This window comes from Aplidium turbinatum, chromosome 16, assembly GCF_918807975.1.
Source record: "Aplidium turbinatum chromosome 16, kaAplTurb1.1, whole genome shotgun sequence".
NCBI lineage: Eukaryota > Metazoa > Chordata > Ascidiacea > Aplousobranchia > Polyclinidae > Aplidium > Aplidium turbinatum.
In genome coordinates, this window is record NC_137487.1 from 20,521,321 (window position 1) to 20,593,409 (window position 72,089).

Here is a 72,089-nt window from a genome sequence, read left to right on the forward strand (position 1 = left end):
GCAAAGTTTTCTTTTCTACACGATTTCAACGTTTAGCGACGTTAAAACGATAGGCTACACACTTGGTTAGCCTTTTTATTCTGTTACTACAATGTAAAAATGAACTGTTAGGTTAACTGGGTTCTTGGAACAAATTTTTGCTGGTCGGGATAACTAGGCTACGGTACCCGATAATTTCCTTTCAATCTAAGCTGTAGGTCAAACATTTGTTGATCCAAACTAATCATTTTAACTATTCAAAAGTACTAACTTATAGACATAAACATGATTTTTTTTGTAACATTGTCTTTGTTTTATTTTCCCTTCATATCTTAAATTTTTCTGAAGGTGTTGCGACCGTGCCAAATTTCTTTCAACTCAATAACTTACTTCGGTCACAAGCACGTTTTAACTTCGCGTTTTGTCGCTTCTACATTTTTCTCGACCTTTGCTATGTTGACGTGTATTGTTTTTGATATGATGGTCAGAAATAAAACTAACTGAACTGATATGACGAATTTTAATTTAATAGTTCAAACATTGTATTTTTATTCCTTTCTGCACGATTTCAACGTTTAGCGACGTTAAAACGATGTAAAAGCGGCAATTGTAATTAGGCTACGGTACCCGATAATTTCCTTTTAAAAATTTCAAAAACTCGCCGAATAGGGCACTCGCCGAAAAAGGCTCTCGCCGAATAGGGAACTCGCCGAATCGGACTAGTCGAATCGGACTCGCCGAATCGGACTCGCCGAAACGGGCCATTCCGCACGATGGCTGCCTGAAAAAAAGAGTTTTAAGGCCTGTTAACTGCAGGATGGTTAAACATTTATAATAAGCTATTAAATACCATTAGAAACCAAGACATAGTCAAATATATACTCCTTTTATATGACTTGTGTTTTACTGGAAATGAACAATTGAACATAATGTATTCTTTGACCAGGGCTGGTCTAAACTTAGATTAGGCTACCATTGTTTGAGATTTTTAGGTTCCAATTATATGCTATGCTACGGTAATCAACTGACAGCAAATTTCCCAGGTACGGTATCTTAAGTGCTGCTCAAGCAAAAGATTTTGTAGGCTTGAAAGTTGAAACTTGCTGATGGATGGACATGAGGGATCAACTGCATTAATGCAAGCGGGAATATCTTATTCGAAAGAAGAAATCTCGGAATCAAAAAAGAAATTTACTGTAAGTTTTGCTTCTTTTTTCTGTGATGTTGAGCTGTTATGTGTCAAGTGCTCATTTCATTAGGCTACCGTATAATTCACCATATATATATACATCTTTAAACAATATATATATATATATATATATATATATATAATGTCTTAAAGCTCCTGCGTTAGTTTGAATTATTCTGATTAGCCAAAATTTACATTGTGTTTTTCTTTCCCTGTGCTATAATATATATATTAGGGTGGTCCTTATTTGTCAACTTTTGAATTTTTAAGCGGGCGCCCTCTCAAGCTGTTCCAATTTGGTTAAAATGGAAAACCTCAAATTTAAAAAAAAAATTATTGACGTCTAAGGTGTGCTCAAAGAGCTTAAACTTTCTACGCATAACGGCTAATAGCATTGAGGCATGGGTGCACATGTGTTACTGCACTTTCATTCTACTGGGGGCTCGCATATATCAAATGAGAAGTTAATTACGATAGTTATTGTAGGGGGATCCTTATCTCAAATCTTTCAAACTATAAAAAATTTTGGCATTTCTTTTCCACGCCGTGATCACGAGATAGACACGCCGAACACATGTGCAGCCAAATCGTACTGAGTGATGTCGCAATACTATATCTGCACTCTGCGCCGTGTTATGCCTGCTGAGTAGGCTACTGAATATTGTAGCAGCCTGATTAATAATAATATAATAGTCTTGTTTTTTCAGGTAATGTAAGGGTTAATGGCAGAATCTACAAGAAAACAGTCTGAGATATACTTAGTTGGGCCAGTGAAGGATGAGTTTACTGGCTCAAAATTGCCATCTGTGCATGATGCTCTCGCCGCGTACTTTTACCGGCTAGAAGATCATGAAGGAAACAAAAAGGGAGGCAGCCAAGCATACTATCCAGAAACTTTTCGCATACTGGAGCCGAGCAAAGATTCCAGTACGGGATGAAAGAAGAGCAATTTAGAAGTTGGATGGTCTTATCACAGCATGGGAGAACCTAAAAAAGAATAAGAATAGAAAGACAGACACGCAGAAAATGAATGAAGAAATCTTCATTGCAGAATATCCAAATTTGTTTGATGTTTCTCATGGCAATGCTCTCGAAATAATTGACATTCAAGAGGACATAGAATTTTTGGTTGCTCAACGGGAACCTGGCAGGAGAGGGTATATGGCAGGATTGAACAAGAAGCTGAAGAAAAGAGAGAATGAAAAGGCAACAAGAGTGAAACAAATGAAGAAACGGAAAATTGCTAGTGACGAAGCCAGGAAGGAACTGTTTGATAAAGTTGTTCTAGAGAGCAGCTCTTCTTCAAGTGAAGAGGATTCACAAGGAGACGAAGATTTCATACGACATCCATCATCTGACTTCAGACCTTCACCTCTTCAAAAACGTGGCAAAAAGAAAATTTTTAAACCAGATGTCCTTGCTTCTCTTGACAGAGGTAGGATTAGCGATAGGCATGCAGTTCACACTGTAGCATCTGTGCTATCTGCAAAAGGTTTGAATCTTTCAGAATTTGCTATTAACCGCTCTTATCTTCGACGATATCGCAGAAAGTATCGTGAAGATAGGTCAAGGGACCTGAAAGCAGCGTTTCAGAGTTATGGAAAACCACTAACGATTCACTAAGATGGAAAGCTGATGCTTGATTTGACAGGAGATGAGGAAGTTGATAGACTGCCCATTAGGGTGGTCCAAAAAAAACTTTTTTTGTAAATGTTAATGTCTCACCCTAAAATATTGTTACCATTGATGAGAAAATGATATATGTGAATTTTCATAAAGATTGGTTGATATTTAGGGGTTGCTACCGGGGTTCAAAGTTTTGTCGTTTGCCCCCATTTTAACGTTTCGAGAGGATATGATATGATACGGTACAGTAAAAAATACGGTACAGTGCCATTGTATATTGCAATAAAAATACAGTTTAATAATTACTCTATGGTCTGTTTATAAACTCATGTGTCTGTATTACGAATTATACTAACTGGTGTACATGTACGAAATGTGCGACTTTGTATAAGGTAAAGGTGAGTCCCATACTTGAATACAAGCATCGAGGGATGAGGTTCTCATTATACTAAGCCTTCGGCACTAACGAGAGTAGGGTGGCCAGTTCCTTTCTCTCGGCCGCCTTTACTTCAGCAACTACGCCCACCCAATATATTATACCCTGGGTAGAGGTGGGCGTGGGCGGTGTTTGTCAACAACCAGTATAAGCCGGGAGTCAAACCAGGATTGCATAATTGGAAAGCGAGCGCGTCACCGCTGCGACTTTGTATACTTGTGTTTAAAATTCAGAGACTAAATTGGACATTCATTAACAGCTTTAGAATACAACAAATAAACTACATACAGGAATTATTGCGCGAGGGTCTTTCTACTGCAGTCTGGATATCGCTGACGGTGATCGGCGACGACACGCAAAAGATACTGTTTTTGTTCTTCGTCACATGTGTGTAATGTGTTGTATTCCGTGATCAACGCCACTCCACGCTCGGCAATGTCCCAACCGGGGTGCCAATTGCAATGCTCAAGGGTGCCGCGAGATATTTTAACTTTAACCCGTTAAGTGTGGAATTTATTTATTTATTTTAACTCTAATCCACAATAAGCCTTTGTTTTCTCGCCCAGGAATAACAGCGTGAAAGAGATTTTGAATCGTTGCTGTTTTTTCCATAAAAACGTTTGAAACGCATCATTATTGCCAGGTTTCATGATTTTATTTTGCGTTTCACGGCGCACAAAGTCAAATTGCAGTGATGGATTATCGGATTGTGTGACCCAGCACGATTATAAAATTGCACGATTGTTTGCGAACCACTATAAAATAGAAACTTTTGCATGGGGGATACCATACCTGCGCATACAAACACGATAGCCTACATAGCTAATCGAGAAAAGGCTAAGTTATAATTGATTTATTCTTTATACCAGTGCTCCGCAACCTTTATTTACTCACGGCACACTTAAAAACTCTTTAAAATTTTGCGGCACAATTCGGCCAACACATTTTCAAAATGTAAAAAATAACTATCATCTTTTTAATGAGATATTTGCGCTTGTTTCTTGCTTTAATAAAGTTAACAATTTGGATACAGTCATTCATTGTTTCTGTCAGCTCCCTTGTAAAATGTTTGATCCTCAAGGCTTCCCTGTGTAAGCAGCAATACATAAGTTGAATGGCTGGATTTTGACGTTTTACCCATGCAGCTAAACTTCTTCCTTCGCCCACCATTGCTGAAGCACCATCTGTGCAAACGTTGATGCAGTTATTCCAATGGATACCATGGGTTATGAAAAACTCGTTGGTCACTCTAAAAATTTCCTGGCCAGTCGTTCGTTCCTGGCTGGAAGTTCTTTGCAAAATAATTAGGCTACTCGTTTGTTATGGACTCGCCATTGACAAAACGTTGGCTACTACACTTAATAGCTGTGCTTTCAATATTACGAAATTTTTCATTAAACACTGCTAACTGACAATTCAAAATGACCTAGCCTGACTTCTAAAAACGCACTACCACGTTAACCAGCCTTTTTTAAAACTAGGGCAGCCTTCCCATTGCGAAAACTTCAATGTGAGGCAAAAAAATCATAAATGCACTGTGGGAAGTCTAGCTAGAGTTTGAGTTGTCTTGCAGTGGTAAAGCGAGAATTTTTAAAACATAAAAACTCCTTTCTTTTCAAAAAGTATGTTCTGATGATAGTTATCCCGCGGCACACCGGTTGCGGAGCACTGCTTTATACTTATATGAATATATTTTGTGAATTGCTTTGCGATTACAATTGGGTCTCCAAATTAGTGGATTTTCCGTACAAACGAACATTAAAACTAAAAAAACGAGAACGACTGCTTATAGTCGAGGAAGAAATGTGGGTGGCTTTGTCGAATGTGCCTCGAGATATTAAGGGACTTGTGCAAGAAGTCAAGCCCAAATTTCACACTAAATTTTGAATAAATACATTTATTTATGCGCGCTATACTGTACAACTCATTCTGTGCTATTTCATACAGTTACTTGAAATACAGAAATCTCATAAAATTGACCCAGTTTTGCCAGGATGCCGCAAACTATTTATCTCTTCGATACGGTGCCGCAAGGTCAAAAAGGTTGGGAACCACTGCTCTAAACCCTTGACAGCCTGTTTTAACCTAAAAGGAGGACTTTTTGATGATTACCCTTTTAGGGTGAAACAGGCTGTCAAGGGTTTAGACAGTGGTTCTCAACCTTTTCTGAGTCATGGCCCCCCAGACTGTGGCTCTAAAAGACCATGGCCCCCTTGAGCAAAATAAAAATGTATTTGTTTAAAGAACAATGAAACGAAATCAATAAAAACAGTTAACGAATGATTAAATGATTTAATGCTTTCTTTTTCGTAATAGACTACGCTAGTAAATCAAGCGTATCCTTAATTGTTACGTTACAATCACAAAAGATGATGCAACATGCAGTGAGATAGAACATATGATGAAAAAACATGCTTTTGGCTAGCTTTACGATACTAACACCTACATGAGTGTTTTTTGTGTCACAATTCTGTTATAATTCATCAATATCATACATGTTATAATTTATTAATGAAGCTTTTTATCGTGGCTCCCCTGAGAACGCTCTGTGGTCCCCTTGGGGGGCCGAAGGCCACGGTTGAGAACCCCTGGTTTAGAGGGTAATAACTATGTATGTACTATGTATATTAGTTTACATCATGTACATTTGTACATGTAGTTTATTTACTGTCTTCTAAAGCTGTTATTGATTGTCAAATTTAGTCTCTGAACTTTAAACACAAGTATACAAAGTCGCACATTTTGTATATATATGTAGACCAGTTAGTATAATTTGTAATACAGACGTACATGAGTTTATAAACAGACTATATAGAGTAATTATTAAACTGTATTTTTCTTGCAATATGCCATGGCACTGTACCATATTTTTTACTGTACCGTATCATATCATATCTGTATCACATCCTCTTAAAACGTTAAAATGGGGGCAAACGACAAAACTTTGAACCCCGGTAGCAACCCCTAAATATCAACCAATCTTTATGAAAATTCACATATATCATTTTCTCATCAATGGTAACAATATTTTAGGGTGAGACATTAACATTTACAAAAAAAGTTTTTTTTGGACCACCCTACTGCCCATTATAGTTTCTTCTGATGGCGTTGATCAGCTTCTAGCAGTACCTAAACTTCCATTTGGAACGGGACAGGCCGTATGTGATGCCATTATCCAGACTGTTGATGAGTGGAATATCAAGGAAGACATTAAGGCCTTCAGCTTTGACACAACAGCAGCCAACACTGGGCGACTTAAAGGAGCTTGTGCATTTTTGAAGCAAAGCTTGAACATGATGCTCTGTATCTGGCATGCCGCCACCATATTCATGAGATTATACTTGAGGAGGTGTTTTCGTCTTGCTTTAGCCCTTCATCTGCCCCAGAAATACAGCTATTCAAGAGGTTTAAGCAGTTCTGGCATAAGGTTAAGCGTCATGACTACACTCCTGGAATTCAGGATGAAGTTGTACTGGCTGAATTGGATACTGAAACTCAACAGAGGGTGCTGTCCTATGCCAAGGAGCAGCTAGACAGCAAACATCCCAGAGATGATTACAGAGAACTTCTCGAAATCACGATTATCTTCTTAGGGGGATTTCCACCTGAAGGGATAAGATTCATGAAGCCTGGAGCCATGCACCGAGCAAGATTTATGTCTCGTCTCATTTACACCATGAAGATATTCATCTTCCAAACAGTGGATTTAGCCTGATTAAGCGTGAGCTAAAGGGTCTCAAAGACTTATGTATCTTTGCAGTGAAGTTCTGTATTAAAAGCTGGTTTTCTTCTCTTGAAATTTCAGCTCCAAAGAATGACCTCCAACTAGCTAAAGAATTGTTGGCATCTGGTGACCAAGTATCACTCGCTGCCCTAAAGAAACTGAAACGACACTTTTGGTACCTCTCTGAAGAAACTATTGGATTTTCATTTTTTGATGCCTCCATTTCCTTAGAAGACAAGAGAAAGATGGTTCAGGCATTGGTTGAACAAGGAGCAGAACATTCAGCCAAGCAAGTCAGTTTGTCAGACCAAGACATACGAACGAAGGAGATCGCTGACTTCGTCACAAAAAACACGAAGAATTTCTTTGAGATTTTGAGTATTTCAACTTCATTTCTAGAAGATGATCCTAATTTATGTTCCAGCTTGCCAGCATTCATTGAGGCCCAGAAAACTGTTGGAACACTTCGTGTTACGAACGACACAGCAGAGAGGGGTGTAGCCCTCATTCAGGAATATAACGGGTTGCGGACAAAATCAGAGGAACAAACACAATTTATCTTCCAAGTAATGGTTGAGCATCGAAAGAAACTGCCCTACATAACTAAAGCTGCTCTTGTTGGGAATCAGAAAGACATACTATTGTAGAAGAGTAACGAGACATTCGTCATATTGCTTTTTTGTAGAACATTTGATAACCGCTAACATTTTGTGTAATCATATTATTTGGATTCAGCCACGTGAAATTTCGTTTGCATTGAGCATACCTTAATTTTCGTTTAGAACAGAAAATATTTTACAGTAAGTGTTTTTACATCAAGTGGAATCAATGTAAGGGGCGCCCATACAATTTCCTCCAACTTAAATTTTTGACTACATATAAGGACCACCCTAATATATATACATACTTTACCACATTTTGGTTTATTTTATTCTGAGGACAGCTTTGAGCTATGACCAACCTTTTAGTGGCTATTTTCAAGTTCTATACCACCAACCAGCTCTTCAATAATTTACAAAAAAAAGTATCTTGGATTAAAAGGCTTTGTTTAAATTTACATTTAATTTTGAAAGTTTATCTTCGTTAGTTTTATGAAAAAAATTGAATCATAAGCTGTTTTTGTAGCTTGATTTGTTAAAAATCATCCATGCCTTCCTGTAACTGGATTATAAAATAAATTAGCCTGGGAAATCCAAAAACTGTTTTACTGGTAACTTGGAATGCACGTTGTGTGTGTCTGACATAAATGCAATGAAAAGTATTCGACTTTGAAAGTTATATATATATATGATAAAACAGGTTAATTGAATACTGCTTCAGCTAATCGAGGGTTGGGGAACACAGCAGTAGAACACTCTCCCAAATTTAACTTAAATTGTAAACAGCTGTAGAATTGTATCACACACTTGTACTGCTCACTGCAACCGAGTTAGCACATACATGTTTCCAACAATAAGCTGCCGATTTTTTCTTAAATGGAGAAGCATCTCTACTGACACAGAGATTCCATGCCTGATTGCCTAACCTACAGAGATTCCATGCCTGATTGCCTAACCTACTATATATATATAATATATGTTCAATTCCCCAGTAGTTGGCAAAACAAGGTTGTTACCATACCTTGGATATTGCATTATTGCAACAAATGGATTAATATGCCAGAATTGCAACAAAAATTAATAGGCCTATCGCTATCTGTTGTACCTAGAATATTAAAAAAAAAAGAAAAACTTTACAAAAAGTTAATTTTGACTTAGTAGCTTTGAAAATTCTTGTCATATCAATAGGAAACTTAGTTGATGGATCTTTTATACACTTTGAACAAGGCAGAAAAATCAACTTTTTTTTAAAAGAACTTTTTTGACTTTTGGATGCTTGTAGTAATTACACTAGCCTATCAGTTTCCTATAAAGTCAGCCAATCAGAAAATTTTCCATGATATGAATAATATTGCCAGATGAAGATCACGTATTGAGTATTGATTGTTACATGATTAAACTTTTACAGGTATATAAAGTTCAGGTCCACATAGGAAAAGACACTTGGTTTATATTTCGTCGCTACAATGAATTTGACAAACTCCACAATTCAGTGAGTCGACGTTACTAAGTAAATTGTCGTGAGGTTGGCGTAGTTACTCTTAAGATGTAGGCTATCGTATGTATATCATAAATATATATCGTTTTGAAATAAGCCCACTATCTCTGTATGTTGATCTTTGAATGAATCTTCAGAAGAAAAAAATTAAATTCATGAAAAAAAAATTAAATTCATATTGTTTTTCTCGTAATGCAGAATATAGTTTAACACAATGAAACAGTGCAATACATTGAACAGTTTTATCTTTCACCAGGAAATGTACTACTAAATATACTGTAGATTAGTATGTATACTGTACAATATGCAGGTAGAAATTTTGTTGTAATGACAATCTTAACATATTAGCAATATTTCTTTGCTTTTGGAATTTATTTGGTAAGTTTGTAATGTTGAACCTGGTAGTTAGCTTTCGTTAGTTAGCGTTAGTTAGTTTCATTTGCTGTAAAGAGGTTTTTAACATTAAATCATTGGCATTGTAGGAAAATGTAGAGTAGACTATTTTAAATTATCAAGTAGTTGTCGTTTTTTCTTAGCTCAAGAAGCAATTTTCGTTTATACCTTGGAAGCTTCCTTCAAAACGAATATTCGGAAACAACTTTGACCCGGAGTTTATTCGGCAGCGTCGCGATGGACTCAACGACTTTATTAATCTGATTGTGTCACATCTTGAAGTCTTGCAATAGTGAGTCTAAGAAAATATATATGATATCTACAGTATGATATGTTGTTTCCTTTCATACAACATAAGATATCATAATAAAAGTGTTTCCTTGTGATTTCAAACTTTCATGATGACGCTTCTTTTCACACTTGCACAATGAATTGCCCATTCTGTAGTCAATGAGGCTCAAACAAGTATGTGACAGCATTTCTGTGTTTGCTTTGTGAGTTAAGATTTCCATTGCATAAGATTTAAAGTCACCAGTAAAGTTAGAGTTGCTACCTAATACCTGCTCCTAATTTTATTGCCTTCCATCTAATTGCTTTTTTGTGGATTTTATGTCGTAGCCTATATATAATACCGGGCGGTACGGTAGTTTGAATGGCGCGATCGAGAATGCCGCACGGACACATTACTGCAAGATTTGGTGTTTCTTGAATTTGCATTATTCAAATCGACGTGTGCTCTTGCACTATTGGGAGGCGAGATAATATATAAATCTTATTAATACAAAGTTGAAGATACCCCATGAATGTTGTAATTTCTTACTTTCATGGGCTCGTGTCTTAAGCAAAATTTGAATAATAATTGAAGCTGAAATAGCAAACAGTAATGTGCCTCATTTCGACGTTTAATTTTGCTATACCAGCACTATAAGTGATATCTTTGAACAGTGCAACAACCAACAACTAAGTCTCACGGCATTTGACCCGATGAATAATATTGTGGCCGGTTGTTGCAGATCAGGTTCACATGCCTGATGGTCATTATGTCCCTCTTCATAGGCGTCGAAATAGGGTGGGCAGGGTGGGCGACGCCCACCCTGCCGTGAAACGAGGGTGGGCAAAATATGTTTCGCCCACCCTGTTTTCATGCCACTTATGAAGTGTTCGTTACAATTATTTCCGTTTTTCTTAAACGCTGGACTATCCAACCAACTGCAGCGCAACTTCTTGTTTTACGCTATGTCTCTCGCTAGGTATCCGACAGAACAAAGCAATTCCGTAACAACGCTGCGTGGAAAAACGGCGGTACGCACTGCATTGTTGTTGCTACGGCAACTGCCACAGCTGGCAATTCCTGGTGAGAGAAAGCCACGTTTGATCTTTTCTCCAAATTTGCGTCGGCAATTTGATCTTTTCTCCGAATGGTCTCACTTTCGTTACGTCACAATCAAACTTCAGTTCCCGGTCAGCGTAAAGGAATGTGAATATGACACCATAATGAACATGACAATAAAATAACCGTAACAAACTAAAGACGTACTAAAAACAATCGCTTTTACAAATGCGGCAAATCCGAAGGCGCCACTTTAAAGATAACAGGTCACGAGTCACGCGCTTTTTAGGTGCAAAGGAAAACATATAAGAAGTTTGTTTAGTTTAGCAGCGCTCATAAGATCGCAAGATGCAAGAAAGAAAACATCCAACCTATTAAAGCTTAATTGCTGCAGCGACGCTAAACGCAGTCTTTGTGAGAAAGACTAACCACACTTTTCGAAATTAGCGTCGGCAATTGCCGAGGTGATTGTAAAGACAACAAGATTACAAGAAAAAACTAATTTCCTTAGACTACACCAGACTAGAATGTTGATTCAATCTTAGTATTGCTGGATGGTTTATTTGGGTTACTTCCTACTTCGAACGCGCTTAGACACGTGCCCAGCTGGGAGAATCTTTTATAAAAATATCACCCTATAATTCAGGCCTCGAAACTGAAGGCGGCCATCGCCGCGATTAACCTACAAAAACCGACATTTTGTCCGCCGGGTCTCGCCCTTCCGTCGGCCGCATTTGTCCGCCATGAAGTTCCGAGAAAATTTTACACAAGCGGCCTTACACAAAATTTTACACAAGGACTAGAAAAGAGTTAAAGCACTCGATAAATCACAATACACCCTGTCTATGCTTGAATTGTTAACATTATTGATTGACCAAGCAGCTGATGTCTGACATAAGCAGGATGTAAGTGACACCACAATACACTTTATTGATGCGATAAATTCAGTCTTCAAAATTAGCGTCGGCAATGAAAATGCCGAGGCCACACGAGCGCTTGTAATGTTAGGGTTAAACATTCCTCCCAGTCGTTATGGCACAGCATAGATTTATTCCCTAATCAACACCCTGATGGATCTTTATGAAAAAAAAAGAGGCCTGTGGAGTGGTATCAAAGCCCGAAAGCCGCAAAACGTGGACGCTTCATTGCGAATGGCAAAGACGGTATAGATTTACAGCCAAGCTATGAGCCTCTTGATGTGTCTGATTCCAGTGATGACGCGACAACCTCGTGCTCCGATACAGCATCTGATGATTCCGATTCTGACAGCTAGTTCTTTATTAAACAGACTTTGTGTTGTTCGCAGTATCCCAATTGTGCCGAAATTATGTTAGTGTATACGTAAATCGAGGCAATCTTCTCGCAGGGAGCTATTAATTTGTTACCTGTTTCTGGTTGAGCAATTGACGTTATTTTATGATAATTCAACGTTGCTAGATGTCGAATTAATGTAAAACAAACGTAACTTTCTTATTGGGCATTGTTGTTACGCAATATAACCGAGCGGAAAAATTAAATCGATTTGTGCTGACTCGAACGTTGAATCAACCCAAAATCAACTCACTTTTCCCGTGAGTTATTTAACGTGAATTCCTGCAACAGCGTGCCACGTGCGTATCTTGTAGCTCGCTTTATCGCTACTTTTGGCATTATTACATCACAACAAATCAAACAGTGCGGTCGTGATAGACTACTCTAGTATATTTTTCGCTTCTGCCGAAGTAAAAATGTGTGTCGAAGTTCCGATGGCCGCCATGTGCTTGTGATTGGCCGCCGAACAGCTTGCTTCAGTTGGACACGTTTGGCCGCCGGAAAAAAAAAGTTGTTTCAAGGCCTGCTATTTGCATTGATTTAACTCCAGTAGACGTCAAATTATTGTAAGCATCTACTCCTTGTTGCGCCTCGCTTTCCGTTATCTCGTCCAGCTGATACAGCATCTGATGATACCGATTCTGACTAGTTCATCAAACAGACTTTGTGTTGCTCGCAGTGTCCCAATTGTGCCGAAATTATGTTGGCTTATAAGCTTACGTAAATCGAGGCGATCTTCTCGCAGGGAGCTATTAATATGTTACCTGTACCTGGTTGAGTAATTCACGTTATTTTATGATAATTCAACATCGCTAGATGTCGAAATTAATGTAAAACAAACGTAAATTTCTTATTGGGCATTGTTGTTACGCAATATAACCCGCCGGAAAAATTAAATCGATTTGTGCTGACTCGAACGTTGAATCAACCCAAAATTAACTTACTTTCCCCTCCCGGTGAGTTTTTTTAACGTGAATTACCGTAACAGCGTGCGTATCGCGTTGCTCGCTTTATCACTACTTTTGGTATTATTACACCACAATAAATCAAACAATGCGTTCGTAATAGACTACTCTAGTATATTTTTCGCTTCTCGTTTTACATGTTTTAGTACAATCTTTTCCTAATAAATATTTACAGTAATTGCCGAGGCAGTTTCAAATTTTGTCGTTTGGCCTCGGCAACGTTTTTGCCGAAGTAAAAATATGCTAATTTCGAAGACTGAACCATTGCGAATTTGCAAACACACATTCAATGAAATCTGTTTGAAAACTCTCGCCCATCCAGAATTCCTCTGTTCTAAGAAAAAATCGACGCCTATGTCCCTCTTCACAGAGGAAGTTGGCCTTTCTGTGATAAAACGAAAGCTGCTGTTTAGTGCATGTGCTACACAACCTCTTTTATGCAGTGGGAAATTTGGAGGTGGTTCCTACTGTTATCTAACGATATTATTTGTTGCAGTCCAGATGTTCGAGCCTTCCTGGCTCTGGATAATCCCAGAAATCGTTTAAGCAGAGATAGCGATGAAGGGGAATCCCCATCCAATGAGGTGCTTCAACATTTTCTTTTGTCATGAACTTTAAAGATTGTGGTGACAGCTATGACATCTTTAAGATACGAATCTGACAAAACAATCACATACGTTTGAGCTCACAAGGTTGAATTACGTGTTAGTGTGACGACGACGACGAATGTTGTAGATGCCAACAACACTGCAACCGATTGTTATTATATGTGTTCTAGGGATCTAATGAGACACGAACCATAGAGCAAGATGTGAACCTCGGCCCATCTGCTGATCCTTAGTACGTATGCTTTCGTTTGAATAATTTATCATCACTTTCTGTTACGGTACCACATTTAATAATTGTACCGGTACCGTACAGAAAGTGTTTTGCAAGCATTTAAAGAAAATTATCATTTTTAAATGAAAAGTACAAGTTGTCCTCTTTTTGTGCATGAGGAAAAATACACATTTGTCTTTAGTCGTCCTTTCAACATAATAGTTATATACAGGAGCGCTGCACCAGCACGAGCTGTTGGTAAGACAGTCTGGTCTGAAGAAAGACCATACTCTCGATGGCATTGCCGAGTTTGTTTCCTTGTGCTCCAGGATCGAGAACATAGCCTATCCTCTTACTCCTAGAGTACGACTCCATGAGTCACAAAAGTGGGCGCTGGGTGCCTTGAATTTCACGCATCAAGATAGTTTAGTTTGAAAGTTATCCTACACCAACTTCGTCAAACGAATAGAAATGTGTGGACCATGGCGACCTTTACTCGCAGGCCATGACAACGTGCAGCTTAACATTTAACTGAAGGCCGATTTGTTAGTAGCCAAAATTGCTGACATAAGTTGATAGTTCGAGTATGAGTTGATGAACAATTGAACATAGTCTTGCCTGTCTTTGGTACAAGAAAGCAAACTTTCTCCCGAAACTATAAATATAGTCTTTGTTTATATTTTGTGTGATTTTGAGTTACTTTAGTGCTTTTGTTACCATTCAAATAATGGACTAGATTTTGGCACTTGCGCTTAAAATTCAAAAATCGTCTGGCAACACTGGTAATTGGATAATATTTGTCATTTTTAACATAATTTTAGGAGTTTTGCAGTGATTCGAGATTCAGTGAACGAAAATTACAATTATTATTCTACAATGGTATACGGAAGAGCTTGTGGTAGTCGTTTTACTTTTTACTTCCATACCAACATGAATTTTTGATATAAGGTGCACTTGAATGAGCTAAATCTGATAAAAGAAATTTCAGTGAAATCCATCAAGAAATGGCGGAGCTACACTGATTTGATTGTACAACTAGAGGCGCTGTGCGCGATAAGGTAAAAATACGAATATTGATAAAATTTGCAGTTCTAATACTAGGAATGTGGCGAAAACTGGTAATGTACCATTTTTGGGAGTGTAGAATTCAAAAATGAGGTCAAATTAAGCAAAAAATACTTGCAAATGGGTCAAAACTGGGATTTTATTTTCAAAAGTGACCCATTTCAAGCGCGTGCTCTCCGAAAAGGGAATGATGTTTCGAAAAAATAAAAATAGGAAAATGACCTTCGGGAATCAAGGAATCATGTCCAATATTCAAAATAGCTGTCCCAATGCGTTGTAAAAAACTTGTAAAAACTGTATCAAAAATTGTAAAAACTTTTCATGTTTGAATTTGATCACTAAATTACAGTATTTTGTGCTATTTTAGAGTTTTTTTCATTGCAATTTTAAAATTTGAAATTTGTCTATAAAACGCATTGTGGCACCTATTTTGAATATTGGACATGATACCTTGATTCCCGAAGGTCATTTTCCTATTTTTATTTTTTCGAAACATCGTCCCCTTTTCGGAGGGCACGCGCTTGAAATGGGTCACTTTTGAAAATAAAAACCTAGTTTTGACCCATTTGCAAGTCTTTTTTGCTTAATTTGACCTCATTTTTGAATTCTACACCCCCAAAAATGGTATCATACATTACCAGTTTTTGCCACATTCCTAGCATTACATCTGCAAATCTTATCAATATTTGTATTTTTTACCTTATCTCACACAGCGCCTCTAGTGGTACAATCAAATCAGTGTAGCTCCGCCATTTCTCGATGGATTTCACTGAAATTTCTTTTATCGGATTTAGCTCATTCAAGTGCACCTTATATCGAAAATTCATGAGTTTTTGAGACATTGGGTTACAAATTGCAATCTTGTTGAAATATAATGATTTGACCCATATGTTACCTGGTTAGGTCAGTGTTGCTTAGTAGCGCTAAACTGGTACCGATTTTTGCAAATTATGCTGAAAGCAATTGTATATATATTATATAATTAGTAATTATTATACACAAGCAACGCATTCCTATGGTGTAACATTTGTTTTGTGATGTCAATCCCAATTATTACTGAAAATTGCATTTCTAGTTAAATGTCCTTTCAATGTTATGCCGAGATTAAATACAGTAGTTAGCTCTGGCATCTGGGTGAACTTTGAAACAAGGACAAATCTTTGCAGAAGTTTTGAAAGCAACAGAACTTGGTTTAATGAATTTCAGAAGTTTTCCGAACATTTCATATAGATTTGTACACTATGTATGAGAGTGGTGTCGGCTTTACTTAACGAACTGGGTCTTGTGTTTTTCATTGACAATCGTTTGGATTTTTCATTGACAATCACTTCATGCCAAGCAACAAACATGTAGTTGGTTGAATGGCACATGCAGCATACCCTGCTGGACAACCTGACTTGTTGTTACATGAGCATCATCTTATTGTCTTCCATCTAGTTCCTTCCAATGCAATTATTTACGCAGTTTTTGATGTTATTTGACGTTAGATCGACGTGTAGTGGCTGAAGGTTTCATTTATAATCTTTCGGTTACTTTCGTTGTGCAGATTTTTCGTGCGAAGTTATATTCGATGACTCACGCACGTGCCATTCATGCATTCAATAGAAGGAAGTAGCCGCCGAATATAACTATCATTCTTTGCAACTGTTGTTGCTGGTTTGTAGCTCCAGCTTAGCTGTTGTCTTTTGTGCAACCATCAGCAGTAAGATGGGTTTTCATTTGGCCGTAGGACTTGTTTCAGTAAATGCCACAATTTGCATTGGCTAGCTTGCCACTGAAGTGTTCGGATTTTGTTTATTACAACCTTTCTTCGTCACTATCTATTCTCATTGAAAACCTTGTACATTATTCCTGCATCTTATCCCCTTGTTTTGTTGCATCTAACTTGACCCCAACAATAGGCAAAGAAGCACTTTTATTTGCTTGTTTCATGTTTGAATTCTGGAAAGTTTGGTTTTTCACGCGAGCGTCACTTTCAGCGCGCTGACTTGATTGCTTTTAATCGTCAGGTGAAAGTGATTTTTGTTTTGTTATTTACATACCGGCTCGATGGCTCAGTGGTTAGTGTATCCGCCTCCGAATCGGTAAACATAGGTTCAATTCCTTGTCTGGTGAAACCAATGACTTTTTAAAAGTTGTGCTTAATCTTGTTTCTTCTTGGCACTCACCCAATAAATGTAGTCAGGATAATAATGTACTTGGCTGCGCCTCTGTACGGCTGCACTGACACTGTGTGCTTTCTAAACCGCTGAGTAGCGACGCACATCTGCATTGGACACACCGCTATATGAAAATATTATTATTTTAAGCAAAAAGTCAAATATTTTTACTTCAAACTTTCTTGATAATAAGCACAACAATAATTAAATTCAAGTACGCAAGATACATCACTTTCTGTTGTTGCTCACAGCATAACAATGTTATTCCTTTCAGCGCCAAACCGAACGACTTTGACTACCTGAAGGTGATAGGGAAGGGAAGCTTTGGGAAGGTTCTTCTAGCAAAGCACCGGAAGGAAGGAACATTTTATGCGATCAAGGTCTTGCAGAAGAAATCCATCATGAAGCGAAACGAGGTAATCGAGTGATGGCTTTTGGTTTGTCCTTCCCCTGACGGCAAATTAGTTATCTTTTACTTTGATACAACGTCTGCAGATGTGAATGAATGCAAAATGACTGATTTTGTTCCATGAGTTGTTTCAAGCAAATCAGTTATTATATTACATTGATTCAACGTTGTAGAATAAGCTGATTTGCTTGTTGGGATTAAGCAAGTAAGCGTTGCGATTCTGCATAGCTTCAACATCACAGGATGTTGCACCTCCTACAACCGGAACAACTTATGGTGACGTCACAGTGCTGATGACGCCGACAATGCTGAAAGTTGTTGGTAAGGTTTGGTGACGTCACTTGTTGATAAACACCGGGTACGCTTCTATCAACTGCTTATGCAACACAATCACTTCTCGTGCATTGTACATCGGTCCTCAAACGATCCAATCAAGTGAATCGACTGTTGGCTCACAAACTAACTTCCATTGTGGTAACGATTAACCGCAAGCAATGTCAGCCACTGTCTGATCTTGTTTTTATTCCTTGGGCTTTTTTGATTGGTTTGGCTCATGATTTGTACAAGGCCGTGCACTATATAATACTAGGTTGAGTAGGTTGTGCTCCACCATGCCGCCTTAATACGCTGCATAGGTGATATAATGGAGGCATAGTCTTGCTTTGCCTATTCTAAGCACTCTACTTCTACAGCCTAGACCAGTGGTTCTTAACCGGGAGGCGGCAACCACTTTTCATGGGGGGCACAGAACATGTGATCACTGTTAAAGGGAGGCGTGTCTAATAAAAGGTTAAGAACCACTGGTGTAGACAGTAGTTTCCATCCCTAATTTCGAACTACGTGGCAATGGAAGTAAATAAATACTATAGAGCCCGATATGCATACATCCAATGATTTGCATATAAGATTTTATAAATTCTAAACTTATCACAACATCTTTTACTTTGTTTCGTTAGTCAGACCTGGTTAAGGTCTTCCAAGTAAATTGCATCCTCTTTACCAAACATCGAAAGTTTCGTAATGTGTTGTGATGGTTCATGATATCAGCTTGCACTGTTTGCACCAGGATTCATCGTAAACATCCTAGATATCTGGTGAACATTCAAATGTTAGGTTTTGCATAACGTGTTTTTACTGTGCTTTGCCATCATGCTTGCATAAAGCACTGCACTGGCCGATCAAACAGACTTCAGCGGACACCAGTTACCATGCTGGTTGGTGAATAACTGTTAGAAATAAGCTTTGTAGGCTACTTCTGAACACTTCTCGTTGCGTTTAGGTTAGGTTAAACTCGGAAACACCAAGCTATTTGTTATAATATAATTTCATTTTAACTATTTTTTATCTTACGACATTTCTGTTGGTACCTTTCAACATCGTTTAAACCTTGATTGTTTGGTTTATTGCTCCATCACTAAACGCCTCGTTAGATGAAACTGTTGAACTCACGCTAGTGCAGGCAACAAGTCACAGCGAGCAAGAAGTAACATTCACAGTAACAGCCTGTAAAACTCTTCACAACTTGCGGTGTATGATGTGTGCAAATTGCTTGCTGTTTTTTAGTAATGATAACAATTCGTGTTGCATAAACTGTTCACAAAAACTAAAATGGTTAAGTGATGCCAGGTGGAATCGTCAGGCGCAACACTTAAATTTAAATAGAAGTGTTGCGCCTGACGATTGCACCTGCTGCAGCATGAAACCTTAGGTAGCTCATAACTTAGCCATTTTAGTTTATGTAATCATTAGCTTTGCTGTCCTGCATTGGGCACTTTGTTTTGCATTTACTACAATTTATTCTTGGAAGAATAAACTGTTAACATGTGATTGAGAAGTTGGGACTTTATTGTAAGATTTATTGCAGCAAAAGCATATTATGGCGGAGAGGAACGTTTTGCTCCAGAATCTGAAGCACCCCTTCCTAGTGGGTCTCCACTACAGCTTCCAGACATCTGATAAGCTCTACTTTGTCCTTGATTACGTCAACGGTGGGGAGCTCTTCTTCCATCTGCAGCGAGAGCGGACCTTCTCTGAACTGAGGTAGACTGGCGTAGTACATCGCCTCAATACTTAGGTGCACTACTGCAGCACATGCAATCAGATGTGATGTATCGCAAAATTTAGAAAAAGAGCTTTGTCTGGATGGGATGATTACAACTCAATCGATTCACGATATGCTTGAGAGCCAAACATTGGCTATAGTCATAGTCTATGCTGTAGCCATTGCAGAATGTATACAAAACTTGACGGAACGGAAAACATTTTTTCGAAGTTTGTTCACTGGCGAAGGAGGTGTTTTATTCATCGACCAATTTTGTAAATTGTCTTACGATTTTGTAGCTTGGTAGATATCTTGTCTGGTTATAAAACGCAGGTAGAACCAAGCGTTTTCTAGTTAGCCCGAAGCGCTGTAAACGGCGCAGATTATCAAAATAGTCTGGTAACTTGCCGGCAGCATACTTCGAATAAAATTTCATTATTTCTGCAGTGCGGGTGTCAGCCCAAAGAAATTAACGTAGATATAACATTTATAAACATTACTTCAATTTGACGTTCAAATATTTGCCACCGCAGAGCCCGATACTACGCTGCTGAGATAGCAAGCGCCGTGGGATACATGCATTCACTCAACATTATATACCGGGACTTGAAACCAGAGAATATTTTGCTCGATTCTGAGGTGAGTGGCCCCTTCCAGTCTTACACCGCCGCACTTTCACGTGCAGCTATCTTGCAAATCAATTGTTTTATTTAAACTTCTATGCACACTGTCAGTTTTTGTTTTATGTATGTTTCGGCGTTTCGCATCCAAACAAAAATAAAATGACCATCCATCTATCTAACCAATGTCATTCCCAGAACCGAGATTTGTCATTTAGGTCAATATAATTATAGTCTTAACTTCACGTTGACAACTTTTCTTTCGAGAGAATATTGTTATCACGCCTTTTTGGCTACCTACAACTGCACCGATTTTTTTATCATGTGCCGCTGATCCCCCGGTTCTGGTCAACAAAAACAGTTTATTTTCGGTGCGTACTGAGTGATTTATTTATATTATCGCCATCTGGTTGGAAAATCCCGTTTGTTCTTAGTAGTTGGTTTTGTCCGGTGGTATCATGTGATGCTGGGTTAGCTAAATGCAGTATCATTGTTCCATGAAACAAAACGACTTTATGAGATCAACCCAACCATTGAATCCGCCGTTTTTGCATTGATTCAACGTGTAGAGAATCGTTGTAGAAAGAAACTGACTCAGATAGTAAAATCCGTCATTTTTACATTGATTTAACGTCTGCCGACGTTATGAGAATGATTGTTGTCTGAGAAGCTGCTGGTTTATCAGTATTTATCCGCCATCCCTTCCAACCATTCATGATTTGCATTCTTTTTATGTATCATTGTTCATATCATTTAAATGTTTAAACTTGCTGAAACTCTATCGAAATACCCAGCAACGACATCAGTGATGACGTTTTACAGGGCCACATCAAGCTGACAGACTTCGGCCTGTGTAAGGAGGGCATCGAAAGCCATCAGACCACGACCACGTTCTGCGGGACCCCAGAGGTAAGATCTCATCGCTAAGCAGCAAAATTTGACGCGTTTACGTTGCTTCAGCGGATACAAACGTTGCATCAATGTAACGAATAATGGACTTTGCAAGATGGAACGTTTTTGCATTACCAGCAAAATTTGTGCTTTTCGACGTCTGCCGATGTTAAATCAATATAAAAACACGACTTTTCCTAACTGTGTGTTCGTGTTTCGTTGCGTGAGCACTGGCGACCAGTTCTTCCCAGCGAGCAAGATTCGCCTTGTTGCATTGCTTCATCTTCTGACGTAACAACCGAGCAGTGGACGAAGATATTGGAGCCTCCTTATTTTATACTGTATTATTCTGGCTCATGGTTTTATTGACCAGTTTATAACAAAGGATGAAAGTGACCCACCACGCAGTGAGTTACCGAAACACGATATTGCCAAATCAGCATCGTGTAGAACTTCCACGTTAGGGAACGTTCAAATATTACGTAACGCTTTTTTTCCGAATTTTTGACCCCTCCCTCTCGCTTTCGAGTACGGAATGGTAGTTTTTTGTGCTAAATTTGTAGTGAAAAAGCGTTACATGGGGGAGGGGGGGATTGAAAAAAGCGTTACGTTGGCGTTACATGGGGGAGGGGGGGTCAAAAATTCGGAAAAAAAGCGTTACGTAATATTTGAACGTTCCCTTACGTAACTGGCCGTTTAATAAGTTTACCCAGGCAGCAATGCAGTCGTTTTTTACATTGATTCAACGTTTGCAGACGTTCAATCAATGTACAAAAAGATTGATTTGCTGTCTGGGTAGTTTGGTCACATATTATTCCACCATGCTGACTCAGCAGATCGTCTCCTTCCTTGTGAGAAACCGTTGACGCATCAGTGGTAGCGACTAGCGATGGTCACGTGTTGTTGGTGTAGACTTTCTTTGCTGTGTATGTCGGCTTGACATTTCATGCTCCATATTTATAGCGTGGGCAGGATTAACCAGCAATATGGAATCTAGCTAGGTGCGGGTCTTACGACGCACACAAAAAAGTGTAAATCATATTTAAGTAGTAACGGTTAGAAAAGACTACATGTCCCAAGACTCTAATATTGAATACTGAAAAGTTTGGGTGTTCATCAGGACAATTATCGTTTCTAGCACTAGTTGCTACGTTCATCTGATGAAATTGAAAGTAAAATTAACAACAAACAAGATGGTTTATTGCTTCACTGACGTTTCGCGCACCATGGCAATGCGCATCCTCAGAGCGAATAACATACAAAATAAAATTTCACCAGGTTATATACTGCAGTGCGATTGAAGGCAAGAAAAAATAAAACACGCAATATTTTAAAAATTGGCCAATGATGTGTGAGCGGTTACTTTCCACGTTAAATTACGTAAAAACTTCCAACAATAGACATAAAAATTCGAAGCGGTGACGACCAACAGAAAAAGTGCGATTGAAGGCAAGAGAAATAGAACGCAATGTTTTTAAAGATTGGCTAATGATGTGCAGTTACTTTCGACGTTAAATTACGTAAACCATTGTCATGGTGCGCGAAACGTCAGTGAAGCAATAAACCATCTTGTTTGTTGTTAATTTTACTTTCAATTTCATCAGATGAACGTAGCAACTAGTGCTAGAAACGACTCTAATATTTACGTTTTTTTTGATTCGGCGAGTACAAATTTATTTCTTTGAGATGTTGATTGCTTGAAAGAGAAGTGTTGTCGGTTTAAGTGAAAATCTCTTGAAATTACTTTTGGAAGTTTTGTGTTATGAAGAGGTTGTGTGTCTTCGGTTGCTAGCTGACAGTTTGGAGTTTGTGACCAAGTTGTGCGAACAACCATCCATAAGATGCCTCGAGGCGATGTTGTCTTTGAAGTGCGTTGCTCACCTGCTCTGGTCTGTACTTCAACTATCGACTCTCAATCATGAAATTGCTTTATTGGAGTGTGTATTAACCTAGTGTCGGGCAGGACGGTTGGTTGAAGGTGACAGTTGCTGTTAAATCTTGATCCACCTGCAGTTTATGCACATGCCTCGTATTTACCCAACACGTATGTCATTACAGTATCTTGCTCCTGAGGTCTTGAAAAAGCATCCTTACTCCAAAGCGGTGGACTGGTGGTGCTTGGGAGCCGTCCTCTACGAGATGTTGTACGGACTGGTGAGTAATTTCATAGCATTTCTTATTTAGTGCTGTGAGGTGGGCATCTACCTGCAGATGCGATTTAATCCAAGCACAATAATCAGCAGTCTGACCTTACATCGGTGATTGACTTTGTGGCAAACACTGTGTGGCATAATGACGGATTGATTTATTCTTGTCGGATATTGTGCAAAAGATATATGTCTAAAAGAAAACAAAAGGCTCCGTTTTAGTTATCACTCAGTTTTGTGTATTTTAAAAGCTTGATGTATCCCTTAACTTCTTATGTTCTCTTTTTCAACCACGAGACAAATACCTTAGTTTGATAAAGATGCTGAAGAAGAATTTCAAACGTTTTTGCTTTCCAGCCACCTTTCTACAGCAGAGACACCCATGAAATGTACGAGAATATTCTTTACAAGCCTCTCAAGCTTCGTCCCACCATATCCTCTGCTGCTAAAGCAATCTTGGAATTGGTAAGTTGGAATTATCTTTATGTGTTCAAGTGTGTTTGGTGAATGTTGAGAAAAGTATGTTTTTCCGGTTTTTGTAACTTGGCTACAAAAATCGTCTTGCTTGATATCGGGATGTACTTTTTACAACACTACATGGGTGGGGCACTCTCAGCAGCTCTGGGTGCCCACGAGCGCGCTGTAAATTCAATATATTATGTATACTACAAGATGTCTGTCGATTACCTTGTCAAGGATTGGCTAGCCACCAAAATCAACGGCAGATATGGAGCATTTCACTATGTGGCGGGATTTTCAAACACTGGTTGAAGCGCCAAAGGCACTGCACATGAGATGTGCACATAGCACATTGCGCACCACACGACTCTGCTACTACTTTTTAAAATGTTGAATTATTTCACCAACTTGCGAATTGACGTGGAACTACCTCAATCGACTTCGGTTATTTGAGCCTCTTGAGCGGAAGGTTTGCAACTCCCAGTTTATCACGGATTGCGACTAAGACTGTTATTTATCACAGTTCCTTCAGAAGAAGCCAGAGTACAGGATCGGATCTAGCGCCAAGGATTTGGTGAGTTGCTTCACTTTATTGCAACTGTGGGTTTGAATGGCTCAGTGCCCAAGCTTGCAACATCTGTTCTTTTTGGTTCAACCTCTGTAGACGTTGAATCAATGTAAAAAGAAGCAACTTTGCTATTTGGTACGATGGTGAATACCTGCTACTTGATGACGTAGGCAATCCTTCGTCAAATCAAGCATTTGGTTCATTAATAAACGTTAAATGTTTTCTGTATAGATTTGGCACTACTTTAAAGTTTTGCCAACTTTATCTTCGCTGTAGATTATTACTCAGTAGTTGAAAGCCGAATAAAGTTGCTTATTCCGCTTCATTAACTTGTCATGGTTGAATTGTCATGTGTAACGTAACTTGTCATGGTTGACTTTTCATGGTTGAGTTGTTGCGCATCAAACAAGTTTAAACGTAGTTCACGTTAACTTAGGCATCTATCGCATCAGTTTAATTTGAATTTACATTCAACTAGGACGAGATCAAAGAACACGCGTTTTTCCGTAACTTGAACTGGGAGGATCTCGTTGCCAAGAAGCTACCTACTCCTTACAACCCCAACGTGGTGAGTAGGTCTAACTGCCTACCCCTTAACAACCCCAACGTGGTGAGTGGGTCTAACTGCCTACCCCTTAACAACCCCAACGTGGTGAGTGGGTCTAACTGCCTACCCCTTAACAACCCCAACGTGGTGAGTGGGTCTAACTGCCTACCCCTTACAACCCCAACATGGTGAGTGGGTATAACTGCCTACCCCTCACAACCCCAACGTGGTGAGTGGGTCTAACTGCCAGACCCTTTACAACTCCAATGTGGGAATGGGTCTAAGTGCCTACCCCTTAACAACCCCAACGTGGTGAGTGGGTCTAAGTGCCTACCCCTTACAACCCCAACGTGGTGAGTGGGTCTAAGTGCCTACCCCTTACAACCCCAACGTGGTGAGTGGGTCTAACTGCCTACCCCTTACAACCCAAACGTGGTGAGTAGGTCTAACTGCCTACCTCTTACAACCCCAACGTGGTGAGTGAGTGTAGCTGACCTACCCCTTACAACCCCAACGTGGTGAGTGAGTGTAGCCTACCCCCTATAACTCCAACGTGGTGAGTGGGTGTAGCTGGCCTACCCCTTACAACTCCAAAGTTGTGTGGATTCAATGTCTTGTGCTTTACACAGTTTGCGGCTTCCAACTTTATGAAGAAAATGTGATTCTAACCGAATTAGTCGATGTGTTCATGTCAACAGCTGTACTCCTGTGTATGACGTCACTGACTTGTTGCTAACGTTCTCACACAGGCTGGTCCCGAGGACTTGAAGCATGTCGACCCCGAGTTCATCCGAGAACCAATCTCCAGGTCACTCAAGGAGGCCAGCGGCCAGTCCCAGGTAACCAGGAAGTTAACGTTTGTAACATCACTGTGACGACACAATGAGGTCGCCATGTTTTGTAGTTGCCAGTGCACCTCACATTGTTTGTTGACGATCTGTCTACCCCATTAGTTGGGTGTTGCCTTTAATAGGTGACGGGTAACAGCATCCCCACGCGTGATCGGCAGCATGAGAACAAGAGAGTGACCCACCAGAGGAGGTTACTCCAGCTGTTCAGCTTCCGTGTGATTAAATGTCATCTGTATTGTATCGTCTTCCAGATCAGTGCCAGTGTCCAGGAAGCAGATGAAGCGTTTATTGGATTCTCCTATGCTCCTCCTGTGGAAGACTCCTTTCTTTCATCATAATTCTGATTGATGAGCCCACAATGCGATGCGTTCCAACCCGCCCCAACGTACCTCGTTTCCCGCCCCCAGCTTCCTCACGGAGAGGATAACCGGCACAGCGCTGCAGTGATACCTTCCCGTCATAGTTGTGACGCAACGGTCGTCCATTTTTTTAGTTTGATCATTCCCATATTTGTTTGACCGATTCCTATTTAGTTTTGATTTTTTTTTGTCTGACGTTGCTAAAGCCTGATCCAAGCCACGAAGCCTTTAGTTTCATTCCCACCAATCTTGTCATGCAAGCGGTCTATGTTGCTGTCATCCCGTGGCCGCTTGAGAGCGATATTGACCGTGATCACGCCCATGCGCGATGACTGCCTTCACAAAGCCTGGATTGTGCACTTCATGATGCTTGCCGATGCAGCCAGGTATACCGGTTCGTGCCTTTAGGATCTTTGCTTAACTTACAGTCACTTTTTGACGTCTATGTAACGTGATGTTTTGTTGAAAATGCATCTAAATTTCAATCCATTAATCAATCATCGTTTCGTCCCATTTAAGTTATGCAAGTATTAGCTACAGCATTCGATCAAACCACGCGTCATCCACAGACGTCGATGACTGCGACCGACCTATGCTCATAATGATTCGTGTGGTTGCATTGAGTCGCCCGTTACCATTCCATGCTCGTTAATTGTGATGCAATAATGTTATTAACGAGATTCCTAACTACAGTAGACCTCGCACATGGCGGACGAGTTGGGATGAACGCAATCTTACCGCTAGATATAAGATTTCCCTTTGACGTGCAGAACAAGCTCATTGGTTCCTAAGAACATAACTGCGTCATGTACGCCGAGTTGGTCGCAACCACAACCGATATTAACCTGGTGTTGTGACTCAGTGCACATAATTCCATAGTATTGTGAAGCAGGTTGCCCAGTACAGTAACAACTTCCTTCAGTGTTCAATGTTCAATTGTTCATGGTAAATAATAGTGGATTGCTATAAATCATTTTGTTGGCTGCTCAGTGGCCAGTAAATCAAGAACCCAAACATCGCATGTCAGCAGTGGACTCTCTTCTACGACTTCGTTTGTTTGGATTTAACGGCTGGCCTTGGGCAGGATCACAATGCTGGAAATCCCTGCAAATAAATTGTGCTTTTAGAAAGACCAATTCAATGCCAGTTGTAATAAGACCAATTAGTTGTTATGACAGTGAATGAATGTGCATATGAAAGGTTATTTGACGCTAGTGTATATCAAAGGGTTAGTAGACTACATTCCAAACCGTCCATGATCTGCCAGGTCTACTGTACTACGTGTCATCTATCGCTTATACAATCCGATGGCGATTTCGCTGAGGCGTCACCTCAGTCATCTACATTGAATCGTTTTTGAAGATATTACTTTCAGTTGATAATATTAATCATAATAATCTTCTGATGTGTTCACGCAACATCATGTCCTACCCTATGCTGCAGATTATGCGTTTTCAACACTTTGTGGCGAAGTGCTTGATTCACATTCTTGCAGATGAAGGCACGTGTTGTTGTTGAAACACAAATATTGCGCATTGATAATTATTGTCCTCATGAATACCCAAACTTTTCAACATTGTGCATGTTAGTTTTGTAGCCAGGGATTTGTGAAGTTGGTCACGTGATTCCACAGCCAAGCGCGGTCGGTTGGTTGGCCAAGGCGGTTTCGATCATCCCAATCACCCCCTGATCTGCCCCCACATCATGTTGCTCTGTACGGGTCTACTTGAGGTTGCTTCAATATGGTGCCCCAGCCAGAAAGATTCGCCCTTTTCACATTGATTTAATGTCTGAAAATGGCGGATTTTGTCAGCCGTGGCGTGTTGAAGCTTTGCAATGCCGTTGTAAATTGCCAGGCTGTTTTGTTTTTAATGGGAATATTTTTAGTTTCTGAGAATATTGCTATGACACGTAGTTGCTGTGACCTGGTGATGAATATTTACTCTTGTGTACATCAGCCACGTTGTCGGCAGTGGGCGAGAATCTTGCCCGCTCCCCCAATACTGGGGACTTCCATTGAAAAGCTATTGCTAATTTTTAAACAGCGTTTTGTCGTTGGGTAGCACAATTGAGATGACAGCGCTTTCCCAGGCAGCAGAATCCGTCATTTTTACATTAATTAAACATTTGAAGACGTTAAATCAATGTAAAAACGATGGATTCTGCTGTCTGGTCTTGAGTTAATATTCGTTTCTAGTTTGGTTCGTTCACGTTCTTTCTATGCTACATTTCGACGATACGATGCAATTTGGCACTTACGTAAATGATGCGTGTGTTTATATCCACAATGCTGCCTTGGTGGCGACCAAATCGTCAAAGTGCAATCCTCACTTTGCATCGTGGTTCTTGAACGTCGCAATAACCTGTTCCGCTGTAAGCGCGGATGTATATGTATGTAGCCTGATTTCTTTTTGATTTGCACTGACACTCGTAGTCGACGCCTCCACCGAGAGGCGGCTATCTTTGATACTCGGGGTAACTACTCTGAGTGATCTAAAACTTTCTAAACAAACTCGAAATGTTTCATTTTTTAGTCAAATGCTAAATGTGACGTCACAAAGGTAATGAACGATTTGATCTCCAGCGCTCATTTTGACCGTCTCCCTCTTGAAACACTTTTTAAGGTTTGATCTCAAAGCCATCAGAACTGAGTCCCAATATCTTCCCACTCCACAACTTTAGTGGCATTACAACTGCTCTGTGGATGAGCGCATGAGATTTTTTTTTTGAGATTGTCGCTGAAACGACTTACTATGGCATTCTTAGCATTATCCTGGAATCGAGCGTTTATAATAATTTGTGACGTTAGGCTACTGAAGTGTTTAGAAAAACCTACCGTAACCATTATTGATCAACGCTTCAGCAAGCTGAATTTTCGAGATGGCATTTTTAAACTCACCAGTAATAAGGTCCCTAAGACCGGCTAGCCACCCGAACACTCGATTTCATCAAAGTTTTATTGTGCAATGTTTCGTTCTTGCCGTCTACCCCCCTGTTCAATGTTCATGGTTGGAGGTGCTCCCACCATGGAAGGGGGAACTAATTTCGTTTGCTTCTGTTCTAAAACTATGAAGTTGCAACTACCGGCATCCGTAGATTCAGACGTTTACTTGCTGCAGTAACTTAATAGAACATTTCGTTTGAGCAAGGCAATGTTCCACTATACAGCTGCGTCGCGTACTTCCGAGGTTGTTGAAGTCTGAATTGTACCATCCACTAGGTGCTGCTGAATGGCGTCCTTGAAATGCGTTGCTCAAGCGCAACAGTGTTGAAGCGAAACAGTGTTGCCTGACTGGAGGACTGGAACGACTCACGTTGGTTGTCATTGAAATGCAAACACTGCCCACGCCCAGTCTCCATTTTATTCCCATTAAATTCTTAGTTCACAACGCAATCTGATTTTATAAACAAAAGTGTGAAATATACAAACGCTAACAAATTATCCTGTTGTTCCATGTAGCAACAACGCGACATTGCCACTTGCACGGGAACTAAACAACTTTGGCTACATCGCCACTATTGGTTAGTTGCGAAAAAATAAAAAGACGTTTAAGTTATTTAGACTGTTTGCAGCAATCTTGCTTGTGCAGTTGCATACAGGTCGTTATACTCAGATGCTATTAGATGCAGACCACAAAGAATTCGTAGACTTCCAGGATACGGACAATAGAGCGGATAGTGGTCTACACCGGATAACAATAGAGCGGATAGCCGTCTACACCGGATAACAATAGAGCGGATAGTCGTCTACACCGGATAACAAAAGCGGATAGTCGTCTACACCGGACGCAACAAGGTTGATGTTATCAAAGACTCTGATGGAAGTTATGTATTACCGGTAATGCATACAGGCGGTGTGAGCGTGGTCGACCACACAACAATATTATTAACGAGCGCACCGATGGATCAACCTCATGGCGTCATCTCACACGATGCAATGAGAGCGTAAATCTACAACAGGTGTTTGCGCCTCATGTGACGAGAACTATGGCGCAACAATGTTTGTTATCCATCCAAGTATGACCGAATAGAAGGGGATTTTCTGTGTCAAGTCTTAAAATCCGTAAAATGAGCTTGTGTTATAATGCTTCAAAGTAACCCCTCAAAACAGAAGGAGCTGTAAACAAGCGGCTACAATACCCGCAACATTTATGATACAACTATATACAATAATGACGTCATAAGTTCTGACGACTAATGATTTCAAATGAGCAAACGCAGGCGTATTACCTATCGAACAAACTATGTGCAGCACATCACTAACCTAAGTGTACAACAAATTACTTTAAGTTATTTCCATTAAATAATTCTAAGGACATACGATGACGAAAAGAAGAGCACAGGAAAGGTTAAAAGTTGAATGAATATTCCAGAAGCTTTTATTTCCAAAGTTGAAAAATATTTCCTATTGTTTCGGAGGCTATGGGTAAAATGCACCGTCTCACCCTCAAAAAGGGGTCTACGTGACAGATGGTTCAGCACTTGCTTTGTGTACCCGGTGGCCCCTTTATTTCAGGGGTGTAAAAGTATATGGCACAGGTCACAAGACAAAACAGATTTAATTCTTCCAATCATAAAGCATTTGTGAGGAGAGTATTATGCCATTCTCAGGATACCGGTATAGCCTATTTCAACACGAACTTATCGACTGGCAAAAGTAAATGTTGTAAAGCCTTAGCTTCAAGATTGGCTGCACCGACGGTTGATTATTCATGGATTAAGAAAATCGGCTGATTAAGAAACTTATTTCGTGAGCTACTTTTTACCTTATGCACCAAGTAATTCGCTGATTAGAATCACTGATCCACAGATCAAGTTTGCAAACATTTTCGGTCAAGTAATTATGCAATCAGCTTAATCAGCCGCTTAAAAAGATTTGTTGTCGGTGAATCCAATTCCTGGCTGGTAATTATGGAGGAACAGCGGGATTATTAGACAATTCAATACAAGAATCGTTTATCTTTAACAACAAACTGAAACTTCAACAGTTAAGTTCTTTTAAAAGTGAAATGAAAATTTACGAACTGATTTAACAAACAAATAATTGTCTATTATTTTCATACTTTTACAACGACGCATAAACTTAACCTCCACAAACTGGTTCATCAGTGGCACTGCTGACCACAATGAACTGTGCCGTAGAAATCATTACAAAGTAAACAAAACATTAGGTAGAACAACGCAGACACAATGGTCCGAGACATTGACAAGAAAACTTCAAAGCCTACATCAGCCAAGAAACCCATCAGAACACGAATCGTTAAACAGCGCTGACGATCTTTTGGATCGAGAATTGTTATTGCCCAGGATAAGCAAAGATAGATACGACCCTCTCGTTGAAGCAATGACAGATGCAATGTGGTTTCGAAGGAATTACAACAATGACAGATGCTGCTTCGAGATCGTGTCTACAGATGCAACAATGAGCCGCATACATGGACAATGGTATTATGACGTTAATTAACGAAAACAACACTTCAACGTATATCAATATATTGGCGTTTCGAAGGATAACAACTGGTTGGAAGCAACATATACTCGACGGGTCTACACAAGTGAGCAAAAATAAAGGAACAGAACTTTGGCCACATCAAAGCAAACATGGTTCTTGCTCAATGAGCAATAAATTCGGCAACAATATGGAACAGTTGCTAGCAACGGGCTTTGTATATTGGTCACGTGAGCTTGAACAATGGGACAATTTTGCACCCCAATGCTTGTGAGTTATCCCCAGGTTGATTTTGGTCATCTCTCCCCTTTGCATACAAACATTGTGCGGAATAAGATTTCAAGGAGAAAACCTCAACGAACGGACAACCCAAGATGTAGCACAAAATAAACCAATATTTTGCTTTCCCCATAATGTTGATGCTAAGTGGAGAGAGATTGAAAAGTAGTAAGTTGAACATTTTATAGATGAAAGATTATTGCAACCTCATTTCCACAACTGGGTGCTCAGGGTCTGGCCACTGTTCATCGCCCCACCTCCCCAGCCCCCCATGTTAGGGTCCAAACCTACCAAAGATGGTTGGCTTGAGGCTAAATTGTTTTGCTGCAGAGGAACCCCCAACGTGGCACCCCCAACCATGTTGTAGCTGGCCTGTTGTGGGGGAGACATCTGCGGCATGGAATTGTACGACCTCATCCCGGTGGGGTTGCTGGGCCTTCCTCCATTCAACTGCATGGCTTGCATCTGCTGCTGGAGTTGCTGCTGCTGCTGTTGTTGCTGTGAATGGAATCGGAAATAAAGATATTTTAGCTTTGGAATATGTTAAACCTCATATTTACTTTTAAAATAAACGCGGAAAAGCAGAAGCCACTTCTCTGATGCTTTCAAAACTCAGACAGAATACAAACCACATATGTTAGGAGACGTGCAGTACACACGTGTATATTTAGACTAATGTAAGTAAGTGCAGAATAATGGCTGACCTGCTGCTGCTGCTGCCACTGGAACTGCTGCATCGTTTGCATGTTCTGCTGCTGCGGGAAGCCCATGATATCTGGGGGGAGTGTAAAAGTATGATGGATGAAACAAGGACAATATGAAAATTAGTGAAGGGAAGATGATGTGACGTTGCGAGTAGGCGCTCCTGGTTGTTTCATTGACAATTTTCACATTATATAAAAAACTCCATGTGGAGGAAAGTGAACAGACGATTCGTTCATGAATTTATATTCATGTTCTATTCGCAAGGTTGCTGAGACGCCTAGTCATGGACCAGATAATCCATTAATTCCTTGCAATCCCAGCTTTGAGAGATGAGAAAACATCCAGCGGGTGAAGTTACTATCGTCGACTGCACGGCCGAGTGGTGAGAACGTCGGTTCGATACCGCTCCAAAGCACGTTGCTGTATCTCGGCAAGACACTTAAAGGAATGCCAAAATAATGGGATAAGCTGACTCAACGTCCATTCACTGCTTCCAGTTGTCTGTAGTGTCGTATATGTGATTCAGTATCACGGTATATTCAAAGCAGACAATTCAAAGACGAAGTGTTAAGGATTAAGGTTTGTTGTCTTTATCGTAAATGAATTATCGGCTATGAATCGACGCATGACCATGCGATTCTCATTGAATTATTAGTGACAATGAGCGCGAAATAAAACGTGGTTGATACACAATCAAACGCCGACAACAACACCAATACAGTGCACGAGTTGCGTTCATTGAATACAAAGCGAAAGGGGAACCACCTACTTTGCTGGGGCATGCCCATCGGCTGCATGTTGAACCCAGGCTGGTACCCCATGCTGGTGGTCGCCATGGTGACCGGTTGCTGTTGGAAACCTTGCCCTGACATGGCGTATGAACCTGAGTGAAAGTAACGACGTGGTTAAAATGACGCAATTAAGGGGTTGTGACCTTTCAACTTTGACTCCAACCTAAAGAATTCATACAGGCCAACCCATCGTCAATGATCAATGGTAAATGAATTAACCATCCAAGGGTGTTCCTAGATCCCTTTAAAATCTTCAAGTTAAACAAACGAGGCACACAGAAATAGGGGTGTTCAATTTCGATTCGATTAAGGTGATATTCGAAATTCGTTTTCGTATCGGAAATATTCGAAATTATAGCCGCCCTTTCGGCTGAACGCGGTTGAAAGTAACGGGAGTGACGCGAAATCTGTCTTGTCGCATTTTGCAAGCGAAAAAAGACTTCGACGCATACGCATCGTCGATCACGTAACTATCACACGCTCTCGCGGGTCCAACGGCCAGTCCTGCACACGTGCGTTGAGGAAAGTCGTGCGCAACGTCGTTGTCTTCCACGCGCGTGCAGCCAACGGGAGGTGTCAGTTCTTTCGATTCCGATAGCCCCGACGTTGAGCCAACACAGGCGACACCATCAGGCGATGAGCGAAGATGCCAGACCACTCTGACGGAACTCTTCTCCATGGGCAAGGTCCAGACGGAACACTCCAACAACAGTGATGATGATGAAATCAGCTCAATCTCAAACGAGATTTTCTATTTTATAAAGCAGAAGCTTGCTTCTGGGCAAGATGATCCACTTTCCTGGTGGAAAGCAAACGAAGGCAATCTACCGATGCTGAAAAAGCTAGCCGAGAAGGTGTTTGTGATCCCAGCGACCTCGGCTCCAGCGGAGCAATCGTTTTCAAAAGCTGGCCTGACCGTCACGAAGCTGAGATCCGACTGATGGGTGACCATGTCGATCAGCTTGTGTTCTTAAACACCAACATGGGCCTAGAGCTGTAGACGTTATTTTGTGTTCTTTTTTCGCAAATTTTCATGGCGTTTCTTTCAATAAAATCACATTTTGCAGTGTGGTGAACAGTTGTGATATTCGAAATCGAAATTCGAAAATAAATTGAATTTCGAATATTCAAATAATCGAAATTGAACACCCCTACAGAAAGCAATATAAGAATGAAAGGACAAGACCCGGCGACAATGGATTGATTCTTGCCGGGCGCAAAAACAAAATGAACTTTAAACGCGCTCCCTTAAGTTGAGCTCACATCAAGTTATGGAAGTTTCACTTCAACTGAGACAAATGAAAAGTCCAAGCAAAATTTTAATCTGAAACATAACAACTTTGAGGGCAGATGGTTTGCAATATTTTTTATCGAAAAGTTATTTCGTACCGGATCTGGGTCAACGGTTCTTAGTTGATACAGCGGGAATCAAACAATCGAAGATGCTTTTCCGGTTGTTAAACTACAATCATTGACCTAGTTACGTCATCAACCTGGTGAGGTCACTTCGTGTTGTCATAATATTTTCGCAAAGTGGTGCAAATGGAAAGCAAAGTTTGAAATGCACATTCCAAGGTGCCTACCTGCGACGTACGGGTTCTGTGGCATCGGCTGGTTCTGCCCATACAAGGAGAGTATGGAATCCTTGCTCATCAACTTCTGTTCAACGCTGGCGGGTTGCTCAGCGGGGGAAGCAGACTTTGAAGAAAAGTTACTTTTTAAAAATATATAATTTGTAACAATTTTGGAAAGCTATTTGGGAATAACACAGAAAACCACTACCAGCCTTCAAACAGTACCAGAGGTAGAGGGGTGCAAAAATGTACATCAGTATTCAGTCAGTCAGGTTGAATAGTCATGAGGAAAATCATCCTTGTACTGTAGTTGTTATATTTTGCTTCTGATACCTGCTTGGTCTTCACGGCCAAACAAACTATGCTTGGTGGTCTTCGAGACATAACAACCACTCAGCCAATTACTAACATCATCAGCGCATACTAACCTGGCCAGGCTCGCTGGCTGCAGGGGTCGCATTTGGCTGCATAGAGGCGAAGAGGTCAAAGGTCAGGTCGGCACTGGGAGGCGGTTGTGATTGGAAGCCATCTGATGTGGGAGGGTTCGGTTGAATGGGTGAAGCTGGGGATGAAGAGGATTGTAAAACAAAACCAATCTCATCAGTCATGTCCCGTGTGTGCTTGACAATGGACGATGAGTAATTACGTGACAATGGCTATTATTCCATCCTTCGTCATATGAAGCTATCCGTTTGCCTCAACGTGCAAGAGGCAGAGCTTTATTTGTTAAACAAAATAAATCAATTATTATTATTGAACCCAAAATGGAAAAAAATAAATTCAGTTAAAACAAGATCTCATTACAACCAGCGTTAGAAAGCAAAACTAAATTATTCTTGAAAAACCAAAGCATGACAGAAGTGAAACTACATTTTAGCATATATAATAAACTTTTCGTTTGCAACAAATGTATGTTTGCATCATAGCCGATGAGGCCTTTGATGAACTAGATGCTCGGTTCGTAAATTTTTCAAAACATTCCCATATCGTACTGTTTCCTAAAGTGTCTTGATTGGCTGATTGAATTATTTTGTTGAAAATAATATAGAAATGTTGTGTGTTGTCTGCCATTGGCACGTCGCCCGACAAGGCGACCGCTAAAACAGAGAGTGTAACTTACATAGCCCTAAAAGATCATCCATGGCGGATTGGGCAGGCTCTGCGTTGCCATTGGCAACCTGTATTGTTGGTTGGGCCTTGGTGGGTGTAGTGGAAAGATGCTGCGACTTTGGTCTTGGCACTGATGGTGATGGTTTATCAATTCTGCAAACAGTTGAAAGCTTTCAGACTCTAATATTGTAGCACTTGGTGATTTGCCTTCAAGACTACAAAGCGGTGCTGGATCAACCCACACAAGCATAGGTTCACATTGACTCAGTACAATAGGCCCTGTTGACAATACTACACTGGATAGTGGATACGTATAATAAGAATTACTAGACACATTTGACATCCTGCCAAACCTTAAAATGGTGACCGGAAACGGGATAATAACTGAAAATATAATGTACTCAACTAATCTCAGCAGATGCTTTTAATCAAAAATGATTGTAAAAAAGTGCAAAAATCTACAAATAGCCAACAACCAAAGTTTCACAAGTGACGCGCCTGCACGGAAATGTAACGTGATTGTTTTTCTATGTGTGAGTCTTACAAACTTCCAAACCTATTGAAACGTACAATGAAGTCAACAACTCGACCTATGATTTCCTGCGCTGACGATCAATCACGCGGCCAATTATAAGTACGGCTGCCATGCAAAGGACCGGCCAGCACAGTGCTACGTAACAATTTAACAAAACGCCAGCTATCGAAACTACCTACGCGGTAAGCAGTGGTTGTGTCAAGCATGAAGCTGAGATGAATCAATTGACAGATTTGTAAAAATTTACGTTTTGTGGAATAAAGTGCAAAGAAACAGATATTCCGGTGGTAATTTGTGGCATGACTTAGCTTGGCAGACTAGTATTTGATGGAAACCGCTGTTCACCCTAAAATTAATGATAAGATTTAGGTCAAAATTGAGTTTATAGTCAGTTTCAAACGTAAAAGCAAATTGCCAAACTGGTTTGCGTTGAAAAAGGCAGCTGTAAAACGTCCATGTGTTATACAAGCAGATTGTCGCCAAAACTTTTATATTCTCAAGGTCTACATTGATTCCACAAGAGGCAACATACTTTATTGCGTTGGAGGTAACTGCATTGCTCACATCTTTTCTACGCTCTCTCCGTTTGGGACTTTCTGTTTCTTGAAAAATGTTGAATTCCTAAAATAAAACAGCATTGAACCACACATAAAGGTTTTCTCAATTACCAATGAAACCCAAACACCCAAACATAAGACAGTGAATGAAATGCAGGATGAGTGGGTTTGTAGTTCAGGTGCTGAAAAACTATGAATAATCATCTTATTCTATTGAAACTACAGCATATATTCCGAAGAGCCCAGAGAACTGCTGTTACGGTCATGTGGCAACCATGAAGAGTCACTAAAACAGACATATCGACATATCTGGTATAACGAACTTTCATTTTTTACAATTCCTGATCGCCTTACTCGGCTTATCAGTAAATTCGTTGTTACAATTTCATAAATTCTCATCTTCAACATTTAATCCAAACAGCAACACTCCGTCATTTCGAGGTTCGATACCAAACTGATAGAAAGTATCTCACCAAAGCCATGAAAAACAAGCAGGTTGTTTACATTAAACCATACAACTAGTGAAGCACCAATGATGAGCTTTCAAATAACACAAACCTCGATTGGTCGCAAGATAACTTCCTTGCTGGAGCAGTATTTCAACTTTTCATATTTATCTCGAATGAAATATTCTAAACTTCTGAAAAAAGAATTTTATCTATTAATACTGGATAAGCATACGAAGCTGAACAACGTGATCAAGTTTAACATCTTCAAGTTTATTACATTTACATAAACATAAAACTACGCAACAAATTAAGTATCGAACGTTTTCGACATCACAAGATGTCCTTTTCCGGAGTAACATAATATATATATATATATCATATATGTACAATTTTACTACATCTGAATAAAATACAATGGTTATTATAACTATAAACAGGAAAAAAACAAAAACTGCACAGTACTTCTGACTAGCTCAAACTCAACAAATATAGGCTCTGTATAGTTATAATTACCATTGTATTTTATTCAGATGTAGTAAAATTGTATATATATACAGTATGTTATTCCTGAAGAGGACATCTTGTGATGTCGATACTTAATTTGTTGCGTAGTTTTATGTTTATGTAAATGTAATAAACTTGAAGATGTCAAACTTGATCACGTTGCTCGGCTTCGTATGCCTATGGTTCAACAAGACAAACTTTCTACCGAAGCTGTATAATGCTGGATAAAAATTATATATATAATTATACTAGTTTAAATAATTTCTCTCGTTTCTCAGTCAGTTTGAGTGAAAATAGGAAAAACATTTGTGAAATCGATTATTTCAAAGTCTGTGGTAACGTGATTGATTGATTGTCAGGTCATAACAGCAATAATGATGCAAATGCTGAGTCAACCAAAAGCAACAAGAAACAAACCAACAACTACAACAACTTGTTACACAGGGTGTGTGAACGGAAAGTTTAACTTCAACAAAAAATGGTTTAACTGAGAATGAATAAATGACGACATTGGGAATCCATAAAAAACTTTATTGGCTTGTTGCTGGCAAGAAAATAAACCTCACAACAGCCTGTACAAAATGTGGATGTCAAAAAACATTGTTTTCATTTTGAATTAAAAGTGGCTTCATAGTTCCAATGAAGAAAAACATAATTCCAGAATAAAACACCGACATCAAAATATTTAAACTAAATCTCGAAGTTTGAAATGAAAATGAAAACTCAAATAAAGTTCAATTCACAGCATTAACTAGTAAAAGACATTGGAAATATGGCGACAGATCTAGAGTTAAATTGTTACCAAATCCCATTACCAAACAGCTGGCATTGGATGGAATTAATTAAAGTTCACAACACGAAATCCTGAACTTACGAGTCACCCTGGGGACGATTGAAGTCCTTAGGCAAATGAGCCTCATATTTTTCCTTGGCCCAACCATTTCCACGACTGCACATTTTCTAAACAAATTGGTTAAATCGTCTTTATAGATACTAAACACTCTTAGGAAACATCACCTTAACAAGCTTGAAATGCTTTACAAAATTGATATTATCTTTAATCCTTGAACAAGATACTCGTTTGCTTTGTTTGATACAAAACACCGGCCTTCACCTCCCTGCATGAAAAACATTGGCGAAGTTGCTTTCATATTTTAACATTAAACTGAATTCTAAATGTATGTAAAATGGGTGGTACTTCAGTGCAATGGATGTTGATCACTGACATTGTAATGTGAATTGTGAATATATGTAAAGTATTTAAAAAAAAAACAGTTTTCATGATTAACAATAGAGGTTAATGAGATAAAGTCTCAGCAAAAAAATGTTAAAAAAGACAGTTACCAAATAGCGTTTGACATAATCAACTAGGCTATATCATATAAGTTAAAACCTAAGTGGCAGTTTAGAATGTGATTGTTTAGAAACAGAAGGCGTCGTTAGATTTTCAAAAAATCTCCGAAAAAAAAAAGTTTTCGAATCAGGATTTCTCCGAATCGGACTCTTCGAATCGCATTCTCCGAAACGGGTCATTCCGAGTTTTGTTTACAACAAACTGTAAAAACAAAAGTATACATTACATATACATAATATAAAAAAATGATAAAAAAATTGCCTTTGACGTATAGCTTTTAATTTTCTGCTTATGTGTTTTTCAGTATGCGCCTGATGATTGTACCTTGCAGTACATGAAACCAATGATAGCGCAAACTTTTTGTAGTTGAAAATATAATGGTTTATATATAATGGAGGTATATATCTCCATGGCCATTCCAGTGTAACTACTGCACTGATGAGACCGGGAGGTCGAAACGGTGTGCACTGTCTGCAGTTATATAATATACATATATACAGTTTTAAATAATGTAAATTGTACAGCAAGGGTCTGCTACTATTCGGTGAGTCCGATTCGGTGAGAGCCTTTCCAGTGAGAGCCTTTTTCGAAGAGTTCCCTATTCGGTGATTTTTTGAATTATTTTTTGAAAATTATTGGGTACCGTAGCCTAATTATCATTGCCGCTTTTACATCGTTTTAACGTCGCTAAACGTTGAAATAAGACCCTAACCCCTAACTGCTACCCTTAACCCTAACTCCTACCCTTAACCCTAACTCCGACCCCTAATCCTAACCCTAAAATGACAATGATAATTAGGCTACGGTACCTAATAATTCAAAAAAAAATCACCGAATAGGGAACTCACCGAAACGGGCCATTCCAGTACAGCAACGCCAAAACGAGCTATTAATGCTGGTACCAAAATATTTTACTTGTATTTGTTTGATTAATCATCTACAAAGACAAATCTAACTAAACAAAAAATACAGCTGTGCCATCAAAGCACATGTTGCTCACCACTACTTGGTCACTTGTCCATGTATCAAGGTTTACAGATTTAACTTTAGATATATGAACTCCGAGGCTCCGGTGAATTCCGGAACATCTTATGCATAGAAGGACTCCGAGATTCCATGATACCCATCTGGGACCTAAACAGATTTCACAATGAGACTTTGCATTAAATGTCTAACATAACACAATTTTTTAATAACAAATACGGTACATTAAACCAGTGCTTCCAACCTTTTTCAATCAGGGCCTATTTTTATTGACTGTTTTGCTTGGGACTCTTCATGAAATCGACATTTTTATTAAAAGACACACGAGGCAGAAAAAAAATTAAGCAAACAATTTATTAAAATGTAGCATTTGCTTGTTGTTGCTTAGATATAGTAGATGAAGGTGAGTTTCGATAAAAGACTCAGCCACAAGCAACACACATAGTATTCACAGCTCATCAACTTTAAGCTTCAGACAAGTCTGCCCCAATAGCTCAGTTGGTTAGTGCACATGACTTGGCGAACATAGAAGCTTCAAGAACAAACGTCACTGGTTCAACTCTCAGGGTGTGCACTTGAGCAACGCACATCAAGGACAGCTCTCTATTCAGTGGCATCTAATGGAATAATTCCTTGGTAGCAACACTTCAACAATCGGAAACATCACTCTGTCAATCTCGGTGACCAAGCCTGCGTCAGTGGATCAAAGCCTCTACATTAGAAGTATATATGCAAAACTGTCAGGATTGAGCTTTCAAAGAAGCTTTTCCAGTCCAAGGATAAAGATTCTATCAATCAATCAAACCTTAGATAGCAGTCAAAAATTAATTTTATGGGGAGTGGCGAGTGATTTGATCATCAGTTATAAATGACAATCATCTATATTATATCATTAAACTTACCTTTAGCTAAACAATCAGCACAGTATTTATTTTCTTCTTTTGATAAAAGCTTGGCAAGAATTTGTTTATAGTGTTCATTTAACCGTTCTCTCTTCTCTCGTTCTAGTCGTGTTGCCATGACAAAGCAACAACTTACATGAAATGGTAACAATTTTAAACAGCCAAAACCTCAGGGCTAGTAATTACGGAACTTCAAATTAACTACAAATTAAAAAATAAAGACCTATCGTAACCTAGAAACTGGTGATTTGAATAGTGGATTTGCATGGTCAAATAAATATATAGGGTAAACCAGGGTAAAATGGGACACAAATGACTATTTCTGTTGCTGGATTAAATAACCTTACAGCTGGCATGAATATTGTTTTGCAGATTTTGCAAACAATTAAAGGTTGGCACCAGCCCATAAAAATTTCAAGGCTTCCGCCTTGGGAAGGTCAACTTTTTAAAAACAAGAAAAGGTGTCCCATTTTTTCCGGGTGTGGGAAAATGGGACACTTAAAGAAATTCCTTTTGTCTCATTTTTCTATTCACTGGGTAGTGAGTAGGCTATACTGAGACAACTTTTAACTATAACAGTTTATTGAAAGAACAAGTATAATACGGTATTTTGCTAATTTTAATGAAATGTTCGTGTACAAATGAACACTATTCCAAGATATGTAGCATGAATAAAAAGCAAAAGGAACAAAAAACAGTGGCTGATGCAGTAGTAAAGTTAATGGGTTTGTATTTAAAATTTAAAAAGATAAATTATGACAGAATGATTTATTGCTGGAATAGACATTGTCACTAAACGCTGTGATATTGTATGATTTATTGCCCTTACTTTTTTGGCAGTGGCTATTTGACCGGCGCCGGTCTTTGAATCTGAAACACTATTTGACCGGTCATGACGTCACTATACAGTCACTTTTTTCTTTTTCTCTTTCAAAGCAAAAGACGAGAAGCGCATATAACTTCTAAATCAGACCATCTCACTCAACTCGTAACGTGGCGCATGCGATACGTCGCCGCCTCCGACTCTAGAGGGACTGAGTTCGATACTACCCGAAAGCGTTCTTTTTTTTTATTTATTTTTTTTTAACTAAATTTTGACACGAAGTGCATTTTTTAGTCAGTTTTTAATTATTTTTTATGTCTTTTCAAATGTGAGTAATAAAGTTAGAGTTTTTTTAATTTGCTGGAATTTGAGAATTTCTCTGGGTAATTTTCCGATTGTGGCCGTGCTAACTACTGATACGGTATATAGCCTACATAATTTTTCAATTCAGGCACGTTTTAAACTTTTCAAGGTTTTGCCACGTCTTCCCGTTCATTAACGTGCTGGGAGGTCTATATGTATCGATTTTTGTAGTTAGTATCTTTTTCGTCCCGGACGCGTTAATGACGAAAAATAAAATGATTGATTGATGTGACCGTGTTTGCCGAACGAAGCAATACAATTTTGCTCTCAACAAAATGCACTTTGGGTCAAAATTTAGTTAAAAAAAAAGAACGCTTCTGGGTAGTTGTTCCCGACAATTTTCACCTATTCAAACGTCATATAAAACCGTTCAAGTCTACTGAATATTACGTCATGGAAGTTGCTGGAAAGTGTGCCGAAATTGCACCATTGTTCATAGACTTGTTTCAAACCTGTTTGGGCCTGTTTAAACATGAATGCATTGGTTCACTAGCTTTGGACACCTGTTTTGAATTGCGTGACAATTGATTTCACTATTGCGTCACAGTTACTTTCTACGTGAATTTGAGATATTGATATCTTTTCTGATTCATTCGTAAAATGATTGTTTGAAAGTTGGCCGCACATTTAACTGTTGGCTTAGTGCTTGCTAGCTGGACAAAAGTTCCGTCTTTTATCCAATTAATCTGTATTGTAGTGACAGTTTTTTTAGAGGTGTAGGCGTTACACCTATTTTCGATAGCCTCGGGCTAATTTTACTGGAATACACTGTTTGAATAGACGTTTCGAAAGTGTGTTTATTTTTGGGTCATTGCATGCAGACGAACGGATTTGGGAATCTTACGTTACAATTTTCCCACGAAGAGATTATGGTTTACCGCTGTGACCAGTAGTATCGAACTCAATCCCTCTAGAATAGGAAGCGGCGACGTACCACACGCGCCACATAACGAGTTGAATAAAATGGTTGGATTCAGAACTTATATGCGCGCTTCTCATCTTTTGCTTTGAAAGAGAAAAAGAAAAAAAGTGACTGGACAATGACGTAATGACGGTCAAATAGTGTTTCAGATTCAAAGACCGGCGCCGGTCAAATAGCCACTGCCTACTTTTTTTGAAAAAAAGCAGGAGCACTACTTTGTTATTTTAATGTGCACTTGGTCGTTGCGCCTGTAAAAGTTTAAATCCAAAAGTTACAGATAAACTACTGCATTAAAGCAAAAGTACACATCATGGAAAACAATTACACCACAATTTAGCACTTTTTGTAAACCGTCCCATTTTACCCAGAGGTGTCTCATTTTTCCCTTGTCCCATTTTACTCCAGTTTACCCTAGTATAATGGTAATTGGAAATAACATACGGTAGTTTAAAACGTAATATAAAACAAAAATGCAAAACAGGTTGCTGATTACAAACTAAATAATGTAACGTATGTTCAGATCCAGTGCAAGGCTAAAAATTAGCCATTTTGCACCATACCGGTATTATACACAAGCACAAATTTGCTTTGTATCAATCCAACACCTTTCCCTTCAACAAGTGAACAATAAAAGTTATAAATTTCTCCTGTACAACCCAAATCGGTGCACTGTGGCAGGTACTATGGACGCTAGCCCGATAATGTTTTCAATATCATATCAGGCAGCCTAGGTAGAATATTATCTAAAAACAACATCTATTATATTTAAGATTCACACTGCTAGCATCCAAAACTAGTAGGCCTAAGCTCAGATGACTCATGTTACATACTCTATTCAAATTGTAGTTTGCATAAGCTGGGGTATAGCTTACAGCCTTACACTAACTTTTACCCTTATTTCTCAGAACCTTGGTTTGGTCTTCTCTACAAATTCCGATTAGAGACCAGAGTTTTAGAATCAGACAAAAAAACTGATGATACGTCATTGATTGAAACAGAAGATTGCATTTTTCCGCTTTTTAAAACTGTGAGTCTTTTATCCGCAGAAGTTTTTTCCTTGGGTTTCTTGTCAAGAAAACTAAAACCTCTCCATAAAGAAGAGAGTAAAAATTTTTTTATTTTGTCTGTTGCGAGAGTAGTACGGTACAAATATAAACAATATGAATAAAATAGCGCCATAGCAATCTAGATTCCACAACAAACAGGAAGCAGCGAAAGACTATATCAGTCATCGAGTCAGCTGCTTCTATCTAGCTTCAAAACTAGAAAATGAAAGCCTCCATAAAAAGCTATAAAAAAGCGGTAGTTTTTAATACATGAGTAGCTCCTGCGAGCTTTACATACATCGTTTCTACGTTTTTTGACGTCACTCATTGTCGTGCCGTTACACATGCAACAATAGGCCTACAAATTTGTTGACACTGCCAAGTATCTAGGCATTGTTGTAAACAAGTTTTTGTCTGATGACGATGACATTAAGCGCCAAGTTAGAGCTATATATTGTACAGCGAACATGCTACGTTCACGCTTTTCTAACTGCTCTTCCGCTGTAATGAATGTACTATTTCGCACGTATTGTTTACCTATGTAGGCCTACTCCAGTCAACTGTGGGCCAGATACTTATCCTCAAGTATGAATAAATTGCGTGTGGCTTACAATAATGCATTTCGAACATTGCATAAATTACCGAGGCGTGTTAGCATTAGTAGTATTCAGACGTACCATCATATTCCTACGTTTCATGCCCTATTCCGAAATCGTAACTTATATTTAATTTTGTCAACCGCTGTCAGGTCTCATCTAACAAGTGGTTAGTTGCAGTTTTTACCTCAGAGTGTTATGCTTCTTCTGACTATGCGTTTCACTATAACGTGACTATGTACACATAAGTTTTGCTTGTATATGTAACCGTGTATGCTTTGTGACTTGTGTTGTGTTTATGAATATGGGCCTGTCTCTTTAGTGCCTGATGCAAATAAATAAAAAAAAATAAATAAATAAAAATAAAATTTGTACTCGGATTTTGCTTACCAAGCTCATAAAAAACGATCAGGATGGTTTTTCCGTTTCATAAATTTAGATTGTGAAATTGAATTCTGCAGTAGGCCTAAGCGTTTTTTTTTTTATACCTAGGCTATCATAGTAGAAATATATCATTTGGCAAAAGGAATAGCTATTAGGAAAAAGCTTCTGACTATTATCCTCAAATTCTATTTCACAAAAAAAAATTTTTTTTTCTATCTCGCTTCTAGGTTTGGTGGCTGTGCAATTTTAAGATAGTGGTAACACTGTTTTATCGATGCATATTTTAAACTTTTGGGTTTTGCCATCTTTCCCTTTTGTTGGTGTCAAATTCGTATGTTTACTTTGCCGTTCTGTAGGCTACATGTTTGCGCCAGCAGGAAAAAAAAAATTAAAATTGAATTGAACTTGAGGTACCGTTACGGTACTAGTGATCTCGAAAAGGGACACTCGCTGTTTGTGCCACTGCTCACTTCAATTCAATTCAATTTATTTTTTCTGGTCGGAAAACTATAGCAATGATAGAGTTACAAATAGTGTACGGAAAAAAAAAAAACTTAAAATCACATGACTTGCAAAACATTAAAAAACGAAGAAAAAATTATTACCGGAACTCGAAAATGCACTATAGTTGCCGCTGAATGGAGAGCAGTCGTTAAATACGTTGCTCAAGCGCACACTTCGAGAGCCGAACCAGCGCTGCTTGATCTTGAGTACGGCGCTAACCACTGAGCTAACGGGGCGGACCTGCAAACTAATGTAGGCTAAATTGTCTGAATACAATTAAAGAATATGTTAAATCCAGTGGCGTACCGTGACCACTTTGACGGGGTGTTCAGTGACGGCAAAGCAACAGCGGGGGGTCTGGGGGGCCTCCCCCCAAAAATTTTTAAAATTAACATTGAATTTGGTGCGTTCAGAGAGCATTTTCAGCACAAATTCTGAACATGAACAGAACTGACAAAAATAATGTAGTCGGAGTGGAGAAGAATACAAAATAGATATTTATTTGACAGCGCATTGAATGAAAGACTTAATAATATCAGACATTAAGTTGCATTTCTAAAGTCACATCATAGTTAATAAATATACCTAGTTCGCCAGCTTCCGTTGTTTTAAAGTCGGCACGTACGCCCTCTGTCGGTGGTTAATACGTTTTGCTGACTCATCAAAACTACTAGATATAAACCTGTTGAAAAATGGCGAATTGAATGGTTGCAGTGTTTGTTAGGTGAGTTTGGGCTGCTGAATAGGGGGGAATAACGCTAGAAAGAAGAAATTGTGTTACAGAAGTGCTAAACGTTCCTTTTAGGCCTTCACTGTGTAATTTTAATTAAAATATAATACTCCATGTGCACGTTTTCCTCAGAACATACCGTAGCTCAGAATGCTTGCTGCACCAAGTTGAGCCATATAGACAGAAAGCATGCAAAAAGGCACTGGTAGCATGACTAGGCCAACAAGTAGTTAAAAGATGATGTGAGTTTTCAAATTACTAAGGAAGTGATTAGTTTATAGTTTGAAGTAGTGATCTTTAAAGTTTAAAGGTGGTCTTTAAAGTTCAATACCAAGTATATACAGCAGCTTAGTAATTGAAGGGTTTAATTACTACATATTTGTGGAAGCTTTAAGCTAAAGTAAGCTTGAAATTAGTACCATAATTGGAAGATGCTATGGTGCTTAGCCAGCATCATTTCCAAAAACATTGATTGATCAACTAATTCAGTTGACAGTGATTTTGAAAAGTGTAATTAAAGTTGTTTTATTTAGTGATACTACAAAACGGTGATAGGTTTCAATTTGTTGCACTCAAAATAGCCACTTCCAAAAATAATTTGTAAACAAAGAGCATTAGCAAGACAAATTTGAGTATGTATGTATGCAGGTTCAGTAATTTAAAGCAATGATGTCACAAAGGTTAAAAGTCCTGAGATTTAGCTTAAAACTAGTTAGGCTGATGGAAGATACAGCAGAATCAGATACCGTAACTTGTTCCATATTTGGGGAGCCTGGTTTGCGAGATGTATAGCATCTTAATTGATTATGTACACGCTGAAAATTTGATTGAATGGACCAGTTAAGGCAGTTATGCTGACAAAGGTTATGTTTTGTTTATTTCCTTTGTGTTGTAATTTCCTATTTATTATGTTAAGCTTACCATTTTTGTAGGTCAATTAGTCCACTTTGAGACTACCAGCAGGTCACTAATGCAGTAACCGGTTAACCACTACCTTTGTTAGCAATTATCTTTTGTTGTTATTAGCATTACAGTTCATAATCAAATGCTGTACGCTTTTTAGGATTATGAATTATCTTAGTTATGATTATTTAGTTGGATAATGTCACAAGTTAAGTGTAAGTGTGGTGGAATATTGGAATAAACTGCTATTTACCACAATGTAGCAGCACTACAAATGTGGAATTTTGTTTGTACAAAGTTCCAAGTGGTGAAAAGAAAAAAAATTCTGTTTCAACAGCACAGTGGGCAAAACAGTTTCATCAGGTAAGATCAACACAATAAAATAATGTAATTTTATGTCATGATGGTTGACATTGGTAAAAATTAAGAGCTGATGCCTAGTGAATCTCGTAATGTGTCATATATATTATGTGTTTTTTTTTTTAATTTAAGCAAGAAGCATATGGTGCTTACTGCTACTGTACTTGTATATTGAGAAGATTCACTAATCTGGCATCCCTGTGTAATGTGTATAGTTAATTTGTGATGAACACGTGTGCTAATTATAACATACATTGCTAAATGTTATTTTTGATAGGTCATTGATTTTCAGATTTAGTTGGGGATGTCAATAGAGAGAAGATGCTACTAAGTAAAGCTTCAGATGCTCTTCTCGTATCTGTCCTTACCAGCGATAATTCAAGAAACGTTTGCTGCTGGCTGCTGTACTTGCAAGAAGAATAAACCAGGATCATCTTGAACACTACTTCGGTTGTCAACGTCAAAGAGTTGCATGTGATACCGCACCTACAGTTCGAATACTTGGCAGTACCGCCAAAATCTTAGATATTGTAAAGCACTCTGCAGTGAAGGGATCTAATGTCGAGAAGTGAACATTAGACTAACCACTCTGGCATACTGCGCTTTACTCGAGACTGCATAAAACAGTGATTGAAAGTGGCGTATCCGTATCTACAGCACATACTGTATGCTAATTTCCGGTACAGTAAACCTTGCGTATAACATACAGTATGGGTATATAGACGAGAATTTTAATCCGGATGGTTTCTTATACATATTAGTTCATTCAGATGAATGTGGGTTATAAGAGTGGTTTACTGTACTTTCACTGCAACTACATCATTGCCGCCCTTCTGTGTACTTTTTACAGTACCTATTTAAATTACAGTGTTAATAGAAAGCCTATTTTATTCTTTAAAGTAATGTGCTATGAAATCACCTTGAAAAGCATACGATGAAAGTATGCTACGATATTTATTGTACAAATCAAAAACGGATAACAAAATACAACAAGAATCTTCCTTCAATGTTTGCTTTTAGAATTGTTTGTACTTTTCAGAGTGCTACGTAGTGCACTGTTCGGCTTATGCGATTGTTTTGCTGTTTTGTTTCTCGTGTAAGAAGTCTTGTAGTGGCAAAAAATATGAGTCCTCATACGCATGTATCTCTCCAGCAGAAGTTGGAAGTTCAGTTTTTTTATTTCTGACCATCACAGCGAAAACAATACATGTCAACATAGCAAGGATCTAGAAAGGGTCTTCAAAGGCGCCTTCGTAGAGGGTTTCCAGTTAATAGATTGCTGTATACCTTGCACAATCCAAGTTCGACAATAAGCTTTCTTCACAGTAGTCATGATTTGCATTAGGCAGATTAAGGTTATTGATTTCATTGCGCAATATGTCGGTGTAATACCCCACGTTTCGAAGAGAATTTCCACCTTCCAAATGTTCATTCAACTGTAAAATACAAATAAATTCAGTATTACACCATCTTCATCAATTGCCATTATTCTCTCCGAACTTAGAAGGCATGGCACCCAAAGAAGAACGTTCATTACCTCAAAATGTAAATCTAGCTACGGAATTATTGAATTAAAGCACTTCTAAAGTAGCACCATCATAATGGTGTACATATATATTATCAGTGACGATCGGTGAGGGAAAGCAAGGAAAGCAGTGCTTACCTGAGCGAAAACTATACAAAATATAATGACTGAATTCTAGGTTTAACTTCTTATTATTTTTATCAAGTCTATTTTAACTTGAAAATTAATGTGTTCGTGACTAGAATTACTCGTAACGCTTGTGAGTAGTCTAAGTCCTCACCAAACCGCATGTCTTGCCTATAAATGCCGATTAACGCAAACGCTTTTGTCAGAAACCATCACTGAAGCTCCAGGGAAATCAACTTTCAAAATCGCTTTCCCACGTTGAAAAACGCCTTCGTTTTATCCAATCATCACTCGTTTTGCAAAACGACACCAGCTGCTTAGCCAATCAGATGCGTTATCTGGTGTTATGGTTAAAGTTGCTTTCCCAGTGACGTCAATGCGTATCTCATAGCGGCTGCTTTTGGTTTCAGGCGAAAGGAATACAGCCTCTACGCATGAGTGATTTTCGCGCTTGTAACTATAGGCTACTGAGTACGCTGAAAATAAAGCTGGTTCTCTTACATAAAAAAAAAACATAGATTCTACAAAAAAATATGCAATTCCAAAGGGTACATTAACCAACCAGCACTGAAACAGCACAAGTGTTTTTTAAATTCTTTGGGTCAATAGACTGACATCACAAGTTCAGAGCAAATTTACTTGTGTTCTTCAAGAATGGACTAGCTTAATTTATAGGCTAAATATTTGCTCTTTACTAGCGCACCAGTCCAATGCATGTCTTAAATGCTTACAGATGACATTGACAATAAGCTTTTTTGCTCAGTCTAAAAAAGCAGCCAACATTCTAGACTAGTCCCAGTTTGATTGATTAATTGAATCTTTATCCTCGGACTGGGAAAGTCCGAAGATTTTGTTTTGGAAATGCTCTCAGAGCGCACCAAATTGGAAGTGTTTTTCAAAATTTTCTGGGGGAGGCCCCCCAGACCCCCCGCTGGAAGTGTTGCCTTCGGCAACACGCCTTTGGGCTTCGCCCCACGGTCTACCCGACGGTTACGCCCCTCGTGCCTACTACCTTGCTGCAGCATATTTCCAAGTTGCTTTCCCAATGGTTTAAGCCACCGAACGTCACTGTATATTATGCTTTTGAAAACTAACTTTTTCAACCTGAAGGCCAACCCTGAAGCAGTTAAGTATTTCATTGGCTAGATTTCAAAATTTCATATTGATAATATTATTTTTATTATTATCTATTTGCATCAGACCAATAAGTCCATATTAATTACCATACGTATGCAAAAAGACAAAAACAAAAAACACTTGTGATAATTCTTGTAAGAATAATCACAATAACCCGGTTAACAGATAATGCTGTTGCAGAGAATTGTTAACGACAAGCTGCAAATGGCACATTTAAAATATGACGATTTGACAAGAGCATCAGAATTGCAGATTCAACGAGCATTTTTGAATAGAATTCTTAAAGAGACTTAGTTAGTAAGATATATGAATAGTATTAGTGATTCCCCCAACCGCGAATTTTTGGTAAAATTACCCCAATCACGAATTCAAAATAAACAGGCTAATATTTGTTCAAACTCAAAAACTGAAATGGCACAGGCAAGAAGATTGCTATCCCTATTTCTGCACTAAAAATTAGGCCAAAACCGCTTTTCAGATTTTAGCAATCAGCAAATGTTTGGCCTAGTCCCAAAACCCTTTCCCTAAAAAAATTAAAACTTTCTGACCGTCTGCACTAACTTTGCTGTTAAATCTCTTCTAGTGAACCTACAATGACCACTGAAAGATTAATGAAATCAGAAAAGAATACTCTACCACCTTGCGGCAAATAAAGTTCGAAACAGCAACCACTACATAGCGATAGCAAGAAGCGCGGTTAGAGCAATTTTACCACTGCGCAATAGCGACCATGCTTTTTTCCAGGGATGCCAGGTTGGCATTTGTAATGCCAAATTTCATAAATTTGAAATTTTTTTATGTTGTTTGGCATGAAAAAAATCCTGTTAGGCATTTTTTCAAAATTGTTTTTCTGAAGAATACGGTACTCTCAAGAATGAAGATAGCTAGGTTGTGCAATAGCAGCAAGTGTAGGCTGAGCTTTTTTGCAGTTTTACCCATTTTTTACCAATTCCATTATTTATTAATGAAGAAACCTTTGATTTTGCTCCGATTTGCCTATTTGGCATTTTTTTTAGGTCATTTGGCATTTTTTGTTTAGTTGTTTGGCATTTTTTCCATAAGTGGACCTGGCAACCCTGCTTTTGTCATATCCGTTTTCTTCTTCGTCGTATGAGCTGTTCTTCCTGACTATATAAATATATCCGTTTTGATCAGGTCATAGAAAAAGTGAGGAAGTTGCATGCATGCACGAATAAATGCTTTGGGAAGAATTGTTTTACAAAGAATTAACTTTATGAAGAATTGTTTTACGAAAAGTTGCTTACGAACAATTGCTTTACGAAGAACTGTTTACGAAGAAAACGTCGGACACCGTTTTTGATTGATTGCTTGATTTTGATTGATTGTTTTTGATTGATTGATTTTGATTGATTGTTTTTCTTATGCTGTGTTGTTCATTTTAATTTCTTTAATAAATTTCTTTTTTCCACTGTTGCGTTGTGTAGTGGCGTCCGCCCGATAGCTCTGTTGGTTAGTGCGTGACTTCTGGAACGAAGAAGCTTCAAGATCAAGCGGTGCTGGTTCGACTCTCGGGATGTGCGCTTGAGCAACGCACGTCGCACGTTCACGACTTCTCTCCATTCAGCGGCAACTACTGGATGGAATAATTCCCGGCAACATGACTTCAACAATCGGAAACTTCTCTCTGCCAATCTCGGTGACCGGGCCTGTGTCAGTGATTCAAAGCCTCTGCAAGTGTGCGAAACTGCCAGGATTAAGCTCTGCAAGAAGCTTTCCCAGTCCGAGGATAAACATTCAATCAATCAATTGATGAGTAATGTTAACTCTGCTATTGTGTTCTCAAGTCTTTAAAATCTTTGGATTGATATTTTTTCACTAAATAAATAAAAATTAGGAAAATTGCGGATCCGAGGAAATTTATGCATATTTTCCTACCGACCAACATCGTTTTCGGGATCCATTACGCCAAGGTTTGTTCTTTTTTTCAAATGAAACTATGTGAAAATAATCAGTAGGTATGCAGGAGCTAACCATGTCAAATAGAAGCAAATTTATTACGAAATAAACGTGCAATTGAAAGATTTGTTGTATCCACGAATTTCCCCAACTGCGCATTTACGCATTAGGGATTTTTCCCCTTCCTCGAAAATGCTTCCCTCATGTGACGCTTTTGTTCCGTCTATCCGAAGTTGATGGAGTTTTCGCCTGAAATAAATTGTTTTGTAAGGTAGACGCAACTAGCTAGAAGTGGATTACCACCAAAATAATATATCTTCAGAATTAAAGAGTGGGTGATGAAAAACATTTCGTGCTTCAAAAAAAAATTTCGCGGTTGGGGGATATTTTGCATCTAAACAAGTGTGGTTAAACATACCTTGCATCAAAAAATATTGTAAGTTCTTCTTCACTCATGTCTTGAAGAGCCTCCAAACATTGTGACAACATTTTAATGACTTTTAAAAACAATATAATTAAAAACCTTTCTGTACACTTATTGCTGCACTGTAATAAATATATACTGTATTTATGAACATTCTCTATTTGTATTATGCATATAAATTGTTTTCTATATCATGAGTGGCCCACGAGTAACATGCTAAATGTGACATATCCGAAATATAGAACTGCAGTGTATATTTCCTTTTCAATGAAGCTAGCTGTTTGCATTCAAAAGTACCATAAGCTACCAATTAGCCTACCTTAGCTCACCAGTGTTTAATTCAATCAAACATAGTTATTTTGCTTATGTGCTTGCGAGAATTAGCACCAGCATATTTTTAGTGGAAATGGCTCAAAATCAACTGTGGTTAGTGAATAAGAACTCATAGTACAGTACCAGTACAAATGTGTCATGTCAAATGCACTTCTTCATTTTGGTGCAAAATACAATAAGTGGAACAAGAAAGGAGATTACATACATAACGTAACTTTATATTTTTTATCAGTAATAAAGAAACAAGTTTTTTGCAAGTACATCTGCAGTCTGTAGTGTACACTGACAAACAATAAATATTCAATGGCAAGTTAGAATAAATTTATGGGCCTATCCTAGAAAACTAGCCACAAGAATGGGCAATTTTTTGACTGTAATGCACATATTCTTAATGAACAGCAAAATTGTTGATTTTGACAAGTATAGTTGTTAACATACTATATGTCAAGCAGATCACAAGTGATTAGTATCTGTAATACAGAATAAAATGATTGATTGTGCATGTCTGATGTAGCCTAAGTATCTAGATTTACATACCGTAGTCTAATAAATAATCTAATCAAAAGTTCTTCAGAATAAATACCTGTACACTACATATATATTTATAAACTTTGAATAGACAAAAGTACTGTTTAATCTTGAGTCTAGGTCAGTTTCCATGGGCAACAAGTGCCCTCCTTTAAATTAACCAGTGCCTAATATTCCTGGCAGAAAAGTTAGCAACTGACCAGCCTTTTAAGAACCTATGTTTTGGTCTTCTGCTGAAGAAGCCAAAATTTAATTCCTTAGTAATTTGAAAACTCACATCATCTTTTAACTACTTGTTGGCCTAGTCATGATACCAGTGCCTTTCTGCATGCTTTCTGTCTATGGCTCAACTTGGTGCAGCAAGCATTCTGAGCTACGGTATGTTCTGAGGAAAACGTGCACATGGAGTATTATATTTTAATTAAAATTACACAGTGAAGGCCTAAAAGGAACGTTTAGCACTTCTGTAACACAATTTCTTCTTTCTAGCGTTATTCCCCCCCATTCAGCAGCCCAAACTCACCTAACAAACACTGCAACCATTCAATTCGCCATTTTTCTACAGGTTTATATCTAGTAGTTTTGATGAGTCAGCAAAACGTATTAACCACCGACAGAGGGCGTACGTGCCGAGTTTAAACAGCAAGATTCGTATTCAGTTGGCGAACTAGGTATATTTATTAACTATGGTCACATAGCCTACTTCAGTTCACTTTTTATTTCCGACCATCAAAACGAACAATATTACTTGCCATAACACAGCAGGAGTCTGAAAAAACGCGAAAGTTAAAGCGTGCTCGAGGACGAGATGGAAATGATTTACTTCATGCAAGGATTAGGCACGGTCGCAACACCTTGAGAAATGTACAAGCGAATTAAAAACAAACAGGTGAAAGTTAAAACAATAGCAAAGCAACTCGATAATAAACAAGAAAAGAAAGTCGATTGCTATGTTGGTCGGCTGTACTTTTATCCGCCGTACTACTTAGTAAAAACGAAAATGTTTAACACCTCAACTACAGAAGGAGAATTCATCTATAGCATAATTCGATTCTTCTTGTTTGTGCAATAAATTTTTGAATTACATCGTCGTAGAAAGCTTGCTTTTGCTTCAGTTCTAGCAAAAGTTGTTTTCAACGCTGATCACCTCAAACTCGAATCCAACAAGCTAAAACTTGCTATTGCCTGGGATTCCCCCAATGACGCGCCAAGGTGTGCAGATCAGCGAAATTACCTGGCTGACCTAAAACCATTGCTGTTTTCGCTGCCTTGTGACGTCATTTTTCTTAATTGTTTATTTTAAATAGCACTCGCCAAGCTGTCAGTGCAGTAGTGCACACCCAGCTTAAAGGTATAATGACCAAAAAAAATTAAAGGCAATGACCTCAAACGTTGGAATATTAAAATTAGAAGGGGACGAGTTTTGCAATTGAAAAGAAAGCAATCAGCATGCAGCAAGATGTTAGAATATCATGAAAGTAAAGAACATCGACAACCGATGGAAATTTTCTTTTTTTCTGGATTTCTTGGGGTGTGCAGTGCACACCTTGAACACCCTGAATATACGCCACTGTTTAAATCGTACTTCATATCGAAGCCGAAGCTTCCGTTCAAAAAGAAAATTATGTTGCTGTGGCACAATCTAGCTTAGGCCTATTACTGTGCATCATGATTTCATTATGGTATTAGCCCAATACCAGCAATAGCTAAAGTGAGTTAGAAAGAAAATTATGAAAGGAAAAGTATTTGAGTATCTTTTTGTTAATATTTTCATTGGTGGTAAACAAATGACCTGTGGCAGCATTTATCAAGTATAGGCCTACCTGCATTATGGATGCTAAGTCAAATTTGGAATTTATTGATCTATTGTTAGCGAGTGTATTAATAACATAGGCCTACTGTAGGTAGGCTACATCAAAACAATGCTACATAATGGGAGATTTTAATTATAACTTATTGGATTATGAAAACATCAAAGTAGACAATTTTATAGACTTAATGTTTTCAAATTCTTTTTTTCCACTAGGCTAATTAATAAACCTACCAGCATAACTGACACCAGTGCAATAGTTTTAGATCAAATATGGACCAATGTGCAGACAGATAGTGAAACTCGGCGTGGCATTCTAATTAATGCAATCTTAGACCATTTCCCAGTTAGGCTATGCATTGTAAGCTACAAACATTGGAAAACCCTTAGTTACGTGTAATCAATATATAGACCACCAGATCATTTAGACCTAATCTCTCAAACATGCAAACTTTCTCAAATGCTCTGGAAAATGTGGACATCAACTTGTTGCTTGAATCAAACTGATGCTGATGAAGCTTTTGCGTTATTCATAGGGAAGTAGGCTATAGGCTACCAGTCAATTTAATAAGCATTTTCCCTTACACAAAAAAAAAGTTACAAAAGATGAATTCTTGGTTTGATGAAGAACTACTACAACTATTAGCCTATCATGAAAGGAGCGTTAGCTTAAAAAGTATATTTCAAATAAAACTGTTCAGTCCAAAAAGAACTATACCTCTGCAAGAGACTGATACTTTCATACTGTTCCACTAAAAACGAAGGATATATAGCCTATTATAAATCTAATTTTGAAAAGCAAAAATTTAATATGAAAGCTTGTTTGTTTGTTTGTTTATCTTTATCCTGCATTGCGGGAAAGCGGACTTGAGCGCTATGCATCGGTGTACGCCTTCCGACATACACCTGACCCACGCTGCAGCCGACGGCAATGTTTGTTTCCGGTTGTCTACTCTACTTATGACGTAAATTTGATACTACCCATTACTCGAAATCGATCACTAGGTAGAGGCAATTATCGTAAAGTTTCTTGCCCAGAGAAACAACAGCAAGTGTGGGTGGCTGGAGTCGAACATGCAGGCTCTCGACTGCGAGCCCAACGCGCTAACCACTCGGCCACGGCTGCCGACTATAGGCTACTTGGCAAACAATCAACATTCAACAATCTATTAGGTCAATACAGAAATGAATTATCTTAGTATATATAAATTTTGTTTTTTTCTATGTGTGTGTTATTTGTTCCCATTTTTAAAGATGAAATTAATGGTTTTTAATGGTTACTTTATGTAGCCTATCCATTTTTCTTGAAATTTAATAGGTTCTGCGGCCCATTGAATTATTTCAAGTGACAATGCGGCCAGTGATGGGCATTATCGGCAATAATTTACCGGCGATAATTATCGGCGATAAATTTTTATCGCTTATCGTTATCGCTCAATTATTTTCTCAGTTATCGTTTATCGTTATCGTTATCGCCAAAGGCAATATTTGATTATCGCCGATAATTAATCGCCGATAAACTTTATTTCGGATCAACACACAAATGGAAGGACCATGAAAAGTAATATTTTTACTAGCCACCTAGTTAGCCTAACCGGTAGCCACCTAGTTAATGAAACTAAAATTGAAACCAGTTCTTCTTCAGTGCCTGAAGTGTGTGTGCACAGGTCGTTGTCATGGGAGGGGCACGCCCCCTGCAGCGACGGCCTTGACAACACAGTAGTTTTTAGAGTTGCAAATTGCAATGCAATGAAATGCATGCACAATTTTGGAATTTTTTCAATTATTGCTGGCTTTGCTGTAAACAGCCCTTTATAAAGCAGAAAGCAAAATACAAAGTTTGGAATTTTTTATGGTATTTTCATTTAATGTAATTATTTTGTCTACTGCACGTAAGCGGCAATGAAACTCAATTGATAAAAGCATTCAACTGGTATCTGAAGGTATAATTATAAGCACGGCGGTTACCTCAGTGCTTTGATTCTGGATCAAGAGGTTGAAGATTCGATACCCATTGCCGCTTTTGCGATTCTATTCATGCATAACTTACAAAGAGTTTTGTCCCTTTACAGTAGGCTATATTATGTTCGATTTTTCGTCATGTTGATGAAAACAGTTCGTGCTGCATGGGATGGGGCAGCGCTAATCAAGAAAAAAAAATTATCGTTATCGGACATTATCGGCGATAATTTTATCGTTTATCGTTATCGCTTTAGGCATTTTTCGTTTATCGATTATCGTTATCGCTTAACTGAAAAATGAGTTATCGCGCCCAACACTGAATGCGGCCCACTATAATAAAAGGTTGGACATCCCTGACCTAAAGCATTTGACACCATATACCATAAAATATGTCCGCCGCGATAGCTCGAGTTGGTAAGCGCGAGACTTTGTGAACGAAGATGTTTCAGGATCAAGCGGCGCTGGTTCGACTCACGAGGTGTGCGCTTGAGCAACGCATTGTAAGGACTGCTCTCTATTCAGCGGCACCTAATAGATGAAATAAGTTCCCGGCAACAACATTTCAACAATCGGAAACTTCGCACTGTCAATCTCGGTAACCGGTCTTACGTCAAAGTCTCTGCATTCTACAAGTATGCGAAACTACCAAGAATAACCTAACAAGGGTTTGTTAGTCCGAGGAAAAATACTTAAAACCAACCAACCATACTGTATTGCTAGGTAAATTATATCATTTCGGAATAAAAGGCGTGGCGCCTATGATTGGTTCGTAAGTTACCTGAGTGACAGAAAACAAAGAGTGATGTTCAATGGCACACTATATTCTAATGTTAAAAACATATCTTTGGATATGCCACAAAGGGTCTATCTTAGGTCCTCTTCTATTTTTTATTTATATAGGCTAAATGACTTTCCTAACTCCCTTTAACACCGAACTGCAATTGTGTTTGCAAATGACACCACCTTAAGGCCTATATATGAAAATATAACCGTTTCTACTGTAGCCTATATGATATGGTAAATCAAGAGCTTGAATGCATAGATCAATTGCTCTCAACAAATCTATTGTCTCTAAATGTTACTAAAACCAAACATAGTATTTTCAAATCAAGGAAGCAAGTCACTATCACGGATCCCACCCTTGAATATTCGAAAAAACAACATGGAACAATTAAGTTGCCTCAATAAAGTTTCTGGGAATAATAATTGTAAATGAGCATTTGTCATGGAAATCTCATATGGCAATCTTGCTTCAAAAATAAGATCAACATTTTGCTTGACAAAAAAATTAAGCTTTTCCTAAACAAACAAGCACTTCTCTCCATTTACCATTCTCTAGTTGAGAGTCAGATATTATATTGTATCTCAACATGGTGTCATGAAAGCAAAACTACATTGCAAAAGCTACAACCGTACATGCAATAACTTTCTTCGTACTGTATTTGACATTGACCGCAGAGAAAGCATAAAAGGTGTAATGGAACTCAACAATTTAAAATCAATTTACCACATAAAAGCTACAGAGAGTGTAACTTTCAGGTTGGCTAAAAGTAAAGCGTTGAGAGCAACGGAGGATAGGCTACTTTCTACACATGCAGCCTATCGATTTATAAAAACAAACATTATTATTTTTGTTTTTATAGATTTCTTTCATGATGTCTAAAAATGTCTATTGGGTTCATATTATTTTTATTTTTTGTGACGGTTTATGGCTAGCTTATGTCGTCATCAATGATGTTTGTCCCATGTATAAGTGATGAATAATACGAGAATGCACAATTGTATGACTAATTGTGTGAAATCCGTAGTAGACGAATCATACAATGCAAACGCAGCCATCGATCTATACCAATAGTCCTCAATCAGATTCTGCTCTAACCTACATACAGTAAGATACTAAACAGGGGCACAGCCTGTTCATCTTTGGCAGTCATGGTCTTGAAAAATGTAGGCTACAACAACAACCCCCGGTAGACTGGGAGCCTGTAGCAGTAGCTGAAAAAAGTAGCTATAAAAGCAATCAACATCCATTGCAGTTTTGTCTTTCTGTTTTGTCGGTTTTGGCCTTTACTTTACCTGTGAAAGTTCAAAGATGGATTTGTCATCAATAAATCATGACATAAACACGCAGTAGCCTACTACAAAATGGCTCCTAGGAGGCATTGAAGCTGCATTAATTCAAACCTGGTCCAATACCCGGCTAATGCTGATTGTTGATTAACACCGCTAACCATTGCTCAGCGTGTAATAAATTGGGTGGGCATAGTTTCTGAAGGAAAAACGGCCGAGATAAAGGCACTGGCCACTCGTTAATGTCCAAGGCATGTGTGATGAGAGCCTCATCTTCTCATTCCCCGAAGCTCAGTAAACGAGTATGGGACCACCACCCTAACTTACAACAAAATAGAGTTCAGAGACAGGTCATCTTTATGGTGCAATGCACTCATGAACACTTATGACATCAAATTCTCCAACTGCGTTAGTTTCACCAATAGCCTCGTTATTTTGCGTAATTAAACAGTCACACTTTTGCATCTTATTAATAAAAGAATGAGCCATCAAGCACGTAGGCCTATCATCTTTTGCATGCCACTTGCTAGCTAGTCGTTCCATGCGCACCTTAAATTGTCGGAGAAATTAATTCAGCAGGTTAAAGTTTCACGATGTCAGTCAAAAAGAATTTCAAGCTACTTTTGAAAACGATCAAGTCTCCAGTAAGTTTAATTTAATTCTTTGCATGGCTTGCCTAGTAATAAGAACAGAAAACCTTTGACCCAATAAGTTAGTCAACGTTTTTATTTGTATGTTCAGACTTAATTGAACTTGATATTTCTTGGGATTGAAATATCTCACGTTGAAAGCAAATGATCAACGCATTGTAATGACGAAGGCTTTCTGGAAGGGGGTATAGCTGATTAAGCCCAACTCCTTTGTGGTAGGCTATGCCTGTGCAGTCTTTAACAATGGGTTATCTTTGCTAAGAGTTTTGTTGTTGCTAAAAAACATTATTTGTATTATAAATATGTCCAGCGGTTTTTCCTCTCCTTGTAGGCTACAAATGTAATTATGAATTTCAGCTAAACGTTTATGCTATGAAATGTAAACACACCGCACATTGGTACACTTTTGACGCAAAATGTAACAATAGCCAAAATTTAATTTACTCGCAGGACCGTTTGCCAGTTGCCGTCTTGCCCGTTTTATCCTGCAACAATTTGCGGGTTACTACCGCTACCGTAGACTACAATACGTTAGGCTATCTACAAAAGTTGCTTTTAAAATTTTTGTGTTGATTGTCAGGTCTGTCTGTAGTGTATTCATAATTTTATCTTTTAACAGATAATTTGTTTTAAAAACTTAAACTTAATCCATGTGGAAGACCTCTGTTGTAGATGATAAGTTTTCAAGCTTTGTATATTTCTGTTTTTCAACAATTTGTTGCCAGAGTGAATGATTAACGTTGAATGCTACTTTCTAAGGGGGTCGCAGATGACAAAGACTTTGAGCACTTTAACACAGAAATCTACGAAAGGGAAAGAACTCAAACTATATATTCGTCTCCCTTTGAGGTTCCACGCACAAGCAGGTACGTTGCAATTGGAGCTTATTTTTAATCCAATCTCATCATAGCTTATATTGACAATTGTGGTACCCATGCAGTTAGGTCACCTTTGATAACTATTTCCTTAAACAGAAAAGCGCAATTAAAGATCACATTTTCTCATGTACAGAATGTCAAAACAACGTTTCTATCAAGCAATTTGAGATCATGTCCAGAGGCAGGTCTGAGTATCAAACTAAGATCTTGGAAGCCTTGTACATAAAACGTCACAATCCACTTTTGAACAGACAATTGTATGCTTGCAGCTCGTCTTTCTTGCTCTCTGTATTTTAATATTAGTTTTTTCGAACCTTGCCTTTCTACCATATCATGTGATCTGTTTAACACCTTTTGATGCAGTTACCTTTGATTCTCGTGAAGCTTATCGTTGAGTTTGAGCTAGTCAGAAGTACTGTGCAGTTTTTTGTCTTTTCCTGTCTATAAAGATTTAGTTTAACCATTGTATTTTATTCAGATGTAGTTAAGTTGTATGTATATTATTCCTGAAGAGGACATCTTGTGATGTCGAAAACGTTCGATACTTAATTTTTTTTGCGTAGTTTTGTGTTTCTATATGTAATAAACTTGAAAATGTTAAACTTGATCAAGTTACTCGGCTTCGTATGCCTATGGTTCAACAAGACAAATTCTCTACCGAAGCTCTATTTCCTTAAAGATCCTAAAGCTTATATGTTTACTTGGGGACTACCTACTAATAAAATGTTACGCTATTAATGTGTGTGAAAGAAAAAAAATGTTTTTTTTATTTCATTGTGTTCACTGCGTCTAACATGGAATACTTTATCTTTTTTTTAACAAAAACAAAATTTTGAATCCATTGCCGTTGCTCAGTTCTATATGACTGCCGTACTAAAGCGAACTCTCGACCAAAGCCAATTAATTCAATGTTTTGTTTTCTACTATAAGACTCCAATAAAACCATTCCATGTTGTTTGCTCCAAAAGCTCCATTTGTGACTTATGTTCTTGTCGACCTAAGAGTCTTGATTGCATCTGAAGCCTTGATTGTGAGGCGCAGTGTTTCTTTGAAAGTTATTCTCGTGCACTATTTGTTCCAGAGAAGCTGACAATAAGTTTTCAATTTTACAGCGACACTTCTTCAGGTAGCGCGCATTCTTCTGGTAACGAAACATTATTGGATCTGACAACGCCTTCGTCGGATTATGGAAATCAGTCGACTGATTATGACGACACAACAAACATCTCCTACAGGCCGCGGAAAAACTCACACGTCACAGAGAAAAGGCGGAACAACACGTGGCATCCGGCCCGAAGGTCGTTAGGTTTGTAACAGGTTGTGACGTGATTATACCAATAACTGACGCAACTGCAAGTTTATCCGGGGGGGGAGTTGGGGTTAAAGTGATTCATTGTCATGGTTTCTATGGAATGCCCCTGTGCCTTATGAAAGGAAACAATTTGAGGGAAATGTTTAACTTTTCACTTGTCGATATACTGTAACATTCAATCTCATATCAAATAAAATCGATATAATATATGAATATGATACTATATGTTATACACAATATGATAATACTATATGGTACTACATGTCCATATGACGTGGTATCGTATTCTTTTTACTTTCACTTGTCGATGTTATATTCGATTCCAGGCTGCATCGATCGCTACCGATTCTGTTCTTTCTCGCTTAAAAGTTTAAGAACTAGTCGGAGTGATGATCACGTGATCACGTCGTGAAAATGAGTAACCACTTGAACAGGTTAATCCCCAGTAAGATCCCGATTGCAGCAACGCCACCGTCAAGCAATCAGAGCATAAGCGGCTGCCGTTTAACTGTGACTCTTCTACCACTTAGCCAAAGAGCTAGTTCTTGCTTTCAACTTTGCTTGGTAATTACAGAAAAAAGAGCAATGGCAGGGGTGGGAATTGAACCTTCTACGACATGACCCTCTACGCCACTAAGTGGCTCCCGTAAACATGTTGCCAGACTTTGAAACCTCATAGTTGCCTAAAAAAAAATCCCAGAACATTATTATTACCAAACTGAAATAATAATGAAAATAATTGCTTGATAATATTGTGCTAGGACAACTTTATTGTTTTTCATCCAGATTCGAGATGCGATGGGAATTGTAAAGTCACAATAGGAGAGCAGCAACGCACGATCATCCATCAGGCGGTGGAGAACATGAAGCTGACAGAGAAGATCGCGAAGTTGGAACAAGAGCTCAAGAAGCGTCAAAGCAGTGAAGAATGTCTTAACAACATTCAGGAGGTGGCGCTATTACAAAAGCTGTGTAATATTTGCCTCACTCTAATTTAGTTGAAAAAACAACTTTGCAAACAAAGTAACAGCATGATGGCGGAACGGTACCGCGGGTGAGATATCATTCTAGCGGCACGGGTTCGACACTTAGGGGTGACAACAAACAATACTACAATTACAAACTAAAAGTAACAAGTAACGCCGGTTTGAATCTCGGAGTGTGCGCTTGACAAAAACACTTTAAAGACAGCTCGCCATGCAGTGCCACCTACAGTACTGTATAATACATTGAATAATTTTCAACTAACAACATTTCAACAAGCGGAAAGTTTAATCCATCTACTTCCGAAACCGCGCATTAGTGAGGTCTGGGGAGCTGAGCCAAGGTAAAAGCTTCCAGGATGGTCACAAGCACGTTTTAACGTCCGCGTTTTGTCGCTTCTACCTTTTTCTCTAGACCCTTGCTATGTTGACGTGTATTGTTTTCGCTGTGATGGTCAGAAATAAAAGCAACTGAACTAAAGTGATGGCTTTCTTAGTCCGAGGGTAAAGGCTCCCACAATCAGTCACGTGATCAGGAAGCATTGCATGTTCTTTTCTGTATCTTGAAAGCATTTCGATATGTCATCGTTGCATACGTTTCATTGCTTAGTTCTTCAAAGCTCATTCATCAAAAATATCTCGGCACCCACACATCAAACCTATCCGCAAAGCCAAGTCGGAAAATTTAAACGACGAATATTTTGAATGGCTTGACAAAGCTAATCGTGCCAATAAAGACCGAAGACAGAAAGCGGACACCATTAAACGGAGACAGGTGGAGAAATATTTATTTTTTCTTACATCTACTATCCCTTCATTTGAAACGTATTAGGGCAGCTCGAAGTAAAATTAGACTATTTCAAGATTTTGAAATATTTTTCTTTGTTCCGACATAAACTGCATTGTAGGTTTGTAGGTTATCGCATTTGTTAGCCTAATAAGTTAGTTGCTTGTCACAGTAAAACTTTGTTGTTCGACAACGTAGCTTAGTTGTTTTTTCTTTTCTTGTGCAATTATCATCTAGAGATGTCTCGAACAGTTTTCCGGTCACTTTAGTGATGAAATTGTTACATGGACTCACACACCCAGCACAATTACTCTAGTGACAAATGGTTCTTATTATTTCAGGCCACTAAAGGTCGGCCAAGCCTGATTGATCATTTTCCCCCAGAATTGACACAAAGTAAGTTTCCATACTTTTAGATGGAGAGCAGCATTCCTTAACCTTATACGATTGTGGCATTTATGCAAACGGGTCTGGACAGTTTAACACCTTTTAACTATCGTTAACATCCGACTACCACATTACAGTACGCAATATATTGTTTCAATGAAGTAGACATGTGGTTATATCAATTTTGCATTTAACAGAAACCCTAAAGTTTATTCTAACACGGACAAGAGGTGCTAGCACCCCCGGTGTAAATGTAGAAGTTTTGTAAATGTAAGTTTTGTAAATAATCAAATAAAACGGAAATAAGTAAGTTAAATGCAAGCAGAGGTTTTCTGTCGTAGGCTAAAGGTAAATGTACAAGTTTGACCTTATAAGCTGCAGGCCTAATAATTGATGCTTGTGAGTTTAATTGGCAATTCGTTTTATTACAATGAAACTAGTAGCATCTTAACCAGACCTTTTCAATCTTTCAGTGACGAATATTAAAATGAAGCTGTCCGGGCAAATTACAAACCGTGATGACATTTACAAAGTATTCCGACAATTCCATCCCAATCCTGAACCTTTCCTAGCAGACTTAAGGCAAAAGCAAGGTAAGTGTGCAATGGATTTCCAACTATCTTATTGAATCATACGAAATATTGGCACAACTTCAAAGCAACACTGTGCCAGGAAAAAGAAAGTCCATACACACATTAGTTCATTGATAAGAGACAACAGCACTGACAACAAGGCGACAAGAAGGTTTTGTTGCAAGAGTTATTCACTGTTTACTTTAAACCAACAGGGTCGTTGTATTTTCTGTCGAAGTCTAATCTCTCGCTTGAAAACACACAAGAATATTAATAATGTTGTCTCATAATACCACCCTTTGTTTTGGTAATGCCACTAGCAAAACCCATGCAATCACCAATCAAAATTATAGCTGCGCCATTTAATCCACGCTTTCTTTCTTTCTCAGAATCGCTCACAGAAAAATTCCACATTGTCTTCAACGAATTAACCAAACTTGGAACAAAACATTTCAACCCGGACACGCTGCGTGATTATTTTGTCACAAACGGAGACCAAAGATTTGTTGACATTATTGACTTATGTGTAGTTCCTGAAACAAACGATGCATTGACCACAGCGGAGATGAACAATGAAGTATAAAGCTTCACGTTTATAAATGTTTTACAGATCCTCCCAGCATCCAATGATTCAAAGCAGGAATCTTTTATTTCGGTTCAATTTGGATTATTGTTCACTTGACAATGTTTCTTTTCCAATCGCTAATTATGGAATAAATTTTCTTACATTTAAGTTTGACTAAATAATTTTTTCAAACATTCCTGTTCAAAGTTTACAATTTTTATTTCGTGGTTCAATTTACATTCAGAACATAACAAACTTTTTACATAAACGCATAATTTTGTTCCTGGTAGTGACAAGATGAACTAATACCTTTGATGTTTTAAAATATAATTTCTACCAGCTTTTTAAAACAGTGATACCAATATTTGATCTACTGCAGTTTTGACGCCTTGCTTTTGTTTTTCCTTGATAAAGTATAAAAGAGCCCTGAATGTTTTTTTTATGAAATGCTCAACTTTAAGTCGTGTCGTGATATAGACCGGGAGCCCGCGACGTCCACCCTAGGTGAAAAAGTTACCAATTTCTATTTATACAGCGATGTCCGGTGGTATGTGGGTACTCATAATCTGGAAGTCTGCCGGGCCGCCGGTGGTGGGTATGGGAATGGGGGCATTTTTCATGGCCCAAAAAATGCGCTAGGTCAGCTGAAATAGTTACCGCTTGAAACTTAGTTGGCAGTAAAGTAAATTGTTTTTAGATGATTGTCTGGTATGTGACAGACATTTTTGGTGGTGAGGGGGCTCTGACAGACAAGTTTTATACCCCCCAAAATTTGCGCTAGGTCAGCTGAAAAAGTTACCGGATAAAACCAACTGATTATTAATCTGTGAGTGTTAAGCTTCACAAAAATATATGTGACAGACAAATTTGGTGGTGGGTGTCCCCTGACAGACGACCTAAAGTAGGTGACCCCCCTAACTGAGCTGGGGCAGCTGAAATAGTTACCGGATAAAACCAATTGAAAATTAATGTGTGAGTGTTAAGCTTCACAAAAATGTATGTGACAGACAAATTTGGTGGTGGGTGTCCCCTGACAGACGACCTGAAGTAGGGGACCCCCCTAACTGAGCTAGGTCAGCTGAAATAGTTACCGGATAAAACCAATTGAAAATTAATGTGTGAGTGTTAAGCTTCACAAAAATGCATGTGACAGACAAATTTGGTGGTGGGTGTCCCCTGACAGACGACCTGAAATAGGTCTAGGCAACGCCTTCCCTTTTTGCGCTAAATCAATGACAGGAGTTATCGCTAAAAAAAACTTGAAGAAGTGTTTTGTTTTATGTGTGCGCAACAGAAAATAAGAATTACGTATAACAGGCAATTTAACTACTAATGGAATACCGGAATAAAAATGATGCAAATTGAGCAATCACCCAATTTGGGTTAGGGTTAGTTAGATCTATAATAACAATCACTGTTAAGGGTAGCCTATTAACACTTGAAAAGTTTTTGTCTGAATTTTTCGTCAACACTAAACAGTCTAGCACTCTAGCCTATGTAAGAAAAAATGTTTGGCAATGGTGGTGAGTCATTGACTAAATAAATAATTCCAAGTCAGATTCATCTTCCGAGTCGGAATCTCCGCTCCAATGTTCATCACAACTCTCAATGTCATCCTCATCACTTCTTTCCTCCGATTTATTAAATAGCTCAGATGGTATAGGTATATGCGCCTTCAAACCAGCCTGGAATGATAACTTCATTTGTTTTCGACCAGCCATAATAGTAACATTTGCTCGTTTTCTTTAACAATTCTGTGATTGCGTAATTGTTTCGCGGCATGCCGGCATCTTCAGCTTGTTCTAAGCCTGCAAGATATCTGAACTCTGTTACAGAAGCAGGTCTCTGTGTAACTGTGACACAACACCTTTTATGGCACTTTTTGAGTTCCGAAAGCCGATTATCCCTTTTACCTGCGACGCAGCGTCCCTATTCGCAGTTTGCTCTAAAGACAGATCGACTGCCGTCCTAGGGTAATCCTTTTTGGTACGCCTAACTGAGAAAGCACCATTATCCAGTATAGCCCTCAGTTTCGGATCTGCGTTTTTTAGTTTGTTGTAGAACAACGATCCCCATCTTGCATAATTTAGACAATTCAGAGCGAAATATATTTCTAAAAGTATTGGTACAATAACCATGTAACCACTTACGTCGTTCATCCTGACGCATCTCTGCACTTCTCGATAGAGTCGGTTTATTAAGAACACGTATAGTGTCCAGTACTGACAGGTTTCACCAAACATTCCATTCATGGACCTGTTAAAGCCTTCTTCATACTTTTCCCGATGTTCGGTGATGACTGGATTGACCAAGCATACTTCTACTTTATCAGGGTCAGTTGGAATAATGGACATGACTTGCTGGAAGTTGCCAATTTCATCTGCATCTAAAGTTTACAAGAATCGATCGTATAGCTTTCTTTCCATGACCTTGGCTGTAATTTCGTGCACACGAGTACAGTACACCTGTTGTAAAATTTCCTATAATAAGCCCTTGTAATGATCCCTCGGCAAGGATCTTTGACTCCGACAATATGGACTCTATCCCGTAATCATTTATGAAGGTTCCTTCTGCTCCGAAAAATGCAAGATCCATGTGGAAATTCCCAAGCATAATGAGGAGATTGTCAAAAAGAGCGGCTTCAATGGCTTGAATGGAGTAGGCTTTTTGTGCAACCAGGGGTGTGCAACAGCTACGTCATACGTCACCACGGCATATTGTTGGTGAGTTTCAGTTGCAACCTTCATGGTTCTAACCAGTAACCAGTGTTTCTTTAACAACGTTATTGTTGGTTGGCGATCTTGTTATTGGGTCCATCTAACATATTCGCTGTAGCGGTAGACAATCCACTCTATTATTGCTCATGAAACCAGCATAGAGTGGAGTTGCAAAATCTCTAGTTTTGCTGTACCAATACATATCTAGCGGCTTCATTTTGCATGTCAAGATGGACTCTTTATCCATTATTTCCTGAATATGATCAGATGCTTCTCCCACGGAACGTGATTCTTACTTTCTTCCTGTGCTAAAGCGGAGTATGCAAATTCCGGCTCTAAACTTTTCACATCATTGTAGTTAATTGTGTGGCCTTCCCTGTTAGGTATCTGCAAAGTAAACTTGGAACTTGTCATTGCTCCTAAGCCAAGTATTGTGTGCTTCCATGGCTTTACATGACCTCGACTGACATTATACACAGCATCTGACGACATTGATTCTACTTTTCTTTCCATTGTGTCTGTGTGAGAATCACTGAATTTGGATTTCAACCGCATAATAGTGTGGTATAGAAGAGATGCAATCATTTCGGAAGTCTTGGGGCCATATCCTTCAAGCTCTCTATGATTGTTGGATTTGGGGTTTTAGTTTTGAGTAGCTCATAAGCTCATAAGTAAGTCAATATTTCACCTCGTAAGTTAAGATAAGTGCCACTGCTCGAATCTGATCATCTTGATTGGCACTATAATGGAGTCTGCAGACGTTAAACCAATGTAGAAAACGGTTGATTTACTGGCTGAGATTGTAGTGAGCCAAGCAGATGCAAAAACGCTTGATATAGTTCCTTGCACTGCAAATATTTTTATTTGTGTAGACAAATGAAGTAGATAAATCACGTTCTGTTACTTAGTATACCGTACTTCAAAAGCACAGCTAACAAATCCCTCCCATCAATTGACTTAGTGCAAACCTGGGGGTTACCTAGGCCTATTTCAGGTCGTCTGTCAGGGGACACCCACCACCAAATTTGTCTGTCACATACATTTTTGTGAAGCTTAACACTCACACATTTATTTTCAATTGGTTTTATCCGGTAACTATTTCAGCTGACCTAGCTCAGTTAGGGGGGTCCCCTACTTCAGGTCGTCTGTCAGGGGACACCCACCACCAAATTTGTCTGTCACATACATTTTTGTGAAGCTTAACACTCACACATTAATTTTCAATTGGTTTTATCCGGTAACTATTTCAGCTGCCCCAGCTCAGTTAGGGGGGTCACCTTCTTTAGGTCGTCTGTCAGGGGACACCCACCACCAAATTTGTCTGTCACATATATTTTTGTGAAGCTTAACACTCACAGATTAATAACAAGTTGGTTTTATCCGGTAACTTTTTCAGCTGACCTAGCGCAAATTTTGGGGGGTATAAAACTTGTCTGTCAGAGCCCCCCCACCACCAAAAATGTCTGTCACATACCAGACAATCATCTAAAAACAATTTACTTTACTGCCAACTAAGTTTCAAGCGGTAACTATTTCAGCTGACCTAGCGCATTTTTTGGGCCATAAAATATGCCCCCCATTCCCATACCCACCACCGGCGGCCCGGCAGACTTCCAGATTATGAGTACCCACATACCACCGGACATCGCTGTATGAATAGAAATTGGTAACTTTTTCACCTAGGGTGGACGTCGCGGGCTCCCGGTCTAATAACTTATCATTTTATGAACATGTTTTGCGGCATAATGCCTTTTTCTAAATAATAAACATGCATGTGTGTTGAAATTTATCGATCATGGAACATTTTGTGTAGCCTATTATTTTCCATGAAAAAGTGCATCAGTATGGCGTATGAAACGTCAGTGAAGCAATAAATATAAAGTTAACTAATTTTAGTTTACAACAGTGCAGACTTTTATAACAAGTGATTCAATTGGTGTTTTGAAGTTCCAACCATTAAACGCACAAGCCTTCGTGAAGTCATTGATCTTTGTCTAGCCTCACTGCCGATATAGATATCGTCTTCATTAGTAGGCTGCTGTATTATAGACATGGATCGCAATCTACAGAGTTGTTTTACAAATCCGTCGTTATCAAAAATTCGAACTTTTACATTATTGCAAGCACGATGATGATTTGTCGAATTATCTCTTAGCAGGAACTGTCAGAATAGTTGTCTAAAAGTTCCGTCATATCCAACCAACCATGAACGGTGACGGCACTGTTTCACATCATATCCAGACACGTTATCTCATAAGCAGCTTTCACTCATTAGATGCGACGCTTCCTTTACATTCGGATTTATAGATTTAACATTTAAATTTAGAAATTGTTTTCATTGGCAATTCTGAAGGAATCACCATAAAAGTATTTCTTGGTCTGTTCTGGTGGTTTGTCTGAACGAAGCCATCTATTTTATCAGAGAGACAACTTGTCTAGTATCACAACTTTGACCCAAATTGTATTACTTGACTGCCATTGAAATGATAGATTGCTCTCAAGCTTCGTAAATTCATTGGAAGATAGAGCTGTGGTAGAGAGTTTGTCTTGTTGAACCATAACAGGCATACGAAGCTGAGCAACTCAATCAGATTTTACATCATATTTAAGTTTTTATAATAACATCTACAGAAAAAAAAATCTATTTTAACAAATTTCAAACGTTTTCGACATCACGTGATGTTCTCTTCAGGAATAACGTATATAAGCTTAGTATTTTTACATCTAAACTAAATACAACGGTTAAATATTAAATTTATCAACAGTAAAAAACTAGAAACTGCACAGTGCTTCTGACTAACTCAACACTTAACAATAAACACGGGAACAAGTCGGTCAGAAGTCAGTGGAGTAGCTAGTTAGTAGCACTGTGCAGTTTCTAGTTTTTTACTGTTGATAAATTTAATATTTTACCATTGTATTTTGTTTTGATGTACATGAAACTTCTGTACATTATTCTCGAAGAGGACATTATGTAAAGTCGAAAACATTTGAAATTTGTTTCAATGTATTTTTTTTTCTGTAAATGTTGTAATATACTTAATTATGTTAAATCTGCTGTTGCTTGACTTCATTGGAAAGGGTCTAAAGCAGAATAGAGATTAAAGTTTTAGCAATCTTTTCCTAATACCAAATAACCCTTTTTTTCTGACGAAATCTTCTTATGGTAAAACAGGGTAGATTTCTTTAGGGCTTATGGCTCTTCAGTCTCCAAACCACAAACTTTCAACGCTGCCTTCCGTGCTATTTAATCTCAGCATTTTTGACAAATGCAGGTTTTATGACACAATGCAACTCGTTTGACGGATGCATGCAGCGATGTATCACCGACAAAGATCTATAGAAAGATTAATTACGTTAATAAAGAAAAAAAACAGAAAGCGGACATCATTCAACGGAGACAGGTGAAGAATTTGCATATTTTTTACACTTTTAGTTTATAAACAGGTTACTCTTCCCCCGTTGACAATATCTCGTTAATCAGTACCCGTGTTATTCAGCCACTTACATTTCCAGTAGTAGCTACATAGTTTATTTAGGGTTTATTCAAAGGTGTTCCCCAGCTCGTCGATAAATGTTTACTTTACATATATACCG

General features: G+C 38.6%; 2 protein-coding genes and 1 long non-coding RNA gene across 4 annotated transcripts; 1 reads left to right on the top strand and 2 right to left on the bottom strand.

Annotated features, from left to right (window-relative positions):
• Positions 1-1,027: 1,027 nt before the first annotated feature.
• On the top strand, positions 1,028-29,340 carry LOC145785057 (serine/threonine-protein kinase Sgk3-like). The gene is made up of 15 exons (XM_082596762.1): positions 1,028-1,175; positions 8,962-9,045; positions 9,588-9,736; positions 13,547-13,634; positions 13,829-13,890; positions 17,368-17,509; positions 19,367-19,542; positions 20,077-20,182; positions 20,986-21,072; positions 23,113-23,208; positions 23,559-23,666; positions 24,184-24,234; positions 24,707-24,796; positions 25,525-25,614; positions 25,878-29,340. Exons 1-15 carry the CDS (start codon positions 1,086-1,088, stop codon positions 25,962-25,964), a joined length of 1,506 nt encoding a protein of 501 aa, XP_082452888.1. The 5' UTR covers positions 1,028-1,085; the 3' UTR covers positions 25,965-29,340.
• On the bottom strand, positions 29,334-41,414 carry LOC145785058 (stromal membrane-associated protein 1-like). The gene is made up of 11 exons (XM_082596763.1): positions 41,179-41,414; positions 40,293-40,426; positions 38,813-38,898; positions 37,544-37,625; positions 36,961-37,049; positions 35,904-36,046; positions 35,212-35,345; positions 34,793-34,907; positions 33,188-33,301; positions 32,418-32,488; positions 29,334-32,211 (listed from the first exon to the last, which is right to left on the bottom strand). The coding sequence occupies exons 1-11, from the start codon at positions 41,294-41,296 to the stop codon at positions 31,921-31,923; spliced, it is 1,377 nt and encodes a 458-aa protein (XP_082452889.1). The 5' UTR covers positions 41,297-41,414; the 3' UTR covers positions 29,334-31,920.
• Positions 41,415-48,981: 7,567 nt separating this feature from the next.
• On the bottom strand, positions 48,982-53,062 carry LOC145785823 (uncharacterized). Of its 2 annotated transcripts, none has more exons than XR_014291216.1 (2): positions 52,933-53,062; positions 48,982-49,245 (listed from the first exon to the last, which is right to left on the bottom strand). It is a non-coding gene; the product is annotated as an uncharacterized LOC145785823 (long non-coding RNA). The 2 variants fall into 2 exon arrangements; XR_014291215.1 differs by lacking the exon at positions 48,982-49,245 and adding an exon at positions 52,584-52,763 and having other exon boundaries at positions 52,933-53,053.
• Positions 53,063-72,089: the final 19,027 nt, after the last annotated feature.

What these genes read in the sequence shown, in the direction of transcription:
- LOC145785057 (XM_082596762.1), top strand. Translation starts at nt 1,086, where the DNA reads ATGGATGGACATGAGGGATCAACTGCATTAATGCAAGCGGGAATATCT. An exon ending in TTGACAAACTCCACAATTCA is followed by an intron (nt 9,046 to 9,587) that starts GTGAGTCGACGT and finishes GTTTTTTCTTAG; the next exon opens with CTCAAGAAGCAATTTTCGTT. An exon ending in ACGAGATGTTGTACGGACTG is followed by an intron (nt 23,209 to 23,558) that starts GTGAGTAATTTC and finishes TTTGCTTTCCAG; the next exon opens with CCACCTTTCTACAGCAGAGA.
- LOC145785058 (XM_082596763.1), bottom strand. Translation starts at nt 41,296, where the DNA reads ATGGCAACACGACTAGAACGAGAGAAGAGAGAACGGTTAAATGAACAC. An exon ending in CAGCCAGCGAGCCTGGCCAG is followed by an intron (nt 34,908 to 35,211) that starts GTTAGTATGCGC and finishes TTTTCTTCAAAG; the next exon opens with TCTGCTTCCCCCGCTGAGCA. An exon ending in ACAGAACCCGTACGTCGCAG is followed by an intron (nt 33,302 to 34,792) that starts GTAGGCACCTTG and finishes ACTTTCACTCAG; the next exon opens with GTTCATACGCCATGTCAGGG.